Genomic DNA, 72089 nt, shown 5'->3' on the forward strand with positions numbered 1-72089 from the left:
GAAAAATCCGCAAATTTTTAGTTTGAGACAAAATCCACAAATGTAAAGGACAAACTTATGTTTATATTATTGAGAAAGAAAAAATAAACAACTCTATTAGTGATTTTAAAGAAAATATATTATAAATTGTGGAGCATCCTTTACGGAATTTCATATTGCCTATGATAATAGCTTATTGTCGTCTAAGAGTAATATAGTTCTAATATACACCATTGTTGTGAACATTTGACAAAATCAAACAAGTAAAATAACTGATGTAAAATTCGATGTGTCCGAAATATTTCTTTTATTTATGATGTATTAACTTAACTAGGCCTACAGTCCAATGAAAGTCAGAATTGACAATTAATATTAAAATTCACCAGGAGATTTCATGGAGATCAACTCATGGAGACAAATGAGATCATCACAGGACACAATTCATGAAGACCAACACCTGGATACAATTGAAACCATCACAAGACATAATTCATGAAGATGAACCCATTGATACACTAGGAAACCATGACAAGACACAATTCATGGAGACCAAGTCATGGATAAAATTTAAACTACCACGACACAATTTAGGAAGACGAATTCCTGGGTACAATTGAGACCATCACAAGACGTAATTCACGCAGACCAACTCATGGAAACAAATGAAATTATCACAAGATACAATTTATGAAGATCAACTCATGGAAACACATGAGATCATCACAGGACACAATTAATGAAGAATAACACCTGGATACAAATGAACCCATCGCAAGACATAATTCACGAAAATCAACACATTGATACACTAGGAGACCATCACAAGACACATTTCATGAAGATAAATCCATTGATACAAGTGAGACCATCACAAGACAAAATTCATGAAGACACACACACGGATACAACTGAAACCATCAAAGACATAATTCATTAAGACCAACTCATCGATACACTAGGAGACCATCACAAGACACATTTCATGAGGACCAGCTCATCGATACAAGTGAGACCATCACCAGACACAGTTCATGAAGACCAACAACGGATACACTAGAGGAGACCATCACAAGACACAATTCATAAAGACCAACACAATGATACACTAGAACGCCATCACAACGCACAATGCATGAAAACGAAGTCATCGATACAAGTGAGGCCATCACGAGACACAATTCATGAAGACCAGCTCATGGATACAGTAGGAGATCACCAGAAGACACAATTCATGAAGAACTCATCGATACACTAGGAGACCATCCCAAGACAAAATACACCAACTCATCGATACAAGTGAGACTATCGTACGAATTCATGATGATCAACTCATTGATACAATAGATGATCATCACAAGAAACAATTCACGAAGACACACTCATGGAATAAACGAAACCAAGACAAGATACATTCATGAAGACCAACTCATCAATACAAGTGAGATCATCACAAAATACAATTCATGAAGACCAACTCATCGATACAAGTGAGACCATCACAAGACACAGTTCATGAAGACCAACTGAAGGATACACTAGGAGACCATCACAAGACACAATTCATAAAGACCAAGTCCTCGATCTACGTCAGACCATCAAGACACAAGACACAAGACACAATTCACGAAGACCAGCTCATGGATACACTAGGACACATCAGAAGACAAACTTCATGAAGACCAAGTTATCAATACAAATAAGACCACCACAATACACAATTCAGTAAGACCAGCTCTAGGATACACTAGGAGACCATCACAAGACACAATTCAAGAAAGAAATGGAACACTAGGAGACCATCACAAGACACAATTCACGAAGACCGCCTCATCGATACAATTAAAGCCATCACAAGACATAATTCATTTAGACAAAGTCATCGATACAAACAAGACCATGACAAGATACAATTCATGAAGACCACTCTTCATCGATGCAAGTGAGACCATCAAAAGACACAATTCATGATGACCAACTCATGGATACACTAGACGATCATCACAATAGACAATTCATGAAGACACACTCATGAATACAATTGAAACCATCACAAGATACAATTTATGAAGACCAACTCATCATTACAAGTAAGACCATCACAAGATACAATTGTTGAAGACCACATGTTATGTATATTTGATTTAATTATATTTGATTTAAGATCTATTTATTTCAATTTAATTGTTTGTCATGGTTAAAAAAATTATTTTTCATTGCATGATATTGTAATGCAAATTTATTCACTAGAGATGATACTTTTTTAAAGAAAATAGTTTGACCTTGATTGTTAGTTTATAAACACCAGATGTTGATCTAAATCCTAAATATGTTTCAGAATTTGTAGCAACCTTCGTAAACAAGTTCTATTTTATTTTAAAATGATTGGTTGTATCCAAGGTCATGATGGGAAATTGTCTTTAAGATATAAACAATTATTTTATTTATTTATTTCTTAGAATAAAAATGATTGGTTTTTCGTCAGGGTCACACTGGGTAAACGTGATCTGTAACAAGTATTTGCTTCTATAAACTTGCAGAAGATGATCATGTGAATCTTGTTTACGTTTTAGAAAGCCAATATAACCCATGTTTTGGAGAATTAATTTCAGTATAAGCTGGGCTGTTAAACTGTTGTATGATGTGCTGTTTGGAATCATTTCAAATTACTAAGCTTGGAGTTATTTCAAATTACCTGGATTCAAAAGGGTTAATTCTGTTATTATTCTGGAAGCTACGTGTGCTCATGTAATACTGTGGAACAAGGACAGTTTTTTAAAAAAAAAGTTTATTCAGCTATCAGAAACCGGAATGATAATTTTTATTTCTACAAGGAACTGTAGAATTCAACACTACAGATCGCAGCATACCTCATCGCCTTCAATCGTGGATTCTTCGTCGGGATTCGAACGTGAAATCAGAAGAACATATTGTTATTAGGACAATTAAAATTTTATTCTCGAATTATTTTTGGATTTGATTCTATAAAACCGTAAGTTCATATTATTTTTTTCATTTTTACAGAATTATTCCAGGGAAATAAATTACTGTATTTTTCAAAGCTTGTTGTTTTTACTCTTTCTTGTGTTACTGTTTATTCGAACCTAAATAAGTGACTTAAGACACTTCATCGGTGCAAGTGAGACCATCACAAGACACAATTCTTGAAGACCAACTCATGGATACACTAGGAGACCCTCACAAGACACAATGCATGAAGACCAACTCATGGATACAATTCAAACCATCGCTAGACACAATCCATGACGACCAACTCATGGATACTATTGAAACCATCTAAAGTGGTCACTAAATATCTGAAGCGCGCGACTAACAGGATGCAGGTTCGAAGACCGTAATTATTATAATAAAGTAATGTATGTGAATCTGTTCGCCACAACTTATCATTGAAATAATCCAATTAATTTCATCAAATAGTGTGAATATTGTTAAGATCATTTGATAATGTCATCAAATAATATTTATCAACAATTCAGCTCTCTCAATAAGAATGCGAATTAAGTTTCATTAAAACTAATAAAAGACAAATTTTCAACTTCATGAAAAGCATCAATGGACAAGTACTTCAACCCCATTGAGTAGTTTATAAATTATAGCAAAGATACAATAACCATCTTTTGTTTTGAAAAGTGAGGCCAGATGATACATTTAAACTGTTAGATCAGATGATACATTTATAATTGTTATACCAGGTGATAGATTTATACATGTTATATCAGATGATACATTTAAAACTGTTATACCAGGTGATACATTTAAAATTCTTATACCAGGTGATACGTTTATAATTTTTATGCCAGGTGATACATTTAAAATTCTTATAGCAGGTGATACGTTTATAATTGTTATACCAGGTGATACATTTAAAATTCTTATACCAGGTGATACGTTTATCATTTTTATACCAGGTGATAGATTTATACATGTTATATCAGATGATACATTCAAAACTGTTATACCAGGTGATACATTTAAAATTCTTATACCAGGTGATACGTTTATAATTTGTATACCAGGTGATACATTTAAAATTCTTATACCAGGTGAAACGTTTATAATTTTTATACCAGGTAATACATTTAAAATTCTTATACCAGGTGATACGTTTATAATTGTTATACCAGGTGATACATTTAAAATTCTTATACCAGGTGATACGTTTATAATTTTTATACCAGGTGTTAGATTTATACATGTTATATCAGATGATACATTTAAAACTGTTATACCAGGTGATACATTTAAAATTCTTATACCAGGTGATACGCTTATAATTGTTATACCAGGTGATACATTTAAAATTCTTATACCAGGTGATACGTTTATAATTGTTATACCAGGTGATACATTTAAAATTCTTATACCAGGTGATACGTTTATAATTGTTATACCAGGTGATACATTTATAATTCTTATACCAGGTGATACGTTTATAATTGTTATACTAGGTGATACATTTAAAATTCTTATACCAGGTGATACGTTTATAATTGTTATACCGGGTGATATATTTATAATTGTTATACCAGGTGATACATTTAAAATTGTTATACCAGGTGATACATTTATAATTGTTATACCAGGTGATACATTTATAATTGTTATACCAGGTGATACATTTAAAATTATTATACCAGGTGATACATTTATAATTGTTATACCAGGTGATACATTTATAATTGTTATACCAGGTGATACATTTAAAATTGTTAGACCAGATGATGCATTTGAAACTGTTGCACAAGGACAGAATGTACATAATGCATGTTTCTATCATAACAATTGCTATATTACTCAAGATAATATTTCCATTTTGTATGCTTTCCCCATATGTTGTACTGTGATTTTTATTTTAGCTGCATCCATATCAGACAGTTACATCCACAACAGACAGTTACATCTATATCTGATGCAACCATATCTCATAGTTTTGTCCACAACGAACATTTACATCCATATCAGACAGATACGTCCATATCAGACAGTTACGTTCATATCAGACAGATATATCCATATCAGACAGTTACGTCCATATCAGACAGTTACATCAACAACAGATAATAAGATCCATATCAGACAGTTACGTCCATATCAGACAGTTACATCAACAACAGACAATAAGATCCATATCAGACAGTTACATCCATATCAGACAGATACGTCCATATCAGACAGTTACGTTCATATCAGACAGATATATCCATATCAGACAGTTACGTCCATATCAGACAGTTACATCATCAACAGATAATAAGATCCATATCAGACAGTTACGTCCATATCAGACAGCTACATCAACAACAGACAATAAGATCCATATCAGACAGCTACATCCATATCAGACAGATACGTCCATATCAGACAGTTACGTTCATATCAGACAGATATATCCATATCAGACAGTTACGTTCATATCAGACAGTTACATCAACAACAGATAATAAGATCCATATCAGACAGTTACGTCCATATCAGACAGTTACGTCCATATCAGACAGTTACGTCCATATCAGACAGCTACATCAACAACAGACAATAAGATCCATATCAGACAGCTACATCCATATCAGACAGATACGTCCATATCAGACAGTTACGTTCATATCAGACAGATATATCCATATCAGACAGTTACGTCCATATCAGACAGTTACATCAACAACAGACAATAAGATCCATATCAAACAGTTATATTCATAATAGGCAGTTACATCCATATCAGACAGTTACATCCATATCAGACAAATATGTCCATATCAGACGGTTACATCCACAACATACAGTTACATCTATATCAGACAGTTACATCCATATCGGACAATTACATTCATATCAGACAGTTACATCCATATCAGACAGTTACGTCCATATCAGACAGTTACGTCCATATCAGACAGCTACATCCACAACAGACAATAAGATCCATATCAAACAGTTATATTCATAATAGACAGTTACATCCATATCGGACAGTTACATCTATATCAGACAGTTACATCTGTATCAGGCAGTTATATTCATATCAAATAGTTACATTCATATCAGACAGTTACATTTATGTCAGACAGTTACATCAATATCATACAGTTACATCAATATTAGACATTTTCGTTTCAACTTTACCGATAAACTCAAGTATGTCAAGAAGTTAATGAACTTCAACATTGTTCAATTTACTCTTCATAACAAACGTTAAGAAAGAAAAAGCCGATTTCTATTCTTTACAAGATATCGGAATGAGTTAGTTATTGATAATGTCAACATTCGCTAAACAATCGATATGGTTCTTTCTGTGCCTCCTTATTCAACTTATTATTGTTGTGCCTGGTTATTTGTTATCATCTCAAAGGACATACCATTTGGGTGAGCAGTGTCCAGTTACTTATTGCTTTCTAAGATTTACGACTGAATAACGGGATCTGCTTTGGGGTTGGACGTTAACGCCGATGCTTGAAGATTACGAATGCGTAAAGGTAAATCTGGTTATTATTATTTGTGGCGTGATAGCACTGAGTTGGAGAAAATAAACTTGGCAAATGAATTGCGCCTGTCTATCAGGGCGTTTGGGGGAATGTTTGCCTTGATTTGCGACCTTTACTTGCAAATGTTAAATGCAAAGATAGATACAGACAAAAATACCCTTTCGGCTATTGATCAAAGTGCATATTTGAAGAGAGACATGCTTTGATCAAATCAGTAATTGATTGTTCCCTCGTGACAACTTCGGTTCATTACCAGACTTTCTATATTAAACGCCCTCTCCTTCCCAGTGGCTACAAGCTAGCTATGGTGACCCCTTTTGCCATGCTAAACGGTATATGTTTGAAATTCACTTCGCCTAATACTTTCTTTACAACGGTATAGACTCAGATCTCTGAACGTTCTTCCGAACAGTAAACACGGGTTTATTAAGATAGGAAGGAGACGTACAACCGGGATGATACGATACATAATGTACATCGAATTAAGTGGTGGACGGACGTCATAATGTGCCAAGGCAATTTCAGAATTAAAAATAAATTGTATTTCCAAGTTTTGATGAATGATTGATCGGTAAACATCAAGTTTAAATCGATTTTTCTTTGAACTCAAAGGTCATCAGGGAATTATTAGAGAGTCCATGGTCAATTGTTTGCTGATAATATCACGGAATTACCCTTTCATCCACAGCAATAACGGATCTAAAAGGTAATGAAAGTCATCTTAATGGCGACCCATCTGAAAAAAAAGTGTTTTTTATTTTCTTCAAAATATACCTCTAAACAGGTTGTTTTATTCTACTGGTGTTGAATTATTGACAAAAGTTCACTAGTCAAAATCTCAGGAATGTTTCCAATACTAAATCATCGAAAGAGATGGGATTTGGAATTAGCTTTGATATGAAGTCATCACCTATAGTGAATTTGTTTGGTAGTATGCAGTAGTATTTAAGTTTCCTTGAGAGTTTGATAAGGAATGAAATGTACGTGATCCCATACCGTTTTGTCCTGGTAAACATCAAAGAAATAAGTTTATGATTTAAAAATATCTGAAAAAAATTCTTTTTTAATTTGAGATTCCTAATTTATTCTCACAGTGAACAAGACCAACCTCGCTGTTGAAACAACAAGTTAAACAGCATACTGAATACTAGCGTCATGGTGGCCGTTTGATAAACTGAACCTCACAAGTTCGGTGTACTCTGACAAACTTCGTAAGTTCGGTGTTCTTTTCTTTCGTTTTTTTTTTTCTTCTTCTTTTTTCTTGAACCAACCACCTCCATTTGCTCATTACTGGGTTGCTAGAATGGCAGTTTTACATTTTGTCAAAGCACATACTACCACGCTTTGACGAAGAACTTTACTTTGTTCAAATTACAATCTTGTTGAATATTACGTTAATCATAGTAAGCCGTTACCGCAATGAACGTAAAGGGGTCAAGGGTTTGAAATTATTTTATTAGAGTCCTAGAATAACATGCGTGTTAGCCGTTCTGGTTAGCGTAGGGATAATGTACGTAATTGCTTTATGAATCGCCGGATAGCACGGACGCTTACCGCCTATAAATCGTTTATAGACAAGTGAAATATTTAATATGATTGATGACACACAGCTTCCAGTCACTTGTACGTCATTCGAATGGCAGCTACCGCTACCAATGCAGGAGATACTGGAACTGGACATATCTCTTGTTAAGAACCATGCAAAACTGGACATATCTCTTGTTAAGAACCATGCAAAACTGGACATATCTCTTGTTAAGAACCATGCAAAACTGGACATATCTCTTGTTAAGAACCATGCAAAACTGGACATATCTCTTGTTAAGAACCATACAAAACTGGACATATCTCTTGTTAAGAACCATGCAAAACTGGACATATCTCTTGTTAAGAACCATACAAAACTGGACATATCTCTTGTTAACAACCATGCAAAACTGGATGTGCTCAATGAGTGCATCGCCGCAGTAAAAGACAAACTACAAAATGTCGACATAACGGAATCTGAGAACGAAAAAATAAGTAATGCATTGAGCGGCCTTAAATACGAAAGCTCTCTTACTAGACGGTAAATCTGGAGGCCATCCGCTTTCGGATCCATTACCTAACACCGCACATTGACAAGGTTCTCAATGACGACACAATCCTTTTAGGCTAATTTCCACACTTTTCACCATCTTCGATATCTTAACTGTCCATAGAATAGGTACCAGCCCTTGGTGCTAGCTATTACGAGCAATGGCAGATCACACAGACAACCCTAACTCCCCCGATGGACATGTATATGAGTATTATCACTGTAAATGCTTCAAAATATATGCAGGGAGGTTTAGAGCGATAAATGTATTACTGGATTTATGAAATGCAGTCATGAGGTAATCATTGTCGTTACATGCTGAGAAGTGAATAAATAAGAACTTAGAACTAAGTGAATTATACAGCTAGGTCGCACGTGTTATATACATCATGTGGTTCAAGGCAGAACCACTTCGAAACAATAGTATACCTTCTTTAATTTCAAATATTGACGATGGGTATGGTGGTGTTTAAACTTGGAATGACCCGATTAAAGTTTGATCAGGGTATGGTGGTGTTTAAACTTGGAACGACCCGATTAAAGTTTGATCAGGGAATGGTAGTGTTTAAACTTGGAACGACCCGATTAAAGTTTGATCAGGGTATGGTGGTGTTTAAACTTGGAACGACCCTGTTAAAGTTTGATCAGGGTATGGTGGTGTTTAAACTTGGAACGACCCGATTAAGGTTTGATCAGGGTATGGTGGTGTTTAAACTTGGAATGACCCGATTAAAGTTTGTTCAGGATATGGTGGTGTTTAAACTTGGAATGACCCGATTAAAGTTTGATCAGGGTATGGTGGTGTTTAAACTTGGAATGACCCGATTAAGGTTTGATCAGGGTATGGTGGTGTTTAAACTTGGAACGACCCGATTAAAGTTTGATCAAGGACATTCGGACAGGATTATTATATAAAGAACTTATGGCGGGAGTCAGCGCGTTGATGCTGTGCAAATTAACACAGTATTGTGCTACAAGTGTTTATGGTGCTTATCTCAGTGTTATGAGCATTACGTATAATATGTAACGTAGCATCATCTTAAAGCACTGTAATGTTTGTTTTTTGATGTTTGGGACAACCAAAATAGCACATTCTTGTTTTCTTGTAAGTTATTAACATTATTTACATTATACTCTTTATACTCTTTCTTTCCTGCTAAACTTCCTTACAGAAAAGTCTTGAATTCAGTATAATGTAGATTTTAGTGCAATTTTTTATGTTGTGTAAAATTGAAATGGGTGTTGTATTTTGAACAGACTGTACCGATCGCGAAATAGATTCACAGTCATAGTTACCTACACATATTCATGTTATTCCAATTACTCTGTTCATGATTTGCTTGTCTAGTGATTCTAAATTTTGGTATTTTATGTTTTGATATCTGTATATGGGTTTTAAAACCAGAAAACCACAAAAACAATAATGTAGTCAGCTTAGCTTTCAAAATACTGTTAATTCCAGAATTGGTTTATTTTCCTTATGCCTTCCTATTTTCTTGCTTATTGCGTGGAATATTTTCCTTGACTTTTTCGGAGTCGTAATTCCGTTGATGAAAATACTTTTTCCAAGCAGAACACGGATGGAGCACGCTCTTTCGTCAGGCCTAATTAACCACAGTTCTTACTGTACTCGCCTGCATTACGTCAAGACCGTGAAAGTCGATATTCTTACCGTTGACTTTCCCAAAGTTCTTATACCTAAACCGTTGCCCTTTCCTTCTCAAATCCATTATTTTCTCACAATCAGTGTATTCATCCAGTCTTCTATGTCAGGTTTCAAAAGATAACCAAATCAAAAGAATAGAATGTGAGACTGAATGCTAGTGAAGAGGTTGATTTAGAGCAGTATCACATAAGTTCAAATATAAATTGTTCGTTTTGAAGAAGGAGCAAAGAACGCGCGGCAATACAATATGTGTAATGTAAGACCTGTCGAAAATGAATATCACGTTTGCTTGTTTGTCTTTTGTCCATTTTATAGGAAACAGAGAAGAAAAATAATTTACTGCGATCTTATTTTTCTTGGCTGAATAGAGAAAAAATGTAAAGTCACTATGTATGCAAATTCAAAATGACTATTAATTCCATTGTATAAATACATATATATCTTGAACAAGAGAAACGGTCAGAAATAGACATATTTTGTAAAAAGTAATTATGATTCCAATGCATTGTAGAAATGGTCGAGTGGTCTAAAGCGCTCACCGTTATGGATCACTGGCATCTCACCTCTGTCTGTGTGGGTTCGGGTCTTGGGTTCGGCCATTGTGAGTATCTGAGAAAACTTGCCAGTAGCTTCTCGTGGGTCGGTGATTCTTTCCGGAGTCTTCCTCGACCATTTCTACTGGCCGCCATGTATAGCCTATCTTGTGCTGAAAATGGTGTTACCCCCCCCCCCCAACAACAACAAAACACTGTAGAAATAATAAAATGAATGACAATTGTCTCAACATCGTATAGAAATACAATAGTAATTTTCCCTAGCTAAATGAAATTAACGTTACATTTAATACTCGGTATAATTATATTTATCATCCTTTGCAGAAAAAAAAGGCGTCCTCAGGTCTGTAACTGTCAGTTGTTCTTGTAGATAGATGAATGACAATATAGTACGGAATGTCTCTGCACATTTTTGTGTGCTGTATACTAATCCTGATGTTATCGGTGAATCTTTCAGGATGTAGGTCAGGAGATCAATCAATTATTTGCGCTGATTGACTGAGGAATCACATGCAGGGGTTAGAATGTGTACGCTGACGCGAGATTTTGCAGAGGTTTTCTTTCGAAAGTCTGACCCCCTTCCCCAAGAGAATGATATGTCCAAATATAACACCAACGAACATACCTGATCCTTTTCTTTTTCTCTCATTCCTTTGGTATGCCTGAACGTGTTTTATAGAGGAAAACAATATTTGCGTATATTTGTCTCTTTTACCCAGTTATGTCTGATTTCCATCACAGGACCTAATGTCTACTGCGACCAGCTGGAAAAGACCGCCCTTATTTATTGTATTACTCAAACATTCTTTCACACAAATCAATTTAAACAATAACTGAACCACATTTACATCCTAATGCGCATAGTAATTGAAGATAGTGTCTCACAAAAAGGACTTTAAATATTGTTGGCATATAAACCAAGCTCTTTACGTTCTATCTTATGGGCATTAAATGAACAAGTGGGGGTTTGTTGTATTAACATTGCATCAAATATTCAAACACGCCATTATGACTTCGTCCCTCATTTTCGTTGAGGAATGTGAGAGAGAAAAACTGCACAGTTGGACTTCAGGGTATACTGTGGAAATCTTTAGAATGGTTTTATGGTTAAGACACGTATGGTCAGTTCTCAATAACATTCTTTAAATTAAAAGTTGATGCTATAGCTTTTTGGCTTATGAAACTGACGCAGTTCTTTTTACACAAAAAGGAAATTAAACTACTGCTACACATTATCTTATAAATTCATTTTCACATTTTGATGTCTGCGAAGAATTCTTTGTCCCAGCTTAAGTCTGTCAGTTTGTGAAGAACTTCTAGTAAGTATTTTATTGATACGGAATCGTCTTCTGGCAAATAATGTATGGCAACTTTTAAAGTCTCACCATGGGCATTGCAATAGGGTTGTGAGAACTATCAGAACGGACAGAGATGCACCGAATGAGTACCTGTAAAATGCTGTGAATGGCTTTGACCAATACATTAACTTTAAATTTGCGAAGGAAACAAATAAACACAACCCCAAAGTTAGGAACATGGGATAATTCTAAAGCAACAAAGGCACCCTCCTTGGGAGTGTTAAGGAACATTATCCCTCCATTCATAAATCTACACCAAACATATTTTACACTATTTATGAATTAACAGGTTGCCTCGGGATAGAAAATTAATCACATGGACAATTTACATTCTAAAGGCGAGAGGGTTTTTAGTGCACAAAATTATTTCCAGAGGAAGGAACTTCATTCATTAGCAATGTACAGAAGCACAAGCCAAAAACCTTTTGCGAAAATTAATTTATTATGAAGAATTGAAGCTCAAAATTATATGTGATAAATATTACGTCCAGAATTTTCAATGGATGAAAACTGAGCTGCCGCAAAGCACGCAATGAATAGGAATGTTATTTGCAGAATGTTTGTACCTACTTTTAATGTATATGAAATTTCAATCGCTAAAACTGAATGCTGAACCATGATAATACTCCCATATTTATTATATAAACCATAAATGGTTCTAAATTAATTAATTAAAATTAATTAATTAAAGCATAAAAGGTCAAAGTGTCATCATGAATAAGCAGTATTTCATTATCCATTATGCAGTGTACTTAGTAAAATTTAAAAATTGAAACTTTATTCTGTAAAAGTCACACACTTCGATAAAACCTTTACTTGCCCCACAGTGAATGAATTTTCGCGTTTTGAACTCAACCTCTACAAACCCATCCACCCACTAAGTCTCTGAGAACACTTGTGATATCCAGTGTATTCCTCGTAGACTCGTCAAACGTTTGAGTAAAGCATTAATTCCACTATATAAATGTGCTATGAAGGCTTGGGTTGATCACCCAAGATAATATCTTTTCTTTAGTGTTTTTCTTGTGTGTGTGTGTGTGTGTGTGTGTGTTTTGTTTTTTCGGGGGAGCAGCTTTTTTCGTATGTATTTTTTTGTTTGTAAATATGAATGTCCTTTCTAGAAATTAGAGTGTCAAGTGCTCCCTACGGTATTATTACTAACACCGGAGAAGGACGGACAATTAAAAGATTAAATAGCTCCGAGCCCCCATCATCAAGGCCGAAAGTCTAGGTGTATAAAATATGAAAATAATAATGTGAATGGTATAACAATTTAATAAACTAAATCATAGTATACAACCATTACAGGACATTTTTTCAACGCAACTTCTCTAATTCAATACAAAGTCCTATTCAAATTGCCAGTTATTTCATCACGCGAAATAAAAGGTGAGAGTGTGTCCTTCCCATGTGGCCATATAACACAATTAATTTTACTATATGTTCTCTACATTTGTTTCTCAGTACTGACCTTTCCACTGTGTGACAATCAATACAAATCATATGTTAATCTAAAATACCTTCAAAGATGACTTGACGGTTAAGTTCTTGTCAAAGGTTGACATGCTCTTTTTTGAGATGCTAGACTGTCAACAGAGCAGCATGTAAACAGAACACAGATGTCGCTTCCGGATCATCACCAAGGCCTTATTACTCACTGTGCACTGTCGCCGAAATACACACGGACAACCACACCCTCAGCTTATATTCTCAAGAATAAACAATTACCTTTAAATCCCTACCAAAAATGCATAAATAAATCTCTTCTATCACCACCAAAATGAGAGAGGAGAAAATGTTCCAAAAATAGACTAGAACTACATTCGTGGGTACTGAAATGAAAGTAGTAATTGTGACCTGATTCCTTGTCCCTTCTATGTTACTCATCTGCAGCTTCCGCCTTGTATCCAGCTTCGGTACTTCCGGTACCCTTGTTTCCGTTCTCCGGCGCCTTCGCACTACTGCTTTTTCTCCTGGCCTTACGCATTCGCACAGCTGCCAAATCCTCGTACTCTCTCCGTCTTCTGCTCTCTCTACCGCGCTGAACAGAATACTGTCTTCTCACTGGCCAACTGAAAATAAGTTATTAATAATTACAGGACCTCATTTTCTTTTAACCAACGAGAGGACAGTAATCCATTCAGCGGGATCTCACTGGCATATTAAGCGGGCGCGATCATGGCCATGTCGAGCAGTAGCGTAGCAAAACGATTTGGCATTCCTTAAATGTATGATATTAAGTCAAACTTCTGAGAAGGATACACAGTTGAATGCCTAAGCTAAATATCCGCACCAAATTTATCAAGCTGCGCGAAGTGTAGCTTGAAAAAAAAAAACCCACAGCGTTTATTCTTAAAGGGTCGCGCGAGAAAGGAGAGAAGTGTCCTCCATTGCAGTTATTATATAGTACATTTATGACATGTCAATTGTAAGCAACGATACCAGCCCCTGTGGGCAAACACACACACATATATGGAGAGAACGATATGTGTTCTTGTGTGCGTCTGTGTGGAGAAATATTGCACAGTTAAACAAAAATAGTTCGTTCCCCAATGAGAATGGAATCCAGTCCCACATGTTGCAACACCCCTCGTCTTGCCTACACGCATCAACACCTATATTATTTTGATCAAGCGCACTTTCCCAAAGAATGATGGAGCAAAGTCGTGAATATACGCATTTATTTATATTAAGTACACTTGCTTGCCGACCCAGTAATTAACTCTTCTCTCAATACACATCCACTCCAGATTCCTCAGACAGAAATCAAGGCATATACATGTGTACGTGGATATATGCATGTACGAGAGTACTTTGGAATGCGTGTATGTATACGTAAGTATACATCTTTCGTATTTATCCATTGTTTTGTACACTCAATAGATTTGATTTGCTGTGTGTATTAAACATGTCACCATCAATGTTTTCATGAAATTTAATTGTATATGATTATATACTTGTTGATAGGCAATCAGCAAAATGTTAACTCTCTCTCTCTCTCTCTCTGTGTTACTATAATAGATCTAAGAAAACTGTAAGAAGTTGTCAAAAGTCGAATCCACAAAGTCAGATAGATTTCCTTTATATTTCAAAGCAATTTATTTCTTTTGAAACATTTTTCCTAATCAGTTGTTGAATATGTTTTCAGGCGTTATTAACGTAGAATCAATGTATCTGCACTATTATATGTTTTCATTAAGTTTAACTAATTCATGTGCATTAGTGTTCACACACTGACTGCAAAATATATTACCTATCTATGGGCCATTCAAATAGTCAAGAAAACGGTGTGGACCTACGGCTTTCCTCCAGGTTGTATGAATTCTCCAATCTACGGAAGTCAAAACTTCTCTTGCAGTCTCATTAGAGCCTGTTTATCACACAATTTACGTACGAAATCTTTTTTAATACTCGCCGCAGCCTTCAAAGGACGGCGGTAACTTGAAAGGGAACTGTACAAAGGCGATGTCTACAATCTTTTCATTTGACCTAATCTTTTAATACGCTAAACAAAGTCCAGTCAAGATTTCAGGCCTCTGTTTACTTATAGCTCTCGCTACCAAGGCTTAATGCGACCCTCTCAAACACGGCAAAGTTTATATGACTGCGAACTAAATCACCGCTGGTACAAGCCAGTGCTGTGGTAAAAATAAGACACAAGTTGAATTTACACCTGTGCGAGTCGCAGTCAAGTACGAATTGAGGCCTCACATAGATCAGTGATTGATATTTAATCTACGATGCATCAGCTATATTGTGATTGTTTGTAGTTCAAAAGATACCTGCGTTGCCGGAATACGGACGGTGTGTATGGCAGTCAACGATATCACTACACCGTGTTGACTTATTTATTATCATTCAACATACCTGATACTAGTATGGGTTTACGGTCATTTATGAATGATTCCGCCGCTAATTCGTGGACAACCAATCAAATTTCGTTTTTCTGAACTGGAGGATCACTGATTGGTGGAGCATAAATAATGTGATAATTATTGCTCTGTTATGGCAATCAGCTGAAGGACTTTTATGTTCGAGGTTTCTTTGATTTTTCCGACGAGTGTATAAAACAGATAAGGGTACAGGATTGTTGATAGAATGTCGACTGGTAACAGTGTGGACGGGTGTACTGTGCTTTTGTCGTCTTCCATAGTAAGGAAATTTAAATATCGTCTGCTTCTCGAATTGCTTGTTTATTTTTTGTTTGTGTAGATCTTAAAAGATTGCACAATCTGATCTCCACTCTGGAAAATATTTTTAAGTAGTGTTGTTGTGGTGTCGGTATATTGCCAGATGTGTGGACATTGCATTTAGTTATTATAAAACGGAATGTAAATACTGACGTAACTCTGCCATGACAATAAATTCTGACCAGAGCATTACATCTGGATAGCAGCCTGGTATGAAAATCAACAGCATTGTGCTACCCTACCAAAAGCGTTACAAGTTAATAGCGAAACGATCCAACTGTAAGCTTCCCTGAAGTGGGCAATTTCCAAATTGACATGTAACGCTATAGGCAGGCTGTATGAACAAAATGCTTCCATATAGGAGAAAATTACCTGTGTTCTATAAGCGTACAATACATTAAAATTCAGCTTGGTCTTCAAGTCCTGACATATTTGATCTCTTGGATTTTTCTCATTCTTTGCTGGGAAGGTCAGATAGGAACTGAAAATGACTTGCAATCTATTTCGCAAGGTTTTAATACTGTTCATCGAGTTTTTCACTTTTCTATCAATCCACGGAGTTTCGTTTATACATGATAACAGTTCAGAAAGGAGGACAGGGATATATGAACAAGCTTTCAAAACACGTGAGGACAGGTGGGCAACGATCGCATACGACTATGTTCATAATTTAAACTGCAAAGAAGTATTCTTTACAACATTCCGAGAGTGCAAAGACCTCGTTGAAATAAAAAAATTAAAGATCAACATTCACATTGCCAATCCATCGAAATTTGGCGGAAAATACCGAACGACTCTTCCAGACGAACAGTTGACTGGAGCAGATACTCACGATGCCGTCCTTGTCGTTGATCCATACCCAAACGCCAATTTCGGACACTTGGTGATTGTTTTCTATATAGATGAAAATGTTGCGCCCTTGGATTGCAAACGAGAAGACAGGATATATCTAGGTAAATTCATGCTTTCTGTTTTTCATCTAAGTCACATCCAACATCAAGTCCTCATTATTGTTTCTTTGCTTCATTCACACGTGATACTACATTCATGACTTGTATATGCAAGTCTGTCCTGCATGAAAAGTGATCAAGGTTCGCCAAAGCAGCTTCTTGGCGCTTCATGAAGGCCTCTGTTTGCTTTTGTGGGCGAAAAGGCCATATATGAGGTGTATGATCAGTGTATCCCCTAGGGGTGAAAGACTGAGAGACATACATCTCTTTGTGTCAGAACTGAAGGTCAAACTGAGTAATTAAAAAAAATGTGACATCAAAACTGGGGGTAAAATGAATTTTTTTTAGGGTCTCTAAAGTACAGATGAAGGTAAAGGGAAACACTGATGATGGTATTAAAGTGGAATACCCAGTGTATGTCAATGATTGACAGTGCAAATATTTACTGCATTTCATAGAAATATGCCTGAAGTACGCTGAAACGTTTTTAGAACATATCCAATTATAGTCTGAATATATTTCGATTCTCAATGTATAATACTTCATTCACGATCTTTACAAACTGCTTGTATATTCTGTCTTTATATCCATGACAAGGAAGATTACCTTAATTAACGAAGTTTTCTTATCACCAAGTTTAGTAAACGCTTTATATATATATATATATATATATATATATATATATATATATATATATATATATATATATATATATATATAATACACCAGTTGCTTTGCAAGATATGCCGCCCACCCCTCACCCCCCAAAAAAAGAAAGAAATAGAAAATGATATTGGGACTGCCCCAAAAGAGAAAGGCTTAATATGGAACTTGTGGGTCCCCAATGAATCTGCCCACTCCCTTCCCCATCCGACCCACTGGTTACTGCTACGTCGCTTTAATATTACCATTTTAGCAACGATTGTTGTTCATATCGATTCTAATTGCTGTGTTTCGTCGGACGAAATTTATAAGTAAGTATAGAAAATGTGCTGTTTCGGCAGTGCAGTTAGCTGCATCTGGTAACATAATGTTAATTAGCTAAATGCATTTCGGTAACCACTCCAATCTCTCGAAACTGGATACTTGACCTACATTTGACGTTCTTTTAATTTGCGTGCCGTGTAAAGTACTCGGAATGTACTATCAAACCTCTATTGACACCGCCAGAAACAGTTACTTGTTACTGATTCATATGCTATGGAAAGATGGGTTAGGTAAATATACGTGTTGCCCTATTTTGGGGATCAGTGAGAGGGTCGAAACCCTTTGAAATCAGTGATTTAATATAAAATACACAGGACTGCAGTTGAAATAAATTACATGCATTTGTATAAACAGCTTCAGAAAGAAACAACGCAGAACATACAACTAAAAGAAACACGAAGGAACCAACAAAATGTTCCGTTGCCGCAACACAAATTGATACAAAGATTGGATTTAATCAAACCTATAGAGTGAAAATACCTATCATACATAGATTTAAATCAACTTACAGCCAGTCCCGTGTGTGGATAGAAAGCTAGTCGGTGCATTATTGATGAAATGTTGTTGTTTTGTTTAAATTGAGTCTCGGGACTGGCAGTGTGGAATGGCTTAAGTTTCGTTTGATTTTCGTTTATGAGACGCTACGAAAATGATGCACGTTTCAAAAGGAATTTACTTAGACCTGTGAAATAAATGTTGTAGAAGATTTAAGACTTCATAAAAATTGGTGATAATTATTTTATCAGATGCATAATTGTCTGAAACTTAATTAGAGTACAGACTTTTCCTCGGTTATAAGTCGCGACAAACTGCAAACAGCACATATTTGTATATACTGTAGCATAATGCGCCCGTAGATCAGGGGCTATGGTATTTGCTCTTCTGATTACTCTTAACAAACTGCACAGACCTAGTTCGCTGGCGCATTAAGCATTTTACATTTAGACGACTTATTAGCGAACATATACGGTATTGCTTCTATGATCAAAACATGCATCGAAATTGTATTGAGCTTAAACGTACATTTTAGTCACTTTAAAAAACAGACGTTTGTTCTTATCTATGGGGATTTGTGTATCCGTGCCATATGGAGAGGGTAAAGGTTGTGGGAGCCATATAATTGCCCTTATACGTACATCCTTCACGTCACGTGGCGCCCATCGCATACTTCATTCCTGCTCAGTAACTGTTGCAAGACTTAATGTATTAAAAATATAAATTGTTTTAATGGTTTGCTTTAAGAATCGTTAGGTCCGAGAACATTTACTGGAGTTATGGTCGCTAGTTTACTTCAAACATTGCCCCTCCCCCCCCCCCCCCTGCATTATATTGGCTGGGTAATTCGTGGTGTCAGACTTGTTTGTTGTTTTGAAGCGCAAGTTAACTCGTGTCGCTTATATTCGCAGTGGCGGCTCCAGAAATCGTAGGTGGTGGGTTGGGGTGGGGCTCAATAAGTAGGTGATGGGTCTGGGGGACATCATTTCTAGAAGCTCCTGTATTTTAAGTAATTCCAAGATACAATGCTACACTTCTAATTGTAAATACAACTTACTTCAGAAGGGGGAGCAGAAGCCCGCTCGACCCTTCATCACGTCTCCGATCCGCCCTTGCTTCAGTGTATTGTACATTGATACGACCAAGAGTTTTACATGTTTATAGTTTGCGTGTTTTAGTTTTAACGTTCCCACCTTTTCTTTTATCGCATAATTATTACAGAAATAGTCTTAGTTTACGACTTTTATTCATTCAGCTTTTTTGAGTCGTAAATAAAATAAAATCCCATGAAATGGGGGGGGGGGGTAAATTTACACCATGACGCTACAAGATAAAACGCGTTGTATGACATATCACCTCATTTATACGAGCCTGAAGTGAAAGGTCGTGCGACAGACTAGGGGAAAACACATAATCATAGATTATATTGTCTTTTGAAAATGTACACGTCCCATTCCAGAACACCTTTCTACGATCATCTTTATTGCCGTTAGGTACATTATGCAATGATGAGATAGCGCTTGAATGAATGAAATAGGAATATACGACTGATTTCATGTTGAATTAAATTGTTTTTCTCTCAACAAACCTGCAGATGGACTATATATATATATATATATATATATATATATATATATATATATATATATATATACACACGAGAGAGAGAGAGAGAGAGTTGTAAATACTGTCGTCGGGAAAAAACGGCCTCTGCTATCAAACAGACATGATGTATTTTATATTGCTATAAACAAAAATTGGAATATAAACTTTCAACAGTCATGCATGCCAATCCCTCGCGATCACTGTTATTCAGGCAATACAGCTGGCATGCCCTTTGCTTTGGAACGGCATCATGGTACCCTTGCTATTGATAATGATGAGGCTGTTGTTGTCCTCGGCATCGCATACTTCTCCTTTTCCTGATTTTTTCTCTTTTTACTCTTTTACTGCGCTCTCTCTCTCTCTCTCTCTCTCTCTCTCTCTGACCCCTCCAATGGCCTAGTGGTTAGAGCGTCCGCCTCGGATGCGGGAGGTCGTGGGTTCGATCCACGGCCGAGACATACCAAAGACTTACAATAATGGTACTAGCAGCTGCATCGCTTGGCGCTCACGATTATGAGGTAGTGTTAGGTCTGGTCGGCCTGGTATCAGGATAATGTGATTGTGTGCGACATCACTATAACCTGTCACACTGCAGACATCGTAGTGAAATATTGTTAAAGCTACGTTAAGAATCCAAATCTCTCTCTCTCTCTCTCTCTCTCTATACCTCTCCAACAGCCGAGGTGACTCACTGGTTTGCGTGCCTTACTCAAAATCTGAGTTGATGCATGCGTATATATTTATTACTCTACGACGACCCTTGGAAGTGACCTTCTCTCGCTCCAGCTGATATCTATCGAGGGATCGATTCAATTTGTTTCGTGCGACAAGTTAAGTTGTGCAATGCTAAAGAAGTTCAGAGATCTATCTTCCATCAATAAAGTAAGCACTGGGCTTGAACACATTCGCACATTGTGACAAATGTGCTCATCTTCGCGTTCGTGTTTTATAGGCAATCTGTGACATTATTTGACAGGTGAAATCGCCATATTACAACTCCTTTGACCTTGTGGCAAAACTCTCATTTTACCTGACATAAAGTCGACACGAGTGTAATAGTGCAGTCTTATTGTAATTCCCTTCATAACACCTTCGCTCTTCGTTCTTAGTACACGTCAACGTGAGATTTGACTGGTTTCAAAATGTATCGAGCGCTCTGAAAGAATGACGTTGAATAAATCCAGCTAGAATCGAGAACAAATCCAGAGTTCCATAGTCACAAAGCGATTTGTTTACATTGCATTCGGCTCCCATTTGTGAATTCTGCAATTGCACTTTAACTATTGCGCAACTGCCTTCCTGTGCCTCGCTATCGTGATTACTATTGACACGGTTTATATTAAAAATGTCAGATTTACAACTTCATTTAACTATAGTACACGGCGTAGATAATGGCATAGTTGTCGTCTGTTGCATAGGAAGTGTGACTGAACCAATTACATTGTTTGGAGAATACGATTAAACAATGAAAGTGCAATGAGAGATCGTAGCCAGTTATCTTTCCAACAGGTGGAGCCACAGAAAAACCCGGCCCCGATATTTTGTAATCCTCGGAGTTTATCGTTAGCCAAATCAATCTATTGTTGATAACCTAGCGGTACATAACTGTCAGAACCACAATAATACATGTATCAATGAAAACAAATACTGTTTTTTTTTTTCATTTTTCTGGGTATTGAATATATATTATATTAGCACTACACGAAACTAAAATTGTTATTTGTTTTCTTTTTCAGTTTAAATAAAATAGCTTATCGTATTACTTTTGAACTATTTATGTTCCAACCTCTAGTGCCAACCTAGCAGATTTACTTGTCCGCTGATTAGTGTGGCTTTAATATTTAAAAAGACTGACTAGTGTGACATATTAAAAATCTGTTAAATAGTAGTTAAACATGGCATGCTGCAATTTACAGTTAAGTACATGGAAGAAAAAAAACGTAGATAAATAAACACAAAAAGTGTCATTCCTTTTTTCTCACTCATTACAAGACAATTAATTTATGTAAAACAACTGTGGAAACAGTTTTATATTTAGACCAAACCATAAACGAAAAGAAAACAAAAGTGAAATATGTGGTCACTAAGATAAACTTGGTATGAATTTATAATAATTACCTCTATGAAAACTGCTCGGACTTGTACAAATAAAAGAATTAAAAAATGAACAGGGGTATGTATGGTAATCAAAACCAGTCCCGTTTTAACATATTACATCTTAGACTTAGTTGTGAGAAAAACGAATATAATATTCTAAATCTTATTGCACACTGTCATTGCAAAACTGAATTAAACACACCAAGAACTTTATTTAGACCAAATTAATTTCGCTCCTTTTGTCCCTTCCAAGTAATATTTTAGATCTAGGTTGCCTAAATAAATAAAAAAATATAATATTTAACTTCTAGCAAATCTGACATTTATCATTGAACATACACACATGTACATCTCTACCTCTGTCTGTCTCTCTATGTATGGGCTTAATATCAAATTAAATCCATTTTTAAATTAAGAAATGTAGTCGCCATAATAAGGTTAATAATATTCTGGTAGATTTTTAAAAAAAAATTCTGGTGGATAGCAGCACTAACATAGCAAACTTTTTTTCACTTATATGACTTATGAAATACTCGTCAACGACGACATCTTTGAAAAACGTATTGACGTAGATCTCCAATGTGAGAATAAAAAGAAGTTACACGTGCATGCAGTTGCATGTAATGCAGATATGATATTACCTTAAGAATATATCAAATATATGTTTAACGTAAAAAAAGAAATGTTCAGCGAGAATCTTGTATATTTCCAAACTAAACAGTTAAAATAGTTTCGAAGGAAGTTCAGAGTTTTGACTGAATTACCTCACCAAGTAACTATCTAAAGAATTATTCAGAATAAATTGCTACCTTGTCTGTGAATTATATGATATTAGGGAAATGAATCGGTTGGAAAATGATTTCAGAAAAGAATACAAAGTTAATTTTGTCAAAATGAGTATTTTAATTTTATGCAATCAGGAGAAAATGTGATTTTCCATTTGTAACTAAAATATTCCCACCCTGCTCAGTATTTTCTTACCTATCGATTAACTCTTTATTTGGCAAAGATAACTTACACCGACTTTAACGATCATTGTCCATATCATTGAGACATTTTGTAAAGCAAGATGAAGATGCTATCTTTTTATTGCTTGTTTATTAAGTAGTAAGTATACCGGAAATAATCATGGACATCTTTGTTCCATACTGCCACCTATCGGGAATACAACTGGCTATGAACCCTCATTGCTGATCTTTTCACGAGTCGGCACAGGGGACTGTACCAGTTACCGCGGAGGTGCAAAGCGGGTGGAATTAAAAAAAAACAAAAAAACGCGATGTCCAGAACTATTGTGACTATGAGTCTGTTTCGCTTTAAATTATATTATAATTTTAGCTGCCATCTTAATATATGTATTTGCATTTCCGTTTTCTCGTAATATCCAAAGTTTGTAAGTTAAGGATTGTTCAGTATTGGCGACTGTGGAGTAATTCGTGTTATGAGCTATCGTATTTCGCTCGCATAACAAGAGGTGGCGACACCTTTCATATCTGTGTTCAGGAAGATTGGTACGTATACCACCCATCCAGAAAATAATGATTGCTATCCGATATCAGACGAGTGCCGTGTTTAAAGCGCGTATATATATATATATATATATATATATATATATATATATATGAGAGAGAGAGAGAGAGAGAGAGAGATTTGTTTTGTCTATAGCAGAATCACGTGCTGTACATCAGTTGCACATCCATGCATTTTTCATGTGTTTGGACATGGCTTTGGACGTACTTCATTAGTATCATCGTTACTTTAAAAGATGTAGAACATTCTTTGCTATGCAAAGATAAAAGCGTGGTTAGAACGACTGTTTCAGTGTCTTTATGTCATCAAAGGTACGAGATAAATAAGTTAGCGTAAACATCAAAGTCACTCTCCACTCAGGTGTGTTTGAAACTCGAGACTTTTATGTAATACGACCCTTGTGCGTAATGTGGTGTCGTCGCTGTCTTGTCTCCGGTAGCGGTCTCTTCAAAGGATTTCATAGTTTATTTTTTTTTCTTCTCTTTTCAAACTTTTAAATTTTACAGCAAACGCAATACTATCATGATTTATTCTGCAGTAATGCATGTTTTAATAAATTTTTGGCAAAGTGTGCTTGAATATTTTTGTACTCTCAGACGGGATTGTATCGTGTTCTTCTGTGTTGGAGATAACATCGGTATCTGTCACGGTTATTGTCTATGGCATGATCATTCGGTGTTAAGAGTCATTGATTCTTAGATAACACGCTTAAAATCGCGGATAAAACCAGCTCGTCAAACAAAAATCACTTGACACCTAGTTAAGTCAGGAATAAAGTCTTCAGAAGCAAATACACCCCATTTAATACAATGTGTAATGTTTATAAAATGCTTTAAAAGTGTACTTAAATATTTATCACATTTTATTCGTATCACCCTATACCTGTTTAAATGGAGATAATGGAAATTACATCATTCAGTTTTTTTTTTACCTTATCGATAGATTTTTTGTTTTCTTTGATATTTCTCATGAAAAGAACCTCTCTTAACGTACAGCATAGGCAAATTAAACAGTTCAAATGCAACTGAATCTGGGACTCGAATTGGCGCACACATACACAAACACACATGCATCAATATACAGTCTCTTAAATAATAATAATACTAATAATAATAGTGAATAACAAGGAAAGACAGTGATCAATTTGTCGTATTACTTAAAAAATATGTTGTTTGAAGCGTTTTTCATTAATAATTATATCACTAATTTTACTGAAAATAGTAAAATTGCTTTATCAACTTTATGAAATGAGAGAGATAGAGATTCCCATTATCAAACAGGATTCTTTTGAATGCCTTGTATCTGTACAAGCCAACGATGGTATCACCAGGATTGTTTACCTGTTTTTATTTATTTAAATAAGTTGAATGGCAAAAAGTTTCCAATCGGTCTTGCGTTTGAGTATCTGCGACTCTGCTCTGGAATTCCAGTTCTGAGTTCTTGTTTTTCATGTCTCGAGTTGTGATATTTGTTCTCGCCTCACCGCTTCTTTATTAAAATTTGTATGAATTTATTTTCGCTTGTTACAAATCACTCTTCTTCCCCATCGTTTTTACCCACCCCACCCCACCCCTGTCTCTCCGTTTTATCGATTGTGAAATTAAAACAAATCATAATTAATTAAGTGCCACCGAGAACATTTTAAAGATGGAAGAACTCCTGCCCCGTATTTTTTATTGAAAGGCTGGTTACATGTTTTGATCAGTTCATGAGCTCTGTAATTTTCGAATTCTTGTTATGCACTGTGCTCATTGCTTTGGTGGGACTCAAAACCACTGGAAAAAAAATAATAACGAAAAACACACATCAAAGACATTGATAACGTTCATTTACTCCGCGGTTTCCGACGCTCGACCCCGACTTTTCGGGCTTTCAAGATTTATTTGATCAATTAAAAACAAATCTTCAAAAAAGAATTTGTTTTCTTAAAGATTGGCGTGTACAGTATTAATACAGTTTCGACAAATTGCCCAGATAACCTCATATTGGCATCAAAGGCACGCCGCTTCGCTTCATTTCAGGCAAGGTGACTTGAAAGGTTATTTTATAAGGCAGAACATAATATTAAATTTTTTAATTATTCCTTAGTGCATAAATGTCGCATTAATCTCCGTTATGGCTAACCCTGTTATAAAATTGATTTAATAATCATACGTACAATATATTTTATTGTTTGATAAAAAGACATTTTTTCCCTTGTTTCGAACGATCTCATTTTCTTGTGCTCTATCTTTTAATTGTATTGTTTCAAGTATTTTTTCTTTTCTTTTAAAGTCTTGACCTTTAGATGGAAACATTCAGCTTTAAATAGACGCTCAAACGCACAAAAGTGAAACCCGAAAGAATAAGTAAAGATTGTAAAGTTACCTCGTAAATTGTTATTTAACATTTATAATTTTTTCAGAGGTGGATATTTTTAAAGAATTAAAGGTTCATATATATTTAACACTACACATCAAGCATTTTCTGCTAAATTTCTTAAACTAGAGATTGTACCCACGGAATGCTTGTGAAGTATGGCTGCCAACCAAGTAGTAATACGGAGATTTTGTTAAAATGTTGTGTATGTATATTGTTTTGAACTTAATTCTTAAAAAAATAATTCATTGTATATGCCTTTACATAATTTTGATATCGTTGTCTTATATATGTTTCAATGGGGTTATTTACCAAAATGTTTTGTTCAACGTTTCAGTTCTGCATTTAGAATTTTGCTTTCTAATTGGCAGAATATAGTCACTACTGTACTGATGTGCCGTTAGACTCTTAAACATACATATGTACTCAGTGTTGAGAAAACAAATTCATTTTTTTCGAGAAACTGGGATTATAGGGATCTGAAAGGGGCAGCACATGAGCCACATGAAGAACAAAAATCCTTAAATTTCTTCATGTTCGAAAAAAATACTTCAGATTCTCTTTATGACTGAAAATACCCCTTCAATTTTTCTTCATTCTTGAAACAACAGCAATGGTCCAAAACGTTTATTTTAAATAAGCGTTAGGTTCACGTGATGGACAAGACTTTACAGATAAATGATATCTTATTAATTATAAATTATTCTACCTCTTATGGGGGGGGGGGCATCGGATATAAATTATAGTAAACATTTCGTGTCTCAGGCTTTGCTTAAAATACCTGTTAAATATAAGTGAACGTTAATAAGCGGAACAATTGTTGGCGGAGAGTAATGAAAACGAAATTAACTAATTTTCCACATCAGTTTCCCAATTGAATGTGGTTACAATTATCATTCCGCAGTTATTATGTGTTGCAAAGAGACCTTGGTGACCCTTAGAAAGAACTTTGTGGTAGGTAAATCATGAATAAAATGAACGTTGTGGTATGGTAATAATGAAAAGTATTTGCTTGAAATATTAGCGAGTTATTCTGTCAAATGCATCATTAAACTGTCGGCAAGTTTCTTTATTGCACCTTTACTATAACTCATAATCTTGTGTTGCTCAAATGTGCGGTCACACAAACGAGCCATTATCATTATTATGCGTACCTTAAAATAAAAATCATGAAATAGAAAGAGACTAGTATTAGGTTCGTGTTTGCATATCAACCTACTGCATTAGCAGAAAATACATTTTTCACCACATCCTTGCGTTCGCACATCTGTAGGTCAGTCCGGAATGAGTTTTAGAGGCACGCGTCAAATAGTACGTAGAACCATCCAAAATGAGTTATCGAGCCATGCATCAGCACATCTGCAGGTCATCCGGGATGAGATTTAGAGCCATGCGCCCTTAAGTCTCGGTACAACCGGAACTGGTTTTGGAGCCATACGTCCGCATGTCTGTATGACCATCTGGAATGAGCTTTAGAGCCATCCAGTTTTACATACTTTATCATGGTGTGTGTGTGTGTGTGTGTGTGATTGAAATTTTTAACGTAGCTTCAAAAAATTTCCAGTCATATCTCTACGATGTCTGCAGCATGGCAGTTTATAGTGATGTCATGCACTGGGACATCATGCCGCAGAAATGTAGCATCATGTCCCACTGACACTAACCTCTTAATGGTATTTTTAAAAGTCTTTGTAATGACTCGGCCGGAGTTCGAACCCGCTACCTCCCGTATCCGATGCTGAGGCTCGAACCACTTAGGCCATCGGAGCGGTTCACTCCACACTTTATCATGGATATAAGTCAATGACCAAATTAGATTCTCAAACCATTACAGCAATTTTTCCACTTTAATACATTTTTATAACTTTTCGTATTATTTGAGAAAAACTTGTGAACATGATTAACAAAATAATTTCAAGAAAAAAACCCAACTCAAACTGGACACGATAAACACGAACATTCAGAAGGTAGAGAAATTATATTGCATGTACATGTAGATGTCACAGTCAGACGTTCAGGTTAATGCTAGATCTTTTTCAGTTTATCTATCTATTTTTGTCATGTTTTGGAATCCGACTAGTATAGGGGAAAAATCACCGTTAGCATGATTAAGTATAATCATTTTTTTTAAAGTTTAATTTTGATATGCTTCTTTTACTATTTAATCACCCATATGGCGTTTTGGCTATTACTGGGATCAGGAAATTTAGGCCCTTTGAAATAAATTTATTTAAATATTACATTTTTATTTATCATCGCTGCAACTTTCAACACATGCATTCCTAAATCAAGGCTGGTATTGCAACGTGTTGTACATATTGACATGCGCATCATACACGCACGCACACAGGTAAAAAAATTGTACTGCTTGAATCTTTTTGGTCCTTGTTAATTTCAATCTTAATGGATATTATTTACTTCACGTGCTAATCGTGTGGCTTTTAGAGAAATAGAGTTTTAATATTTCGTTAAAGAAAATTTACATTTTTGATTCTGATTTTGAATATATTTCATTGACGCAACTTTCTATGTAAATTTCATTGCACTAGGTTAACTTAGAGATATAACAAACCAGTCCGCATTTATGAAATGAATTGATAACAATTAGAACTGGATATACTTTCAGAGACCTGAAGAAATATTTAAAATGTAATCTGACATCCAAACTTTCAAGCACTCTGATCATGTAATTATACAAATATTGTTGGAATTTTTCATTCAATGATACCCGGGATATGTATTCAGGAATTCAACTGTCTCCCTTCAGCGAGCTAGAACGTGTCAGATTACTGCAATTTTGAATACCAAATTTGCTGATAAAAACCGAATTGTCTGTTCAAGTGCTTTAAATGGTCAAATCACGAGTCGATTATCTTGCTAATTGGTGAGACAAAAAGACGATACCTAAGTCAAAGTAAACGTGTCGAGGCGCCATATCTGTCTGGTCAACGATTATAAGATATCTCTTTTATTCAATGTCGTACTTCATTGGGAAGGTTTGTATCAGAATACCCGAAGAGATAACGTATCTCCTTGGCTAACACCTCGTAAAAATATTACCTTACTTTTGTGAGCGTTGTGTGTCGTTTGAAGTTACTACGAGTTTCATTGCATGCTTCAAACCCTCTTAGATTTTGGTTGAAAACATATCGTAAACTAACGGCGGTCAGCTGACGTATTATATGAACTAACGAAATGTTTAAAACAAGCGTGTACATGTGTGTGGGTGGGGGGTGTGCGGGTGTTTACTTGTAATGCCTAATGGGTTACAAACCTATTTCAGATAGATTAAGATCTTTACCGTATTCTATTTCATCATTTGTTTAACTGTAACTTTTTCATATTTTTAAAACTAATTTGAAACCAGGAGTATTTTATTTTTAGCAGTTTCAAGATCTTTTGTAATGAAACAAGTCGACTACAGCATCTGAAATATCGAACAAACTTGTTATGATCAGCTTCACACAGTAGATTAGCAAGATTCGTAAACAACATAGCGGGTGTATGTGACGTAATTAGAAAATGTTCATATCGATCACTAGTTTTGTGTGCGTGTGTGTATGTGTGTTTGTGTGTGTATGTGTAAACAACCGAACACGTCCGTCTGTCGGAATGCAAACATCCGTAGATATGTTTCTGTACTACAGGAAGTATTAGCATTCTCGTGTTTGCCTTTTGCAGGGTCCAACGAATGTATGACACTAGCCTTGCGGCGTCGATGTAAAAATGCATTAGAGAGGAGGTCACGCAGACGGAATTTTGCGAGAAGGTGCGAAATTAACTTTCTTCCTGTGGTGCATTTTGACAAAGATATGAGAGATGAGATGTATATGGTAAGGCGTGAAAACCAATTACAGTGTATTTCAGATATTCCTGGTTTTGCCAGCTGCCCTGAATTAAGAACAGTTAATGAGACGGCGGAACTTATTTGCAACCCGATCAGAGATAACACTCAGAGGTGCTCTACAACTCACGAGACGGTGCATACTTCATGCCGGATATTTGAAGTATGTGACCAGGCTGTGATTTTATCCGGAGGTTGGAATAGGCAGACCACAGGTGTCCGTCATTTAAGAAATGTTGAATTGTTTTATTGGACATTGAGAAAAAATGGATTCAAGAGGAAAAATATAAAAATATTCTTCGCAAATGGCGTGAGTGGTGTAAAAGGTAACTAGAAATGTATAATTTCACTTGTAGTTTTAATAAATATGGGTAGTGTCGTATTGATGTAGTGATTTAATGATATTTAGAATTTTAAAATTCAGCCTGGCTTTTTAAATTTTTTTAAATAATTATTTTAAAATTTCAGTGACAGCGTATTGTTTTCATTCACCTTCATATTCGGCCAGACTATTCGGGGCTACTATTTCGGTGTTTTTCGATGTGAACTGCTGATGCAATGCGTATTTTAAACTTATTTTCAGGTAAAATAAAACTCCTATGACATGAAGCACACGAATTCTGCCAGATCTTGTAGTACGTGATTATATATATATATATATATATATATATATATATATATATATATATATATATATAGTATATATATAGTACTTATAAACGGAGTAACCAACTGTAGCTTTTCTGCATATCTTTCCTGAAGTACAAAGACATATATAAGGAACGTTCTGCAATCCTATGAGACCAATAGGTTAAAACGTATTTGCGTGATTTTGATACAATCAACATCAATGTTCGCTTTGTTAAGCCCCAAGTAATACGTTCCTAATACAAAAATTGCTTTCTCTAATGTACTACTTTATGATAAAAAGGCACGAAAGTAGCCAATTCCTTTAAATTTGCAAATTAAAGCCTCATTTCTCAGATATGTACCAACATAATGTATACTTGCACTTTGTTTATAAATACAAGGGCTGTGATCTAGGTAAGTGAAATTTATTTCATTTAAATCGACTTAACCTGCTACAGCTATCAGACCAAGTGCATTCCATCAAGATTCTGTTGTTGGAAATCGGCGCCGCTCGCGATTCACAGCGAACGATGAAAGGGATCCGGGACGCATATATCAGATTTAGGAATTGTACAGTCATTCCTGTATGCAACCCAATGCCGGAACCCCAGCGGGTGGGGTGGGGATGGGGGAGTGTGGGTCTGATGGATTAGAACTGTTACCTGAGATAGGTTTTCAAAACGTTTGAACAGCACGAGAAAGTATCTGTACTTTGACTAAAACATGTGAATTTCCGATGTTTGAATGCTGAGGAATACCGATGTTTGAGCGCAGTTGAGCCTCGACGTTACGTATAACTTGGTCGTCACAAGACGCGTACGTCAAACATACCAGACACGTCCGATCGTGTAAATATTATTTGGGGCAGTGGCAGTTTAGGGTCACTTTTAGATCATCTTTCCGAATAATCAAGTAGCTTATTGTATGGCGCTGTATCTTAAATGATGACGGTATTGTTTTCTGTTTTACGCTTTGCAAAACCCACTCGGTGAACTGGGATCAAACTTGATCCTCAGGACATTCTCTTCCAAAATTATATTCTTGGTGTTCTCACTGATAACGAAGTGGCTTCCATAGCAACCAAAATGGAAAAATACCTGTTTTCGACCTCAACTGCAGAAAGGTGTCATTTTTGCTCAGAATTATGAGTGTTTCTTACCATATCCTCTGACCAACTTTAGTCTCGGAAGGGCTCCCCTAGCAATGCGCGATCACATTCTTTCAATTGCAGCCCTTCCCCCAATCAACGGCTTGACCTTCAGATCATCCAGCTTGAAGCCATTCTTTTAAAATTGATCAGACACGTATGACTCTTTCTGAGTATATGTTCTGTAAAAGTGTTGTCTGGGGGACGTTATTGGCAATGGTTTGTATTCCATAGAAAGCTTGCGAAAACCACATCTGCAATTACTTTAGAACTGCCTAGCCAGTGTAGTCAAACGTAACATGAATGTTTATTAGAACACAACCAATTAAAGATGTGACAAGGTGGCCCCCTATCACTGGTGTGGTTTCCACAGTAACCAGGTGGATAAGCTTCAGATGCTATTTTTATTGGAAACTCTACAACTTAGTTTCTTACAAACCATATAGTTGCCTCTTAAAATAATGTTTGCCAGATGAGCGATATCAGGGCCATGACCCACTTAGTTTAAAAAAATATTTTCCCAATTGATGCCACAATTGACATATCCTAATTAGTGACTTCCCGTAAAAATGCGCTTTTAGTACAGTGTAAGATATCTGTTAAAAATAGAAGACTCGCTTGCAAAACGGGCGAAGTGTCTTTTGTCCACCGTATTTACTGCAGCGGAACATATAAATGGACAATATGAAACAAGATTGATTAAAATCAATATAATCTTCTGAATGTTATTAAAGGTTTTCTTAATTAAAATATTCAGTTATTATTAAGTTGACGGAGTTTGATGTTTTCAGCTAGACTAGAAGTTCAGACTGGTTCAGAAGCTGATTAAGCACTTGCTGTTCTGTTTTTGTTGGGTTTAACACAATTTGTCAGCGCAAGATAGGCTATATATTGCAGCCAGTATAACTGGCTAAGGAAGGACCTGGATAAATGCTCGGTAAGAACATATCCAAATTGGCCGAGCCCGAGACTCGAACCCACGCGGACAGAGGTGACATGGCAGTGATTAATAAAGGCGAAATCTGTAGATCACTCGGTCTCCCATGACCACGCTGTCATTCATATTAAATTCACTCCATGCGCTGCACATTTGATTATGCAGATGCTTTTTAAAAATAAAAAAAAACAGCATCCACGTTGAAAGGGGTGGAGATAATTGATCCGCAACTCAAGCTGGAGCATTAAACATGTCCATCTTATAAAACTTTATTGTAAGCTGCTGTCAAGCCACTCTGGACAAAAAAAACAGAGGCTTTTCTTTAATAGAGGAAATCTGGAAATGACCGACCATGAATATGCAATATTAGACTTGTCTTTGTTAATGTAACCTACTGTCAAGCATGAAAAGAATTTAATCTAGAAAATGGGTTTTCTGTAGCGCACCATCTACGTGCACATGCCAGTGGCAGCTCAAGGATTTGAAGCGCCCGGAAGCAACGTTCTTTAGTGGTGTTCGTACTGAAGTACCAGGAGGAACTGTTCTATATTGGGGCCACTACTTTGCTACAGAAAACTGTTGTATATCAGCTTTCAGTTTCCCTTTTCTCATTCCCTCTTTTCTAAATCCAGGTTTTGCAAAGAATTAAGTGATACACTAAAGTGAAATACCATGAAAAGAGTTTCCAATGTCGCCCTGGGGAATTTTCCCCATCCTTCTTGTGCCACCACTAGTATAAGGTATCCAGTAAAATCAGGGCTAAAGATGTGTTTGATGGTTAGTGTTTGGTGGCAGGGAAAGGAAATTAGTGTATTTAGTTGCGATGCAACTGAGGTAAAGTGCCTTTTCCTCGGGCCCATAATGGTAGTCAACATGCGCTAATCTTATAATTGGATTTGAATCCGCAGACATTCGGTCGCTACTTCGGCTCGCTAACCAGTGAGCCACCGTGTCTCCTGTCACAGTTGGTTGCCGTTTATAAAATGCAGGAGGGAGCAGCGGGCATCTTCGACATCCACGAACTTCCATTGATCAAACTTTCATAATTATTCACACAAACAGATGATTTAGTTGTTTGCTATCCCTATATTTCCAACAGGTTCGACGATAAATATTTCTGGCAATATCAACCATTTTTCTTTTGATTGAGCTCTTTGTCATCGTTGGTTTCTCTCATGATTTTCTCGAATTCTTCCTCCACCGAATATACTAGCAACCATATATAGCCTATTCATGGCGTTAGAAACCCTTAACAACCAAGCACAATTGTTTATGAGCTGTGTTGTTCAAATGATTGAGAGTTGATTAGAAATGAGGATAAGGTAAGAGAAAATGGAATGATTCCACATGTCTGAAATATATATCAGAAATGCATGTCGATCTGAAACTTAGAAAGAACACGATAAACCCTCAGCTATTCTTAAAAGTTTTGTAAAAGTCAGAGACTGAAGAGATAAGTGAATGTTTGCGCGTAGTCGCACACAAACTGATCAAAATGTTACCTTTCAAATATACGCGATGAACCCATTTTTACTGTGGAGTATGAATTCATAATAAGATAAAAATTTATTTTAGTGAAAATAGGCGAGAAAGGCTTTTATTACACAGTGAGCATTATTTAGTAAGGTTTAAACATTAATAGTTTTATTTATAGTATAATAATTAGCGAGTTGTGTTTTCTGCTGGATCCGAATATTATATCTATTCTTTATTGCGGTACGTGAAAATTTCTTTCTGACCTGACAGATTTGGACAAAAAACAGACGGGGTGAGCAAAGCGGATCCAAATTATGTTGCCTTCCAGCGAGGCAGGGCTCAAATGTTTCTCTCCCAGCCTCCCCCCCCCCTCCGAAAACGCACCCGCATCTCCAAGATGAACAAAACTGTCGGTCCTCTAGTTGCCAAATTATTAGAGAGGTTACGAATGACATTTTATTTTTCTGAAATTATCACCCAGTTATGGCGAGATTAAAGTAGCACGCAACGGAAGGTCGATCCAGTAATGTCAAATGACATACGAATCAAAAGCGACAGGGCTAAAGATTAATGATGTAATCTCATGGTAAACAATCTATAGGGTCAGTAGCTTTTATACTGATTGACTTTTCATTTTGAAATCAAAGGAAGCATCGTACATTTCGATCACTTTTTTGTTTAGCAATGGATCAATGAATATGCCCAAAGGCATTTGAATGAAGGGAATATACGTACACCTTCGAGATTCAGATTGATCTGGTGATCGATTTTTCCTTATGAAACACATATATGGTCTCCTCAAAGTCTCTACACATTTAATTTGGTCGGCCGTTCACGTGCACGAGTTCAGTTAACAATAATTGTCGGGAAGATGAAAGGAATCAAGTTCTGTATAAAACAAGTGTAACTACACGATTGCTCGTCAATAAAACCAGTAAAGAACAGATCAAAGGGCAAATAGCAATGATGTTTGCTTTGTTGTTTGCCAGTTGTACGTTTCGGCCTTTGAAGATGACAAAAGACTTTTTCAACCTCAGGGATATTATCCCGGATGTGTTTTAAAAAAAATAAACTTGACAGTCGCAACGGAAAAACAGAGTTTCAGTACATAATCCATTTATTGTAGATTAAAGGATTTATTAATAGAATGTTAACAGCGATGAGACAAAGTTTAGGTGCTCTGATGACTGAAGAAAGAAAGTAATACATTGCGACATTTATGTATCAGTGATATATACACTCAGATAAGCTTTGATCGAATTGTATGTAGTTGTTGTGACATCCATTATGTCATGCAGCTGTAGCCAACGGCCACCGTGCAACAGCAACGTAAAAGGAAAAAAATAAAATTGGTTTGGTCAGTAATTAATGATAAAGACTTGTCAGATAATGTTAATAGAAAGGAAGATGGACAACTCAGAATGTGGATATTTAGATGCATCAATCTACTCGATTTAGTTCTAATAGAATAAAGAGATTATGTAGTTCTTCATGTCCTGTCACTGACTTATGACCACCATTTCAAAATAAGGGAAAAACTCATTTCAACAAATTTTTCTCGAAAACAGCAACACAATGTGAGCAGATTTAGAAAAAGAAATCTTGGCATGAAGCCCTTCAAAAGATGTCCATCCACCGTTAAATATAAACACAAAAAGGATACATCATCTTCCAAGATCTGCTCAACTTAACTGAATTTAAAAAAGACGTATTTTACCATGAAGCCTTTAAAGTTTGTTTAGCTGACACCAATCCAGTATCAAATTTGGTCGACCATACTTAAAGTATGAAAAGCTTTTGATTTCTTTTCAGGTACTGCCCAGCAGAATCAACCATTAACCAAACTTGAAAGAAGGCATTCGGGCCACAAAATATATTAAATCTATTCAGATGACGCCAATCAGAATTAAAATATAGCAGCAGTTACCAAAAATATAAAAACTAAGAGATTTTTGAAAAAGACATTTCTAAAAAATTAAAGAAATATTTGATGAAAAGATTCGTGATATGAACATTTTACAACTTTATAAAATAAGGCCAATTCACCAATACTAAATATAGAAAGCTTTTATAAGTCTGCTTCTTCTTTTTCAAGAAATAAATACAATGCAAATAAAAAGCAATCAACAGAACTCGACTAATTTGAAGGAAAGCTACCTGGATTTGAGGTTTTACTTTGTGAAAATGATGCCGATCTGCTTCTAAATATGTCCACCGTGAATAAAACTTAAAAAAACTTTTCTCATTCAGAGCTGAGTTTTCTACAAATTATTTCGATTCCGCCTTCAGATAAGGCTATCGTTACAAAAATTGCAAAATAAAAATCGTTAAATTGCTTCTGTACAGAAAATGAGCACAGAACATGCTCACGTTTAATGAAATCTATTCTGGCACAAGTAGCTTTTAGGTTCATACAAATGATGCCCATTTCCTGTTTTATATGACCGCCGTTACTATAAATTTAAGATAGTTCAATGACTTCGCAAAAATCACGCAGCAAAATTTCACCAAAGTTGACTGAAAGCATCCGCTATCGTATAGTTTGCTGCTACTAAAGGCAAAAGAACTTTTAATAAGTTTTTGCAAAGAGTTACTTAACATAATTTGATCAGATTTAACAGAGATTAAGTTTGTTTGACGTTCACTCACGTTTATAGAAATGATATTGATCCCCATATCAGATATCGTGCTTGTTACTGCAAAAAGACAACAACTTTACATGAAGAAATTGCTTTACTTGATTTGACCTCCTGGGACAGAGGACACCCTGGCACAGAGGACTTTCTAGATTTGGCAAATAATCTTGAATACCATCACATATGGATGAAGGTATAAATAAACGCTCGCATTTTGAAACAAGTGTGTGCTTAGCATGCAGTCAACATCGTTGGAAGACATTTTATTTTACAGGAAACATCTCCCTGGTCCAGATTTGTTTTACCAGTCGCTTTTGCATTTGGGTATTGGGCTGATGTCAGGCAGGCGATCTTGATGGAGATTTACCAGTAGGAGTTAGTCTGATTTCTTTTTATTTATTAATCCCATAACGTCTATTCCTAAAGCGTTCAATCTCTTGTGTCAATTCGTCGGTTGCCAACTAAGTTACTGTGTCAGTTCATCTACTGGCAAATCGTCCGCTCTGCCAAGTCGTCATCTCCCGACGGGTCTACAGTGCCAATTTGTATCCTCCCAGATCGCATACCGTATCAATTCATTTTTTTCCAACGTAATAACTGCTTAATGTTCTATTTAAATAATAGCAATACTTTTTACTTTCTTTTATTGCGAAGCATTTTTTAGTAGTTAAAAACAAAATCTTGTTGCAGATGTGTCTGATTTCTTGTTACTTAAGGTTAATTTATACATTGTATTATCAACATTTTGAAAAGTAAAATCACATTTAATCAGCCAAATTAGTATGTTTCTCAGTAGACGAATAAATTTCATAAATTGACACTTCCATCATCAAATATACTTTCCAGGGAATTAAGTGCCGGAAGATTTATGTCTGTCTTGTGCGTGGACAATTTTGCAGTGCCTGCTGAAATTTTACTTTATTCCGAATTTCCCATTTTGCGTTTTCCAGTATCTGAACCTACTAAAGATGCAAACACTAGTTGACCACTTTGTTTTTCACACACTGCATAAATGTAATATTTTAATAAAGCGTTGATATGGTTATATTTAAAAATTCGAAATAAAATAGATGGACGTGTTATGAATTGGCAAAATAGAATATACTCATCTGAAGTGTGTTTCTTTCCTGGTCCATGTACAGTTCTTGCATACATGGTTGTTCAGAAATGACGTTTGCCTTACTTAATGGTTTTGTATCGAAGCTAGTTCACTTCAACCTACGTTACATATCACCCCCACCCCCGCAAACTTCCTGTAAACTTTAGTACGGAGGTTTAGGTTGCACAGTTGTGGTGTTCAGAGAGAGAGAGAGAGTACGGAGGTTTAGGTTGCACAGTTGTGGTGTTCAGAGAGAGAGAGAGAGAGAGAGAGAGAGAGAGTATTGTAGTATAATCATTGAAACTGAGACTGAATTCAACTTGTAGATTATAATTACTGCTACGTTTCATGTTTTTAAGTAATTTTACAAAGTTGTGCAATTATTCCTTGCCTGTACTACAGTACATGAAGTGTGAAGCTTTAGTGAATTCCATCAAACACTGCATCAATTCCACAAACATTTACAAACTTAGAGCCCATAGCTCAGCTAGTTGCTAGAAGTCCAGCTGGATTCACGAACTTGGCGAATTGCTCTTGTTACAAAACGTTGGGATGAACGAGTACTTTCCTCTACCTAGTTATGAACTGTATGTATTCCTATACCTAGTTATGAACTGTATGTGTTCCTATACCTAGTTATGAACTGTATGTGTTCCTATACCTAGTTATGAACTGTATGTGTTCCTATACCTAGTTATGAACTGTATGTATTCAGAACTTCTTAAGCATACTCCCGACCTAAATGGTTGCGAGAAGACTCGGTTTGAGGAGAAATATGTTTAAAATACGGGGAAATTGCGTTCATTAGTGCTTATGTGTATGTGGTTTTTAAGACTATAATTGATTTAGAGCTTCACCAAAATGCTAAATACTTGACAGAATTGTCTCTAGAATTGTTTCGCTTACTCAATAAACCGTCGCGTTCTGGTAAGCATTTAAGTATACCAATTGTGTATACACCTTCAGTTCAACGTAACAACAATTTACCGTTACTAATATTTGGCAATACAGTACGTGTTTGATATTTTCTTTAATGGATTGTACATATTCTTCAAATGACCATTTTTATGCGGTCGGTTTTTTTGTCTTTAGTTCCAGGTGAAGACCCTCATCAAGTACAACCGGCTGCCCTCAAACTGGCTTTGCGATACCACATCCAGACCTTATGTAGCTCGCGTCATTGTGTGGATTCCCTGATGCTCTACCTCAACAGCCCATCCAAGAGTGATGGAACGTCTCTTCTGTGGGACATCAACAACGATGGTATTGTAAGTAATAACAAATTACTGATTTTTACTCGCAGTCACTCGAAGTTTCATTAGGACGCGAGGGAAATCGTTTTGCAGACGTGTGAATTCAATTCCATGATATTTTAGGTTGTCTCTACAGACCGCTCCACTATGATGTTTATATGCCACACATCACAGTTAGGTACCACAAACGTGTCTACAGGTGCTGTTCACAGTGTGCTCACTTTCTTTTTGTTCAGGAAATCTACTTAAAGGCAGAATTGTGAAGCTGGCCGCATGTACCTATACAGGTAAGAAGTCGGGTCTGGCTATCAAAAGAATCAAGAACATAATTGACCAGGCGCATATTTATAGATTTATTTGTTCTGAATACGAGGAGAAAATAACACAGCTGAGTTAATCCTACTTTTTGTACTTTGATCGAGTCTTCAAAGGCCGATGTTCCATTATAAAAGTGACCAGGATGTCTTTTCCTGGAGGCTAAATTCAGCTGTCGTGTATACAAGTTGCTTCTTATTGAAATTTAATTGGTTGTTAAAGGCTAAGGTTCCAGTTATACTTGTAAGCGGGCTATCCTTTCTTTCTATTCAATTCGCGCATGGCCGAAGGAACGAATGCAACTTAAAACCACATCCAGTCAGTCTCATTCGCATTGTATATACTTCATGTCCAGCATGTTTGCTCCTAATTGTAATTTGTTTGGCTGTTTTGTTTGTCAAAAAGGCCAGACACAATGATCGGTATGTCCAGCTTCTCACCTGATTAATTACCTATGCATTGTACATTCTGAATGGCTCAAGAAAGGGGCTACAGTTCCACGTTTCAGATCAGGCAACCAATGTTAGATTTATCAACACTTGTTTAACATGTGTATATACTAAATCTTAACTTGTTTAACATGTGTATATACTAAATCTTAACTTGTTTAACATGTATATACTAAATCTGAAGTTGTTTAACATGCTTATATACTAAATCTGAAGTCGTTTGACATGCGTATATACTAAATTTGAACTTGTTTAACATTTGTATATACTAAATCTTACCTTGTTTAACATGCGTATATACTAAATCTGAAGTCGTTTGACATGCGTATATATTAAATCTGAATTTGTTTAACATGCGTATATACTAAATCTGAAGTCGTTTGACATGCGTATATACTAAATTTGAACTTGTTTAACATTTGTATATACTAAATCTTACCTTGTTTAACATGCGTATATATTAAATCTGAACTTGTTTTACATGTATATACTAAATCTCAACTTGTTTAACATGCGTATATATTAAATCTGAACTGGTTTAACATGCGTATATACTAAATCTGAACTGGTTTACCATGCGTATATATTAAATCTAAACTGGTTTAACACGTGTATATATTAAATCTGAACTTGTTTAATATGCGTATATACTAAATCTGAACTGGTTTAACATGCGTATATACTAAATCTGAACTGGTTTAACACGTGTATATACTAAATCTGAACTTGTTTAACATGCGTATATACTAAATCTGAAGTCGTTTGACATGCGTATATACTAAATTTGAACTTGTTTAACATTTGTATATACTAAATCTTACCTTGTTTAACATGCGTATATATTAAATCTGAACTTGTTTTACATGTATATACTAAATCTCAACTTGTTTAACATGCGTATATATTAAATCTGAACTGGTTTAACATGCGTATATACTAAATCTGAACTGGTTTACCATGCGTATATATTAAATCTAAACTGGTTTAACACGTGTATATATTAAATCTGAACTTGTTTAATATGCGTATATACTAAATCTGAACTGGTTTAACATGCGTATATACTAAATCTGAACTGGTTTAACACGTGTATATACTAAATCTGAACTTGTTTAACATGCGTATATACTAAATCTGAACTTGTTTTACATGTATATACTATATCTGAAGTCGTTTAACATGCGTATATACTAAATTTGAACTTGTTTAACATGCGTATATACTAAATCTGAAGTCGTTTAACATGCATATGTACTAAATCTGAACTTGTTTAAGATGCGTATATACTAAATCTGAACTTGTTTAACATACCTATATACTAAATCTGATCTTGTTTAACATGCGTAAATATTAAATCTGAACTGGTTTTACATGCGTATATACTAAATTTGACCTTGTTTAACATGCGTATCTATTAAATCTGAACTTATTTAACAGGCGTATATACTAAAAATCTGAACTGGTTTAACATGCGTATATACTAAATCTGAACTGGTTTAACATACCTATTTACTAAATTTGAACTGGTTTAACATGCGTATATATTAAATCTGAACTTGTTTAACTTGCGTATACACTAGATCTGAACTGGTTTACCATGCGTATATATTAAATCTAAACTTGTTTATCATGCGTATATATTAAATCTGAACTGGTTTAACACGTGTATATATTAAATCTGAACTTGTTTAACATGCGTATATATTAAATCTGAATTTGTTTAACATGCGTATATACTAAATCTGAACTGGTTTAACATGCGTATATACTAAATCTGAACTGGTTTAACACGTGTATATACTAAATCTGAACTTGTTTAACATGCGTATATACTAAATCTGAACTGGTTTAACATGCGTATATACTAAATCTGAACTGGTTTAACATGCGTATATACTAAATCTGAACTGGTTTAACACGTGTATATACTAAATCTGAACTGGTTTAACACGTGTATATACTAAATCTGAACTGGTTTAACACGTGTATATACTAAATCTGAACTGGTTTAACATGCGTATATACTAAATCTGAACTGGTTTAACATGCGTATATATTAAATCTGAATTTGTTTAACATGCGTATATACTAAATCTGAACTGGTTTAACATGCGTATATACTAAATCTGAACTGGTTTAACACGTGTATATACTAAATCTGAACTGGTTTAACATGCGTATATACTAAATCTGAACTGGTTTAACATGCGTATATATTAAATCTGAACTTGTTTAACATGTGTATATACTAAATCTGAAAATGTTTCACTAAACACAGCTTCAGTGCAACATGTACAACTTCCTTCTAGCTGTCACAGTCGGATCTGGATCTCGGTCTTTATAACTGGAATAATGTTTCTCAGTAATATCCTGAATATATCCCCACCCCCAAAGTAATTAAAAGGATGAATTATGCCTGATCATTTTGCAGAACTACTGATAAATAACTTGCTGTTATATCAAATTCATTATTAATTTGCAACATTCCGGGTAAACAAACCCTGCTATTAGCCCAACTATGTACTGGTGAAATTCCCTTGTCTCGTTGGCAGTGCATCAGAGAGTGATAGAAAGTTTAGACTGCAGTTGCTGCATACATTCGCTTATAAGACGAGTCCAACTGCACAGACCCAGATTTGCCATCACATTATGCAGGGGAAGTTCTGGGTCTGTGCAGTTTTTTTTATGAGTAATCATTGGAACAAACAATTAGTACCTATCCTGCAGGCAGATTATAATACGGTACATCATTATCTTTGCTGTTTGCAGTTTGACGCGACTCTTTAGCAAGTACCGTACACTAGCCGAACGCTTGGGCTTGGATTAGAAACACTGAATCTACGGTATATTGAAATGCAGTGCTGTCCAAAAGGCCATAACATGTTTTGATGGGAAGCTACGTTTCCAAGTTCTATAATAGAGGTAGTGTAATGTGATGCCCAAGCTGCTTTATGCTTAATAATATCTATGAAAATTCTAAAATACTACCAGTGGCCATGATCTGCCCGTATCGCCTCACCCACGCCTTGTCAGATAATTTCGGACTCTATAAGGCTGCCTTTTCCGCTTCAGGAGAGAACAGTGATTAACGTACACGTGTGCATACCTTTTAAGTTCAGGGAAAAACAGACATATTCTTCATTTTATGTTAGGGCCTTCATCGAAGACTATAATAAAACCTTAGGTTTATATTTTGATTATACTTAACATTAAAGTCTTTACACCTATTTGACCGCTCCGATGGCCTAGTGGTTAGAACGTCCGCCTCTGATGCGAGAGGTCGCGGGTTCGAACCCCGGCCGAGTCATACCAGAGACTTACAAAAAAGGTAGTAGCTGCTGCCCTGCTTGGCGTTCAGCATTAAGAGTGTTAGTGTTAGGACTGGTCGACCTGGTGACTTCGTGAGACATCGTAGTGATATAAATGAAAAATTCTTAAAGCTACGTTAAAAATCCAACACACACACACACACACACACACCCCTAAATAATTAAGTTGTTGATCATAGTTCATTTCTAAGAAAAATAAAGAAGCAGAAATGATTATTTCTAATAATATATAGGTGTTTATTAATCTGCAGAATTTAAAAACACTTTGATATTCAACCTAAGCAACCCGTACTACAAAAACTTGACACTATCCAGAGAAAAGCCTTACTATTATGCATAGGAACAGTCCCCTCAACATCATTAGAAGAATTACAAACACTAACAGGAGAACTACCCAATGGATCAAAGACAACCAAATACCTAAAGCAGTCATTATAAGCGATTCCCTAAGCGTTATCAAATCGATCCAAAATCGCAATACACACTCTAGGGAACAATTCCTCGACAGAGCATGCCAATTAGTCGACGATATCACCACAGCACATCAATTAGTCGAGCTCATGTGGATACCGTCGCACATTGGAATCTCTGGCAACGAAACAGCAAACAAAGTTGCAAAAACCAAACTAGGAGATCAAAACTCTATCAAGCTTAACTATAGCTCTACAGAAGCAATAAGCTTCGCACAAACATATATAGACCAAACATGGCAAGATTTTTGGAACTCCTCTACAAAAGGTAAAAAGCACCATGAAACCCCAAAAAACGTAGATAGGAACATACAGCTACCTAAGGGTACCTATTTAGAACAGAAAACCATAAACAGGATAATAACTGGAAAAACTAAACTAGCAAGCAGTTTTGGAAGGTTTATAGGACCCAAACCAGCAACCATTAACTGCTTTAACTGCCACACCACCGAAGATCTACACCACGTATTCAATATATGCCCAAAATATCAACCCGCTGGGAAAATATTTATCAAAAACCAAAAAGAGATTGGATCACCACACACATACCCAGAAACAATCAGCATATAAAAATACAAATCAATTCATAGACTCAGCAGGACTTAGGAACAAAATATAATTACTATCCCCACAAAACCAAAAGACCCATTAACTAGCTAAATAAATTTAGAAGCCACCACATAAAAACCCATAGCATATCATTCAATTTTATAAAAGTATTAATAAATAATTCACTTACGAAGCACCTATAAAAAAACTAAGGAAACCGCAAAATCGGATGTCCTAGATGTCCTTAACGAACCGAGTAATCAGCTAGGATTCCGGTCCTAGATGTCCTTAACGAACCGTGTAATCGGCTAGGACTCCGGTCTCTTGCTAAATAAAGTATAAATAACATTCAATCTCTAAAAACATTAATTTATAAATAACTTAAAGAGGTAATATCTAAAAACTTATAAATAACATAACGTAGGAAACACACCCTAAACACATCGACTAGTAAATACCATAATAAGCTTGAAAATCTCTCTTCATACATGATTTCTACTAAGAACCTCTATAAACAGCATAGAACATCCCCCCCTCCTTTTAGAACATTTTGAAAAAGAAAAAAAAAATCGAAAAAAAAAATTGCAAGAAACACCAGGCAAATGCAACAAGAAACCAGCGATGTAAAGCAAGCAGGACCGTTTCCGTGCTCTCCTTCCCACTAATGACAGCCAACCATTCAATTGTAGGGACCTTTATGGACCCACAGATTGAGGCCAAACTATCAGGGTTCCTTGAATCCATAAAAGCCTGGGGGAGGTGGCACCACCCCCTTCCCCAGGAACAACTAGCAGGCTGCGGTGCAGTCAGAAAAAAGTGGCACATGCACAATTGTGCGCACGCCACTATAACTAAACTCAACAACAGCAACTTTGATATACAGAAATTTTACAGGGTGCATGACTTTCATAATATCTGATCAAAAGGCTTGGCGATAATGATGATTGTTGAAATATAATCGTGCGTGGTCGTGGTGATTGGCGTGTGGGATTTATAGTTGGACAGGGACGTGGGGCAAAATGATGCTTAATCGCACACAGTCATGCATCACAGCAGTTTACCTATATATTTTCTACTCTTACACCTGTTGTTATTGGTAATAACAGTACCCGGCAACACCTATGAATCGTATTGTATTATTTCTCACGAAACTCTATCCATTGCAAGTCAGATGTCCCCGAGGTTTGAAAATACCACGCCTTCGGCGTGATTAACATCAACAGTGCCGGATTAGGTCAAGTGTTGTAGTGTTTTTGTTTCCCCAAAATTTCAGAAGGGCCCTGCTTTCATTGAAAGGGTACCAAAGCAAAAGCCAGTGTCTATTTATTCAAAGCTTTTATAATATCCATTTAACGAGCGCAAGGATAAAACGATGGTCTAATTTTAAGTAAAAAATGACTGTGTGTGTGTACGCTTTTTTTATATAACCTAGTTGGGTTTCCGGAAACCCCGCAAATCCCCCTCCTCATCCGGCTCTGACAAGCATCCGTGTCCTAGGTAATGACTATTTACAGTGTAATTAAAAACATGCCAGAATCTGAGTCTGTCGCAAATTAAAATTGGATTTGCGGTCCGTTTGTTGCTCAAGAAAGTATCAGCTAGGAGGAACGATAGATTTAGGACATGACCTATGCAGATAAAACGAGAAGTTTATAATAAAACGAGAAGTTTATGTACGTCTTCGCACTGAGCTCATAATCCATTCCGAAAAAAAAACCAGGAGGATTATTACATGTGTAATTAAACAACTGTTTGTAATATATTCACCAGGCTGATGATGCAGAGCGGTATACACTGAACGAAATGAAGAGTGACTTGGCACGGTGTGAGGCACGTCAGGTCCAACTTATTGTAGACCAGAGCTATGCCGGAGAGATTGCCGCTGCTTTCCAAGGGTCCAATCGGCACAAGAACGTGGTTGTCTTTGCCAGTGGCAATGATCATGAGTATTCATTCGATGACGAATACACCAATCACTGGGTCCAGGCAAACCACAAACGGACGTGTACCAATGAAGTCCACGAGGTAATTATATGAATCTTTACACATAAATTTTTGCAAAGCTTCCATTTAAGAGCAGCGCATATATGTTGGTCAGTTGGGGCAAGTGATTTGGTTGTCAGTAGTATGTCATATTTCCTGCTTGTCAGTAGTGTGAATTATGTAATATTCCGATAGCATTTATTTGCATTAATGTCTTTGTGAGACTTCGACAATACCAAATCACAGCATATTATCACAGAAAACAGCGGTCGTTACCTGCAAAAGTTTTCTAATTTTTTATTTGCAGAACAGCCTTAACAGCATCAAGAACTCGTCCCCAGTCATGCAGGAAGGGGAACCTGGCACCGTGAGGACAACAATTTTTGGAGCCCCATGCAATGTCGTTCCCCCATTTACAGAACATGAATTACGAGAGAACTATTACGGATGTCAAAACCTGCCGACTGGATTTTGGCTAATGAAAGCTGTGGAGGAAAGAAAAAGAAGATGATTTTTTATTATTTTGGAAAACAGTTTATAATATAAACTAAAGTTGAGAATGGTTGATATTTGGAACATTTCCTCATAAAGTGGCTGTTTTCATTCTATACGTTGACATTAAGTGCAGGGACATTTAAAATGGTCATAGACGTGTGCAGTGCTGAAAGACATTTAGATGAGATACACTTCTGTACATATGCGATATATTGTACAGCTTTTCTCCAAGTTCTTTTCTGCGGACTTTTGCTCCCTGATGAACATGGACAATTGATGATTGCAAGATGGGTCCGCGGGTTGATTGTTTCGAGTCAGCACATTGCATTGCTAACTTTATCACGAGTACTATCCACGAATTTCACAAACATTGGTTACGTGTGTGGAAATACAATTATTTACCAAGAATGTACGTGGTATGTTCCTCTGCTTACACAATATGGTTGAATTTAAAAGAAGGATGCTGACCGGTAAATAAGCATGTGAATAGACAATATTCATATCCTGTGTTTCTAATATTGATGATTGTTTAAAATTTATCTCCTTTATTACAGTTTCATCCTTTTCAAGGTAAACGTGTGTTTTTGTTTATTGTTTTCTTCTTTATATCATTGACAAGCTTTAGAAAAATGTCCTTCTAGATAATTTAACAAGTGAAAGGAATGGATCAAGTCACGCGCTGTCGGATACGTTTTAATGGTATGATTTCTGCACACATTGGAAAGTGCAGAGGCCACCTTTTGTTGCATTCGGAGATCCTCAGTGATGCCCATGACCTTAAAGTTGACGGAATTGCATGTACGCTGCACTGAGTTACAAATCATATACAGATATTGCAAAGACTGATGTTTAAGTAATATGAAAATGTTGCTGCTGATGGCATATACTTTGATTAATGGCGACGACTTGTACTTTGATGGCAGATGTGTTTCATAATTTTTTATTTCTTTCGTGGAAAGAGAGCCCAAGTCATAAATTGAAGCATTGTGTTTGTTTTTAAATTGTCTTGATATATGTAACTCACGTTCTTCAGATATCAAATAATTATTCTTTGTTTTAATAAATGTAGATTTTCATGCGATTAACAATGGACAAAGCGTTCAGTGAACGTTCACTTTAACGAGCTTTCTAAAACGAGCTTTTTGTGCAAAATACGTGAATTGAAGACCTGGCCTTGAATTCGTTAACTTTGAATGTAAAAGACTGAAGTCGTTACAGAAAAATCAGTGGCTATAAATTGTAGATTTTACCCGAAGGAAATCGTTAAACCCGTTGAATAAACAGTGCTAACGTTCCGATAAAGTTCTTATTATTGATGTACGATACGTGAGCCCTGACGTTCCGATGAAGTTCTTATTATTGATGTACGATACGTCAGCCCTGACGTTCCGATGAAGTTCTTATTATTGATGTACGATACGTCAGCCCTGACGTTCCGATGAAGTTCTTATTATTGATGTACGATACGTCAGTCCTGACGTTCCGATGAAGTTCTTATTATTGATGTACGATACGTCAGCCCTGACGTTCCGATGAAGTTCTTATTATTGATATACGATACGTCAGTCCTGACGTTCCGATGAAGTTCTTATTACAGATGTCCGATACGTCAGCCCTTTGCAAACTGTCACGCATGTATTAATTGTGCAAATATCAGCTGTTGCCTGTATAATGTGGGACATTCGCTGTCTTTGTATCTTGCAAGGATCTCAGTCTTGACAGGTTAGATACATGCAGTAAACAAGTTAAACGGCTTTGGCCGTATGTGTTGATTAGTCCTTCGTTGCAAAACTGTAAAGTTTCAGTCCTGTATTTTTTTAAGTTTAGGAGAAAAGTAACAAATGCATTTATCATCAGTAGCTTCAGTGATATTTACTCTCGAAAGTTAGAGCAATCAGCTACAATCTTAAAGATTCAATAAATTCAAGGCATGGACAAGAATTAATAAAGGTTTCAAGTCAGTTACTAAATCAGAATTTATTCTAACAAACTTGAGAACTACCCAAGCAAAAAATGTCGTCATGCAAAATGATTTTTTATCGGAGTGGAAAAAGTAACACAAGCTGAAATTTTATGTAGTTATTATTGCAACATTAGGACATATTTTATCACAAAAAGACATGTACAGACTCGTTCCTAACAAACTAAAGATCATACCAAGCAAACTTATCCGTCATGTAAAGTGATATTTTATTGGAGTGGTAGAGTAACCAAAGCTCAAATTTAATTCAGTCATTATTTATCCATTAATGGATATTTTATCAGAAAAATATAGAGTTAATCCTAAATCATTGTCTAAGAAGTTGTATAAATATTCGAGACCTAGTTCAGAACCAAATACTATAATTCTGCCTGATTTTCAAATAGTTTGTTATATAAAGGCAGGGTTTTAGAACCGATCGGGCCTGCACAGGGGCAAAGCCATATATGGCTATTAGAACAACCAGGCAAGTTTCCGATCGTATTCAGAGGTATGTTTACTAAATCAGTCAAATATATAACGATGCAACACAATTAAATCTCTCTTGTATACCATTGACCGGCCTTTCAACTGTTTCCTTGAGATATTTTTCCAAACACAATTCGTCTAGCTGGAAACGGGTTTGTAACAGATTTGGTTTTATAAATTTTGTAATAGATTTGATGACACGCTACTCGAGAAACACTGGAAATAGTGATTATTAGTTCCTTGGTATATGACTCTTGCCCCGAACAGTAAGACATACAGTCAGATAAAAAAGGCGCTTGCAGTGAGAAGTTTAACTCTAGGGCCGACAAGGGGGGAGGCAACTGGGGATATATTTCCGGGCCCCGGGCCCGTAAGGGGGCCCGTGCCGAACACCACTTTAATTTTATAAAAGAATTTGTTTGTTGAACAAAAACTAGGAGAGGCCCGGGTGTTTCTTACCACAGGGCCCGTGATCGCTCTCTACTGCCTTGTTTAGCCTAAACTTAGCGAAGGTACTATTTGTCTAGTTTGAGTTGAACTCTTGTACATGTCAACCTTATGGTTGTCTTTGGTCCTAAAAAAATAAAATATCCTTTTCGGAAATTGTGCTTGGAAGATCTCGTTAATTGTGATCGTCAGACTTGATTGAGCCGGAGTGGCAAATATAACGGCGCGGGTTCGAATTCTGCCCAGACTAGCCGTGGCGTGTTTCGGGACAGTGCGCTTTACTGCAGTTTCCTTGGCGTGAGGTAACCTTCATATGTTGATGTGCCGACTTCAGAGTTGAACTTAACTGATGATAAAATCCATTCCATAGGCACACGTATGGATAATATAATAGCACTCTGAAAAGATACTGTTCTATCTGTGACCAATATTTAGCGTTGAAAACGTCGTTTCTAATAAAGACAAAACCTTACTGATATTTTCTTGTATATCTGGAAAACTTCCGTTGACGATTATTACAGTAAGTTGAGAAATTCGGTTTAAATCGGAGGACATTATTAATGTTGCAAATATAATCTACCGTACATATTCGCTATATTGTACACAACATAAATCCTGATCAATGGACTCGAGTATACACAACGTAGATCCAGATCAGAGTCTGTGTTGTTTGTACTACTGATCATTCTTAACAACCTGCATAGACCCAGATCTGCCTTTGTATAATGCAAAAGATAGATATGGGTGCTTGCATTTTAACTACACTGTGTATTTCTGCTTGTATTCTAAATGCACCCAGCATATTTCTACCCAGATGTTAAGATATAACATATCGCATTGCCTTCATAGCTATACGTATAAATTCTCCTCCTAGCTCACGTTTTAGGTCACTGCTGAGTACATCGGAACCGAAACAGATTTTGCCTTATATTCTTAATCACCGCTCCGGTGGCTTAGTGGTTAGAGCGTGGGCCTTGGATGCGGGAGGTCGCGGGTTCGAACCCCGGCCGAGTAGTACCAAAGACTTACAAAAATGGTACTAACAGCTGCCTCGCTTGGCGCTCAGCATTAAGAGGTTAGTGTTAGGACTGGTCGGCCTGGTGTCAGAATAATGTGACTGGGTGGGACATCATGCTACATGTCTGCAGCATGATGCCCCACTGAGAGACATCACTATAAACTGTTACACTGCTGACATCATAGCGATATGACTGAATTTTTTTTAAATCTACGTTAAAAATCTAAAGCACACACGCATGTTCCTAATCTTTGTTTGCATCTAAATATAGTTGTTTTCCTAAACAATAAAATTACAATGGAAACCTTATGGAACATGTTTTTCCTGTGAGGTTTTCACGCAACTATCGAGCACCACTTGACCCTTCTGTCACTTTACAGAGTTTCGAAGCAAGGTAGAAAAGGAGGATATATTTAATTACATCTTCTGATGTGAAATTTTGTGTTCGTGCGCGCACACACAAACACACACACACACACACACACACACACACACATATATATATATATATATATATATATATATATATATATATATATATATATATATATATATATATATATATAAAGTCACATTCATTTGGAACATTTTGTTTGATCAAATTAAGCTGGAACACCTATGATTAATTACTTGTAAGATAATAGGTGTTAAAAACTGTTTTGGCGCAGGTGTACAACATTAAAAGAAATTGATGTTTGATAAAGAATACAAAATAAGCCCAATAGTGGGTTCTTGGGCTATTTCTTGACATTTTGCTGCCTCAGAATAATTAGTTGGGGGCCAAATAGGTAGGAATTAGCATGATTGTGAGAAAACAACGTTTAAATATTGTTGTGTAAAATGCCGCAATTAGTACTTTCTTTATTTAATTCACACCCTCGTTTGAAAAGCAAATACAAGAAAACGTTGAGATTCAAGTGCATTTATCACAAAGAAGTCGGTATTTACAGGAATATAAAACTATATAAAATTCTAATGAAATCTAGATTTGTAAATTATTTCAATTTGAATGTTGAAGACGTACAACAAATATGACAAGTTAGATACACAGATGGAGAGATAAACAAATATTTGGAATATGACATTCAAAATCACGACAAAAGCTAGTTCATAATGTAACGAGATAAGTGTGTGCGTGTGAAAATGTTTGCATGATACTTAAGGCGCGAGTTAAACATAAAAGTTCTTTACAAAAGAAAAATGAACGAAATGCTTCTAATTTATTTGACTGAATTGTAGATCATGTGCCTAGTAAATTACGTTCCTACCCGTAATTCCTTCCAAATCCTGTTAGACATATCGTCAGTTACAATAACACAATCTACGTACTTGCTGACTCGCTTAAAATGCATGATAATGGTTATATTTTTTTCGGTTCATTTTGTATTAAAGAACTAACAAAAATGACACTGTTGATACAGTCTAGTGTTGAACTATATCAAATAGATATCAATATTTGTTGAAACTTAAATGATGAACAAAGAAGCAATACAGTTAAGTACAGTTGGATAGTATACTTTCTCAAAATAACACACGATGATGATCAGTCGTAAATTTTGATATTCAAAGAGTATCAGGCAACCAAAGTATTTTACACAAGAGGTTTGTATTATCATTATGAATGGTTTAACAACATATTTGAAGACACTAACGACAATGAAGACGACGAATTTATGACAACCACTGACGTGTTCTCTAAATATTAAACAAAATATAGATCTAGAACCCAGCAGTAGTATAGTGTGGCTGTTAAGCGACAATGTAAATCACAGTCAAAAAGGTCGTGGGTGTGATTAGCGACAAGGGGAATTTAACATGGGAAATATTGCTGGGGCTGTTTAGAGACAAGAGGAATTTAAGATGGGGAATATTGGGGTTGTTTAGCGACAAGGGGAATTTGTCATAGGTTTTGTTTGTATATGGGCAATATAAATGATGATGTCACGGCACTGGACATTGGCAGCAATGTCCGCCAGGCGTTGTATAAAGTTATATGCCCCGCCCCGCCAAGCGTTATAGATTTTCACGACGATTCATGGGCAAAAGGAATTACCATTACAAAACACACTGGGACGAAACGAGGACAAGATTTATACGGACAAATGGTTGGGCCTGATTAGCGAAAAAAAATATTGGGTTTGTATAGGGCCAATAGGAATGGAACAGGTGGGGTGACGTCACGGTACTGGACATTGGCAACAATGTTGTAAATGACTGACCTCAATCGGGCAAAACTGTGACAGCGGGAAAAAGAAAGCTATAACGCTTGGCAGGGCGGGAATGAATTCCCGCGCGGTACTGACCAACAAACACATCGCATGGCGGGGCGAGACATATAACTTTACAGACATAGAATCACGTACCAAACCATCCATAGTGATGAGAGTGCTAATCTAAAATAAATTTTTATACAAAACAACACACTCATACTAATAAAATACACGTTATTTACTATCAATACATTGTGGAGAAGCAAACGTCTTATCTACAAAACACACCATTACCTACAATCACCCCAGGAAGTGAAATAGTGGTTATATTCACACTACTCCACATTCACACAAAACAAACACACTGAGTTGGGACAAGTTTGTTTTTGTTAAGGAAAAAACAAACACATAAACACATACAAGCACACACACATATACACTTTTTTTTTGTTAAGGGATAAGTTTATTGCTAAAGGAAGAAAACAAAATAACATACAAACGAATGCGTGCATACAAAACATACATACACATATACAAACACTTTTGTTAAGGGATATGTTTTTTGCTAAGGCAAGAAAACACAAACGCGCGCGCACACACACACACACACACATAATCTTACAAAACCAGAGAAACGAAGTGTTTACAGACACACGTCTATATTTTAACTTATACACATGCACTCAAAGACAGACATATATTTTGGCAATTTGACTGGTATGTCTTTTGTAGATGGCTGGGGATAGCCCTGAAAAGGGCTGTTTTGTTCGGGGAGTTATGGCAATCTCTTAACGTCTAACAGTGCGTCCTCGTCTGGCGCCAGGCTTTCCCACATGATAAGGTCTGCTTCTGCAAAAAGAGAAGAAAATCTATTTCGTATCCACACGGCAGTCTACAGAACTTCTGTTTGTCTCCTGCGACTGTTGTTATTGTTGTTACTACTGATGCTCTCTCTACTTCGGAAGTCTATAGTTCTCCGTCCATTCTTCTTGCTTCTTCTTGATTGCGTCTTTAAACATCTCTTCTAGCAGTTCTTAGGTCACTTTCAGCATCCTGACATTCTCTATCGCATCAGGTTTGGGTATCAGGTTTTGCCTGACACGATGTAAATTCGCGTAGGCTTCGTTCAGCTTGACTAGTCTTGAACACATCTTCATAGGTGGACGAGTCAATAATGGATGGTCAGACTGAGAGGGTTTTGAATTATAGTGGCGTGCGTACGATAGTACATGTTCCACTGGTTAATGTCCGTACATTTTCATAGGTGGACGAGTTAACAATGAATGGTCAGACTGGAGATTGTAACACTTTATATGGCTAAAGAGCGGACGCGATAGAAAACATCCCTACGATGTTTATGGTAGGAACGCTATATAGCTTATTTTATGGTGAGGGATAGAGAAAAGTCAAAGAGCATATATTCACAGCGTTAATTTTTTTTTAAAAACAAACCACCAACATTTAAAAAAAGAGAACATATTTTATTCAACCAACAATTAATCGACTTATAACATAACAATTCATATAACATCAAACAAAATATTTTTGACAAGGTTGACAACGTTGTGAAGTGAAATTAGACTTCCATTGATGGAAGTCATTGGGCCATTGATGAAGACTACGTTTCCTAGCTAAAGACAAAAAATACCCATAATGATCACAAAACCATCAATCTACTTTGTCATCGTTTCTAGAAGAGTTACGATCAAAACAAGTCACTATATGTTCTAAATGATACCCAAGACTGCATTGATGAAGAAAATACACACAATGTCGTCCACACACCTTGGGATCAGTGCCTTGTAATTTCAATTATTGAATCGTGTCGTCTGGGCATTTCTTCTTATAAAGTCGACGATGTCGTCTTCGAAAGGCAGCAAGCCATACGAATCAAAATGCTACACATAACCATCTTCGGGAATGTAGACGGCTACCCAGTGGGTTCCTGGGAGATGACTGTCGTCCGTGTTGATGGCATAAACTTGATGTCTTGAGGTTTGCGATGAGGAAGTTCGTCTTTAGCGCACACCACATGATTCCAAGAAGCGGTGTACGAACCGTTGTTCAAAAGGTAATAACGTCCCCAGGTATCCAGCTTTGTTTGGGTTTTCTTGTCTTTCACGGGTACTGATAAGTCGTCAATTCAATCCTGAATTTTTGCTTAACAATCGCTAACAAGCCAAGATAGATTCGATGTGATGGATTTCTAGAGCAATCAGTGGAGGAGAGCATTGATCACCCAAGTCTTTATACCACTGACGCAACACTGCTTCTTCTGAGATGAGACCCAAAGAGTCCTCCAGATACTCGTTCAATTTTTCATCTTGGTTCATCATCAGACATTTATCTTGTTGAATTTCACTGGGCTGATCGTTTTGACATCCATAGCAATCTTTCTTGATCAGATGAAAGAAGGATTACAGTCTTCCATAGTTTCTAATAGTATAGAATGACTTCTCTCAAACTGTTGATTTCAATCGTATTATCGAATTCAGCATGCAAGAGGACACCACCGTCTCGATTAGAGCTTCTGCAAACTAAAGTTCCACACGCATTTGACCGGATTTTATAGAGTGGAAATGTCCCTCGTTGATGCACTGGTCTGGAGTGAAATCAGAGGCCCACGAAGTGTAATCTCCTGCATAATCGTCGTACGAAATGCCGTGGCTGGTGCTGGTCCCTAGGTGTCCCTGGCTTCGTACAGGTACAAGTACGATCTCTGGGCAACATTAGGTTCGAAGGATCTGGTACACAAGGTCTTGCCATCGTGACTGACTTCGATCTTGGATACTCTGTAGTGCTTAAACTGGAAAGGATTTTGAACGTGGGCTCTGGTGAGGGCTGCATTGCTAACAATACCAATGACTAAAGGGTTGGGTACTGTTCTTGGAACAGATGATTGTCGATTTCAGATCGGAGTCCAGTGGCAAAGGTGAAGGTTTTCCTTTCCACGCGTCGTATCAGATACTTGGCAGTCGTTCTGCTTAAAGTGTGGCTGATGTCATGTCTACCTTTAGGTAACACTTCCACGCGTCGCACGTAGAGTGTGGCTTCCTGGATGATGGTTTTGTACTCATTGGCTTGGGTCATCAGCTGAAAATTGGTACTGCTGAGATTCAGTCTCAGGCGGATATCCACTCCTATCAGCAAATTCCTGTCTTGCAAATGCAAACTATCCATCAGTTCTAAATTACGTCCGTGCAGGATTTTTTTTCGACGGTCGTTAAAGCCCACACTGCTAGGATCGTCATCTGCTGCCAGGACTGTGTCCTTAAACGTGTACACGCCCGCTATGTCGGGTATCCATACGGCGAAAGCATCCAGATGATTGTTTCTGGCCTATTTTCCGTACGTCAAGATATTTTCCAGGTATGATTGGTAAGGGTAAGAATCTTTGCTGCTGATGCCTAGTTTATTCTTCAAGTACAAATCCACTTCACTGAACAAGGAATGCATGAAATTGTTGACGGAGTTACTCTAGCATCAGCTCCTGGAGCGGTGTTGTCCGTTTTGATCACTTTGACTTTCAGGTACAAGTAACTGCTATTTTGATCGATGTAATCTTAGGGCTTTCCTTTGATTTCTAACTCAATTGGAGCTAAATCTGTCAAATAGGAGACGGGATAAAATTCTACCAATTGGGATTCTTGCATTGTCATCATCAAAAAAGGGTGACATGGCAAACATATCCAGTTCAGACTTGGGACATTCGCAAGACTCCTGGTGCATCATTTTTCTCAGTCTGTGATTTAATAATCAAAACCGTCTAATTCGCGGGCTGTTCTTCTTTTCTTAGTCTTTCTAGCTTTGGCGGGGTGCCTTCGTTGTCTCTGTCTGCCTTGTCCTTGCTGTGGCATCAGGGAAGTAGGAATGCCTGGCTCAACAGTGCCCGGGACATTTATAGGAGTTTCTCTTCGGCACAAAATACCTTTGCCCGTTTGTAGCAAGACATTTTTGGCTGCTCTCAAGAAAACTTCATTGTGATTTTTTCTGTCGATGATGCCATTTTGGAGAAATTCTTTGCCTTGCATTAAATCGGCAACTTTCAAGGCGTGCAAACCTCGAATCACCATTGGGTTTTAAAAGGGGGCCACTGAACGAAACGCCAAATTTAGCACATATCTTAAACCGTGTCCTCGTTGTCGAGCGATTCCTTGGTACACAGGTTGTTAGAGAATCGTTTTCGAAAATGGAGTTTCACCGTGACTTTCCTTTCGGTGAGTGAAGTATTTTGTTGCAGATCTCCTTTCATAGTAATGTTGATAGTGTCGAAATGCGACTCACGGACGGTCACATAGTGAGGATGTGCAAATTCGTGGTGAACGTGATAGGTATTTCCACCTTCTTCATCAGCGGTCGTGGCAGAATCCACTTTGAAAGGAATGACTTCCAATAACGGTAGTGAGATGTGTCCCACCACTACATCGGATTATACAAAGATCAAATTGAATTATTTTTTTATTTATTTATACAGGGAATCATAAATATTCGGCAAAATCCAAGCTGCTGGTAATGGCTAGTATCTCGTTTATTATCCTGATCATTTTGGGGTCCCCACCCAAAATGTCATAAGATTCTGGACAAAATGTAATGACCAACACTTTGTCCTCTATACATTTCATAGACACACGACGAGCCACTTTATAATACTCGATCGTGACACTTCTTCTGGTTTTGTCCAAGGCTTTGCCAAGCAGTGCATCGAACCTGGTAGCAATCGTGTTCACCAGATGTTGACAGCCAAAATAATAGCCTGCTGAAATTGACAACAAATAGGTGAACCGTTTAGTTTTGGAGTCCTGTGTTTTCATAGTCACATGTAGCTGCTCGTTCATCCTTGTTTTGTTGCACTTGTTCGTCATGAACTTCGACGGCAAAAAGTGTTTTGATTTTCAACAATGTTTTTGATTTGTGTAGGGTGAATCATTTCCACCGAAGCCACTTCCCAATGGGCTTCATGATCCAGTTGGATGGTCTGAGGTAATTTGGCTTTGAAACAGCACAAAGTGTTGTAGGAAAATATATCCATGGTACTGTCACTGGGTAACTTTAAGAAAAATTGGTTATGAATAATTCCGGAATTTCGCTGTCTGAGGGGTCACTTGAGGTCAGAGCAGTGTCTAAAAGAGGATTTTTGTGGTTGTTTTTTGAGTGGTGACTGGTAGGAGGGTGACTGACTTTGGTCGCAAGACTCCCGTTGTTACCGTTAGAGTATTTCTGGGAAGGATTGGGGTGAAGGTAACCTATTCAACTGGTCAGTAAAATGGTGTAAAATTGTTTGACTCCTTGTTGCAAACTCAAATTAGAAATAGTAGCAGCGATGACATAGTACACTGCAAAGATTTGGCAGAAAAAGGCGATTTGCGTTTTAGGCACACGTTCTCCACACCACACCCACAAGGGTTGTTTCTGTAGATCTTGCAGAGAATAACTCGGTGAAGGAGTGGTCACTGTGGTAGTTGAGATTGTGTTGAAGGGCATGATGGTCACCTCTTTTTTTAATAGCCGATGACTTGCGAAGCGTCGATCCAATAGTCAAAACTTGGAGGATATCCTTTCCAACGTACATTTACTTCTTTGACACGTCGTTTTCCCACTTTATTGGTTCTTCGATCGAGAATGCTTTCGATATCGTACACTTCGTTTTCTTGTTTGGTCACGCGTTGTAACGCGGGCAAGTTCCTTTTAACACTTTCCCGTTTATGTCTTCAAATTTATAGACTGCAGGATGACAGCCACGCACACGTCCAGTGACACGACAGATTTCGGTAGTCCAATTTGGTAAGTAACCTTTGTCGAAAGTGCATTTGGTTTCGCCAGTGCACACCGAATCCCTCACCATCAACACTTCACCATTTTTGGAGACAGCCACAGTCTCGGACGTACCAAACAGGCGCTCAATGACGGTCACTTCGTTGTCGGAGTAACTTCTTGGGGATCACATCGGATGCTCCGATGGTAAGATTGGTTGTACGGTTGGACAAGGTGCGGTAAGACATCGATGTTCTTGAGAGTGTGTTGATGATGCGTTAAATATTTCCTCATGCGTTCTTTCAAAATGCGTTGAAAATGTTCCACGATGCTGTCTTTGGATTCGGGATTCTCGGTGTGAACAAATGAATGTCTTGTTTATTTAATTATATTTAGAAAGCTTGGTTCAGAAATTCGGTGCCTTTGTTGGTTCGCCATCGACGAGGGTGACAACCAGTTTGTTTCAGCACCAGTTTTAGGACTCGCACTAACTCAGTGCTCAATCTGGACGTCACTGGCACGACCAGGCACATTTGGAAAAGACATCGATGATACAAAACAAATATCTGTAGCCATAATTGTAGGTGGCCAAATGATAGACATTGGCTAAATTGGCTTGCCACTGATGATCGATGTCCTCCACTTCTGGAAAATTGTCGTCGAGTGGGTCTGTGTAATGTGTATGTGGCGTGTACTTGTAACCATCGTTGCACTTGCGGTAAACAGACACTTTTAAATTTTGTTTTGGCAACACGATACAATTTCTGAGTACTCCGTATCCCCGCATAATGGGATGGATCGTAGGAAATGCTGGCTAACACCTTCTCAATTTTTTAATATGTCACCCACTCTTCAATGATGCTACTTGGGATGGGGTGAAGTGGTGGTTCGGAAACGGTTTTACATGTCCCGAAGTACAACTGGAGTAGAAGCCGAGGGGAGTGGTGGTAGTGGTGGCGGTAATGGGATGGCTTTGGTCTTACTTTCTTTTTCACTTCTGTCTAAAGAGGAGTGGACATTATCTTTTTAACCCAAGCTTTAAGTTCTTCGCGTTTGGGTGTGGGTGAAGGTGTCAACAAGTACGTTGCAATCTTACTAAGGATGGAAGCTGTTGACGGTGTTTAAAAGACGTATCGTACGTCTTCTTCCTCTAACATCCGTGTAGCTGCATCTGCCGTGGTCACTGGGGGTGGTGGTGATGGACTTTTAATCAGGGTGTTAAAATCTTTCAGTGTCGGTCTAGTTGTTTCGGCTGAAGCTTCCTGGTGAAAGAGTTGAAGTCGCTGAAACACTTGACCGTACCGCTGAAATTTTTCCGTCTCTGACAAACCGCTGTGATCCATCAACGATTGCAATTCGTGTATTTAACTGGGACATCTCGGTCAAACGAGGACTGGGATTTAAATGCTTCTTTAAGCAAGCGTCCTAACAAGATGGGCAAAATTCCTCCGCGTTGTACCAACAACTTCTTTGGACGGATGGGTATTTTCTTTTGAACCATTTGGCGAAGAACGCCTCAGTGCCTGGCTAAGCATTCTTTCTGATGTGGAAAGAAAGGCATCGTGCCTTTCAAGACATTCGGGATACATTCGCACACTGTATCGACGACGTCTTTTGAGGCGGTTTGAATGAGTTGTTTTCGCGGCTCTGTACGGGACTGACAATACGTCCAATATTTGGCTAAACGAGGAGGAATTCCTTTCCTTTCCTTTGGGGTTAGGAGAGATTTCTTCTGGGGTTACATCTTTTATGTTCAGGAGCACAAAAACACTGATACCCATCGATTTTCCTTAGATCTTTTGATAGTGGAATGCGTCGCCAATGATTGTCTTTTCGTCGTATCAAGTTGATGACAGGCATCACTCGACGTGGAGGGGTTCGCAATGGACTAAATCGGGACAGTTCTTGCTTGGATAATTCCACTAAACCATGTAACATACCCGATTTCTCTGGACTTTGATTTTGGCGGCAGGTACTTTGTAACCAGCTTCCTTAGCAGCAAAGGAGATGGATTGGGCGTGTAAGGTTGCGTCCTAGCCAAAGCGCCTCTTTTGCGTGTAGAAAATGCTTTCTGGGATCTTCTCTGAGGGATTTTATTTTTCTGGGGACTTTTCTTTTTCGGAGATTGTTACCTGGTCTTGACACCACTGCTCTTTTGTTTCTGTGTCAGTTGGGGTCGGGGAGTTGATTTTTTCTTGGGAATGACTTTGGGGGCATTGGGATCCCATTTTAAGAGTGAACGAATGATGACACCTCTTAGAGAACCGCTACCACCAGGTTTCAAAATGGTTTGCTTTTTTATTTGATTGTCGATGCGAGATTTGCTTCATGGTTAATCATAGTAAGACTTTTCTGAGACTAGCCTATAAGACTCGAGCACGTATTTGTGAATGTTTTTCGCGACTGATGCCGTGCAAGGCACGTTGACGATGTGTGAGACAGACCAAAAGTGTCTATGGTTTTTATAGATTTTTTGTTAAGTCGACGACGTGAACGTGTACACGACAGGCCCTTCGTCTTGGCACCAATGGTGAAACAGATCTGTACGAAATCGTAAATAATCGATCGAGGGGTGGTGGGTTTTCAATCCAATAGTAAATAGGCAAGTGGGATTTTGAGTGGCATCGTCGTACGCATGAGTCAGCAAAGGTGTTCCTAACTGTTTAGCTGAGACTTTCACTTGCCATTTATGTCTCGGGCTTTTAAACAAGACTACGTAATGAGCATTGAGACTGTTGGTACGATGGGCTTTACATTGTTGAAACACATTTTGAGTAATGTAGATGACTCTGGTATTACGATGATGCCCTTTGCGCGTAAACCACAGTTTAATTTCTTCTTCGTCTTTTCCTAACATGTTGTCGAAGATGACCAGATGGGCTTGATTGGGGTCAGACACGATCGTGTCGTCGTCGTCAGGAATGACTTCCACAAACACAATGGAATCGCCTTGACTTTCAAGAGGTTGTACGCCGATTGCCACTCTTTGCAACCACGCGATCAGTTGAGGTGGCCGATCGATCAATTGATGTTTATATTCGGTCAAACGTTTGACAAATTCGGTTTTGTCTGAACCACTGGGTTCAGCAGTTATACGTTAAAGGGATGGCGAAGATACAAGGCCTCCCAACTAGCACGATTTAAGTTTTCGTCTATGACTTTGAAAGTGCAGGTAGAGGGAACAGAGACAGCAGAGGGAGCCATAGTACAGATAATTTCACTTTTGACAGGCAGACAAACAAGTCAAGAGTTTTTATACTTTTCTCAGGACACGTTTATTTCAAAGTTTTAAAAAAATTCAAATGCAACACGAAATACAAAAATACAGAAAGCCAAAGGGTTATGAACATGGATGAAATACACATCTCAATGATCAAGGTCGAATATAAACAAGTCACTGTACAACATGTTTGATACTAAAAGTATGGTGTCTAAATGACAGTTTGTTATGTTCTTAGAGTCTCCACACCACTTGGCACAGCCGCACAGAAGCCCTCCCGGAATGGTCTTTCAGGGATGTCCATGTCGATGACAGCCTACTAGTCATAATAAATTATCGGTCTTGGACATTTTTCTTTTTATATGCTGACCAGTATCGATATGTCCATAAGGTGAAGTGAAGTGGTTGGGAAGCCGCAATCCCTTGTGGTACACGATTTGATACATTTTTTCTAAAAAGGTCGACTGACTATTTGGTGTGTGGCTAAACGCATAACCTTGTGAGGCTCGTAGGTGGTCACTTTAGACTCCAAGGCTTCTTTCAATACACCATAGTTCACCACTTGACTGGTGCGATAATTGAGAGTCAATCCCTTCACTTTACACTCGGTGTGCACGTACACTTGTGGGTTCCGGTATTCGTAGCCGTACTTTTTGGGACCGCCATTAGCAAAATTTAGAATCTTGTCGTTGGGGTGCTCGTCAGTCCAGGCTCATAAAAAGTCTCCTTTGATGTAGGTCAGGGTGACACTGACCCAGGAAACTGATGTATTTGCAACTGTCCGTGTCAAAGTACAGCACATGATCTCCAACTGGTGTAAAGCTTCGTACAATTTTAAGCGAGAATGGGCTGTCAGGTAGGCCGCTATGATGAAATTTCCAAATTCGTCGGCTTCTACAAAGTCGAGTTCTTCTTCGTAATTGACCAGGATCAAGTATTCACGATGGACGTCCAAATGTTTCATGGTTTTAGTTTTGTCTTAAAACATCTGTAAGTAGCGGGAAGCTTCTGTCAAATTTCATACACTTATAACAATTGGTATCCCATATACTGGTAACGGCATCGAAATGTTCATCATGATGATAGACGTGAATGTATTTTCCTTCTTTGAAATATTTGCCTCGAAACAACAGAGGTCCGCGCACTTCTTGAGGGTGTACTTTCAATGTGTTGCGTGAAGCTAAGTAAGATGTCTTGCCATATTTGCATTTCAGGAATGCCACAGGGTATGTCTTTGGATATTCCCGCTTGTTGTAACAGGAGTTCTGCTTCTCTTTGTTGTTTGGCTCGGTCCGATCGTTGAATAGTTTTCCAGGTTTTTTCCCCATTCTACCGTGTCGCTCTTGTCGGCATACGTTCATCCCACGACGATGGCCCTGGCAAAACGCATCTTGTCTTGAGGGTTGTTAATTCCGAGGAGGCTCTTTTTGGGGCTGCGAAGGTTGTCCACCAATAACACCTTTTTGCGTCCGGCCCCTTGTGGAAGATAAACATGGGTCATGAACAGTGTCGCTTTTCCGTCGGTTCTGCACGTGTTGAATCTTGTCGATAACTTTGGAAGGTGTCAATTCTGTTGTCTGCTAAACTCAACCCAAACAGGCGACATCAAATTGTTGTGATAAATGGAAAGTCTCAAGACATCGTCTTCTTTAATTTCGCACTGTCGTTTCAATGTGGTTAACAAAGAATCCCATACATATGTGATGAACTCTTCTGCTTTCTCTAACGGAACTTCGGACTTGAAATCTTTAAATTTCACCGTGTACGTGTTGGCTGTTGTTCTAAATTTTTCTTTTCTGTCTCTCGAATGTGATATTGCTGTTCATGGGTTACTGGTGGTGGACTTTGTTTTGACGAAGACTATCTAGGTCTGGATTCTGGTTCACTCATGTCATCTTCAAAATCGCTGTCATGAATTTAATCCGATACTTCAGCTACTGTGCGACGTTATAGGTCATGTTTCTGCCTCTTTCTTTCTTCTCCTTTCTTCACGAAATGATGCGATCGTTTCATCTTGATTGCAGACTTGCAAATGACTAAATTTTAGATGCAAATGAGTCCTTATTTATCAGGATTGTATTTTGAGGCTCTAAAATATACTTGGGTTTTTCCATAGGAATTTTTCTTGGTGTAAGAAATAGTCTTTGTTTGTGAGATTTTACCTTATTCTCTTACATTCTAAGCTAACACAATGCGTTTGGAGCGCGTGTGTGTGGTTTTGTTTGCGTGAATGTGTACGTTTGTATGTATGTATTTGTTATTGTGTTTGTGTGCGCATGCACGTTTGTTTGTATGTGTGCGCGCGTACGTTTGTATGTGTTTTTGTGTTTGTTTTTCCTTAACAAACAGCTATCCATTAACAAAAGGGTGTCTGTGTGTATGTGTGTATATGTGCGCGCGTACGTTTGTATATGTTTGTGTGTTTGTTCTTCCCTTAAAAAGAAACACCTTGTTCCTGCTCAGTGTTTGTTTTGTGTAAATTTGGAGTAGTGTGAATATAACTATTTTGCTGAGTTGATGGTCAGTAATGGTATATTTTGTAGATACAAAATTTCCTTCTCCACAATGTATTGATAGTAAGTAACGTGATAGAGTGTGTCACGGAATAAGGCAAGAAAATAATTCGGTTTTGCATTAAACGATGACAATGTATATCTGACTTTGTCGACACATACAGGTGTTAACTAAAGTAGCTTGTTCTTATTATCTTGACATATAGTTACTGAATGAGTACATCTCGTTGTAGGTCGCTCGTACCGTGATGCCCATGTTTCTCTTAATGCACGGGTACTTTACCCTTGGGTCTTGAACGTCTAGTTTTCTTTTATATAGTATAAATAGTAAGGTTTTACTACAAGCGGGACATCTTCGCTTGGATCTTGTCACGGAGTTTCGGTTTGGAACCACAAAACTACAGCCATAGGGCCGAAACTGGTGGAGGGGGAGGTGTAGGTGAACCAGACTGAAACTACTGGGAGGCGTTGTTGCACCAGACTGAAACTGGTGGGAGGGGTTGTTGCGCCAGACTGAAACTGGTTGGAGGCGTTGTTGTTCCAGACTGAAACTGGTGGGTGGCGCTGTAGCTCCAGACTGAAACTGGTAGGAGGCGTTGTTGGGCCAGACTGAAACTGGTGGGAGGCGTTGTAGCTCCAGACTGAAACTGGTGGGAGATGTTGTTGGGCCAGACTGAAACTGGTGGGAGGTGTTGTTGCGCCAGACTGAAACTAGTGGAGAGTGTAGTTGAACCAGACTGACACTGGTGGAGGGTGAAGTTGAGGCAGTATGAATATGTGAAGTTGAGCAAAAGTTGAACTGTGATATTTTGTGTTTTTTCTTCTTCATTCAAAGTGGGAAGTTGAACCAGAGTGTACTCGGCGTGGGTCGGAACTATGATATTTTGTTTTGTTTCATTTTATATAGCATATCGGTTATATGAACCGTCGTCATCATTATCATTAGTAATTTCAGCACTGTGTCGTCATCATCTCAATCCTAGTCATTAGCATTGTGAACGTGTGTAGGGTCTGTGCGAGTCGGGTATTGCATAGACTGTTTCATTTATTTTTTTGTGCCATCATCTTAACGTGCAATACACAAGTCTCGTCATTCACACACATTGTGTTTGTGTTATTCATTTAGTCCAAAGCCCACTCGGTTTCAATTCTGTTACAGTGTGTTTTTTTGTATAAAAATTTATCTTAGATTAGCACTCTCAACACTATGGATTGTTTGGTAGGTGATTATATGTCTATAAAGTGATATGTCCCGGCTCGCCAGGCGATGTTTTTGAGTTTTGTATGACCGCTCCGGTGGCCTAGTGGTTAGAGCGTCCGCCTCGGATGCGGGAGGTCGTGGGTTCGATCCCCGGCCGAGTCATACCAGAGACTTAAAAAATGGTACTAACAGCTGCCTCGCTTGGCGTTCAGCATTAAGAGGTTAGTGTTAGGACTGGTCGGCCTGGTGTCAGGATAATGTGACTGGGTGGGACATCGTGCTACATGTCTGCGGCATGATGCCCCAGTGCTAGACATCACTATAAACTGCCACATTGCAGATATCGTAGCGATATGACTGAAAAATTGTTAAAGCTACGTTAAAAATCAATATCAATATCACATCACAGTTTCCCGCTCCGCCAGGTGACGTTTGTGCTTGTTGGTTAGTACCGCGCGGAAGTTCATTCTTGCCCCGCCAAACGTTATAGTTTTTTTTCCCGCCGCGTCACTGTTTTGCCCGACTGAGGTCAGCCACTTGCAACATTATTGCCAATTTCCAGTACTGTGACGTCAGCTCACCTGTTCCATTTATATTGTCCTTATACAGGCTCAATATTTTGTGTCTCTATAAAGGTAAAATATTCCCATGTTGTCCCTACAGTGCCAGTCCTGTATTCCCCATGTTAAATTCACATTGTCTCCAAAGTTGCCCACGACCATTTTGACTGGCATTTCCATTGTCCGTGAATCGTCGTGAAAAGCAATAACTCTTGGCGGGGCGGGACATATAACCTTTTGTTATATGCTCGATTCTTTTTCTTTCTCAGTTAACTTTACGTTGTCAGAATCGTACAGTATTTTACGATATTGAACTCGCGTGAAATTAATATTGAACTCACGTGAATAAAGAAACTACTTTATATTGTAAACAAACACTTTTGATTTATTTTATTTGTCTGTGCATGAAGTAAACCAACTGAATGAAATAAAGCAGATGTTTCGTGGACTGCACATACCAGCTGCTTTGGCACATTCCGCGATTGCTTTTTTGATACAATGATTCGGATTTAGGGTAGCTATAGACGCCAGACAGGGTCCTTACAAATAACATGCAAATGACAAGGCATAAACTTTCTTTTATTAGCTGGAAAAAAGAATGACAAAAAATATTCTTACATTTTTATATCCTGAGTTTTCTCAAAATGTACTTTCTTAGTTCTGCAAATCCAGATTACATGAGCCAAGCCATGTGTTCTCAATCTTGATTACACATTTCGAAATTGTACTGTAATTTCGAATATATTCCAAGTGTACTCAAAATGAAATAAACGTTATATTCTATAGCGTCTTCTTTGATAATTGCAATTGCAAAACTTCATATTTTCCCCATATTATGATTTCAAACATTCAATGGCAGAACAGAAACACATTTGCAGACGTCAACACGCTGCTCCGTCGCCGTTGAAATCCGATATACTTCATATATAATTGCCACATGAATCCAGTCCATCATCACGAAATTTTGTAGAAACGACAAAAATACCAAAATCTATTAATTCCAGATCAAATGGAAAAGTTGTTGCAATGCGCATTCATTCACAATATGACTCCAGATTTCAATTTTAAGTAGTCCAAAACACCATTTTCTTTTGAAAGTTACATACAGAGCGCGACTAAGATCAAATTTATCCGGGCGGAGTTATGTGCGCATTAATAATGTCGTTGGTGTGTAATGATGAATTTGCGCCTGTGTATTTAGTTCGGAATATGGCATACATTCAGTTACTTTGTTTCGCGAATTATATGTATATTTACATAATTAAGCCTTAGATAGAATAAGAAAATGAGAATATAATAAAAATGTTACTGCGTTTGTATGGGAAAATATGAACTCGTTTTGTCAGATGGATACACTGCACTCCCAAGGCCGTGCAGTATTTCCATTCCCAAAACTCGTTCATTTTTTCCCATGCAAATGCAGTAACCTATAAATGTAACATCTGGCGGAGCGGGACATATAACTTTAACGCCTGGCGGACATTATTGCCAATGTCCAGTACCGTGACGTCATTATTCCTATCGTCCCTACACAAACCCAATCTATGTTGAATTCCCCTTGTCGCTAAACAATCTCAATATTTCCCATGCGAAATTCCCCTTGTCTCTAAACAGCCCCAGCAAATGTTCCCATATTAAAATCCCCTTGTTGCGAAACAGCGCCAGAAATATATCCCATGTCAAATTTCCCTTGTCGCTAAACAGCGCTAGCAGTATTCCCATATTAAATTCCCCTTGCCGCTGAACAGTCCCAGCAATATTCCCATTTTAAACATCCCGTGTCGCTAAAGAGCTCCGCATTATTTCCCATAATAAATTCCTCTTGTCTCTAAACAGCCCCAGCAATATTTTCCATGTTAAATTCCCCTTGTCTCCAAACAGCCCCAGCAATATTACCATGATAAATTCCCGTTGTCGCTAAACAGCCCCAGCAATATTTCCCATGTTAAATTCCCCTTGTCGTCAAACAGCACCAGCAATATTTCCCATATTAAATTTCTCTTGTCTCTAAACAGCCCCATCAATATTCTCATGTTAAATTCCCCTTGTCGCTAATCACACTCACGACCTTTTTTGACTGTGATTTCCATTGTTGCTAAACAGCCCCACTATACTACTCCCATTTCTTATTATCGTCGTCGCCCCCTTCCTACACAACTGCACTAACTACCAATGCCACTAATCCTACTAATATTATTTCACAACTTATAAAAACATAAACTACTGCTGTCACTACCACAACTCCCTCTTCTTTTTGTAGTACTAAAACTAATACCACTTTTATGGATATAAGGGCAAACTTGGCATTTTGCCAAGTTTCAACACTGGCACCTTTGTAAATTTACTGCAATATAGAAGTACCCTATTAGGACGTACTAATGGGGAACTTGTGCAGTGTTGTTAGAATAATTTACAATGTAAGATAAGAAAGAAATAAAATAATATGGTATACTTTATGGAATATAGATACACAAAATACTAATACACTGTGTTATGACATAAGGTCATAAAATAAGTTACAGAAAGAAGCAAAACTAAAACGTTTCGTAAAACTTAACAAGCTATTAATTATCAAAGTTATAAATAAAATGTGAGGGGAATTTACAGCATGATGAAGTGAATCCCAAGATCGTGAAAGGGGTATATTAATCTCCAAAATATTGAAAAGTTCCGTATAAATTTCAAAACCAGACATGTACTGGTCCGCCAGGAATTGTGATATCAAAATGGCATTGTCCAGAACTCCTTTGAATGATTCACAATAGTTCCAATAATAAATGATCACTTTCTATTTGCATTGAAAAGTCCAAGCAAATGTTTTTCCTCCCAGATAATATCTAACTACAACATAAAATACGTCTGCAGACTTGATATTACCACAGAAACAAAGAAAAAAGAATGGCTCCAGATTAGGAATGGCTATGATTGCACAGTTCTCCCCTTATATACACCTTCTATTACGACTATATTTCACAACATACCACACAGACAGATTACTAGTTCTAATACTTCAAAATACCTATTCATGTGACCTAATTCATCCAATAACAATTAACCTAATTCTTCTAAGACACCAGCTGACGGAACTGTCCAATGGGAAAAAGGCCGAATCTCGTAAACATTTTTACCAATCATTCTATTATTATTAACTCTCAAGACGTAAGTAAGCATCTATTTATTGATCCTACGCAATTTTGCGTTCTTTAATATCCCTAAAACAGACCCTGATCACGTAGGAAAAATTTAAAGATAATCAAAACAACATAGCATGAATAAAATTCTATAGACTTAGATAATATCATGCTTATACGGAGAAATTTGAAGACGAACATTCGCTTATCTTGCAAGAGTCCATCCTGAACCTGCGGTAGCATATTTTTCAACCTTCTCTATAATTTATACAAAACGTTGGCAAGCGATTTTTAGGAAATCATTTTCTTCCGAATCGAGGCTTTCCATGGATTAAGTGGCATGCACCAAGAGCGATGTCCACGTTAAACTCGGACATGTCCTCATGCTGTAACATTGATTTGATTTCCAGATGCATGTTTGAGAGAATTGGAGGAGTCGTATTCGATTGGAATAATTGCCCGATAATCTTTTAAATTCATTAGAGCGATTGCATAATGTAAACTCTGGAACTTTGACTAGTTGCGCTTCTGCGACTGCCTCAGCGGCTGAGATACGGCGGCGCCTTTTCTCCTCATCAGCAACTTCTCCTGCGATTTCGGTCCGTCTGGTTCGTGGCGGAATCTAAATAGGTATATATGTGCTGCTGCCGGACGAATCTGTTTCTTGGTCGGATGAGGCTGATCTGGATGAGGTCCTACCTGCTTACGTATCCTTGATCTAATCTGTTTCTTGATCTGGATGAGGTCCTACCAGCTTATGTATCCTTGATCTAATCTGTTTCTTGTTCGGATGAGGCTGATCTGGACGAGGTCCTACCAGCTTACGTATCCTTGATCTAATCTGTTTCTTGGTCGGATGAGGCTGATCTGGACGAGGTCCTACCAGCTTACGTATCCTTGATCTAATCTGTTTCTTGGTCGGATGAGGCTGATCTGGATGAGGTCCTACCAGCTTACGTATCCTTGATCTTGTTGTTAAAGACATTAAATGTCAAATACATATCTCTGATTAATCTATTCCTGATGGTGACCATGAAAATCTTTACTCTGTCTTTAACGTCGCTGACATCTCGGTTGTTTTAGTTGAATATTTATCTGTCTTTTCATTTGTTTCTTAACTAGCTCCAAGGAAGTCAATGGTTAATTTCATTTGCGCCACTAATTCGGTTAACTTCATTGATTGAAGTTTTCTTGTACAATATAAACACGATAACTTTATTTGCGTTTGATTATATTCTTTACCAATTTTCCGCTGTGCTCGTTTCTTCGAGATTCCTGTTCTAGTTAACTTATCAAAATGCTCCAGACACGTCTGTAAAAATTGTGGGGCGTCTTTGATGAAGTTAAAAAGGTTTTTTCGTTGATGTTTCAAACACAGCATGGCTCTCGTAATTTAATTCCTCTATTAGCCTGAGACGTAAATCATTTCACAATACTTGTTTCTAATGCCATTATGTAACAGTTCACTTCAATTATCTAACCGTGAATCAATTATGTAATGTTGCCCTGTTTGTCTCCTTGATTAGTATAATAATGGACACGTATGAGAACATGCTTACGTCTCACGGCTCTCCAACCCTTGAGCTTCTTACAAAGCTTAGACGCGGTCTAATTCGGGCTAGAATCGCGGGTGCACGGGTATGTAATAAATCTATAGTCGCATAAACGTCATGGGGATCTAGAACGGATTCTGGGCTGTAGAGTCGTTATAGGTAGGTATGTCCTATTTGCCCATTTCTATTTTTAAAGTCACATGGAATACATTGTTGGCTGTATGATGCCGACCCATCAGGCGATCCTGAATGGCCTCGTCAGTGTCTCTATTACCTTTGCGGTAAAACCCCAAAAATAAAACCTTCATTATGCAATCAAATAAATACGTAGACTCATGTTCATGCTTTTGTTGTAGGGTTTAACGCCATTTTTCAGCACACGATAGGCTATACATGGCGGCCAGTATTAATGGTGGAGGAAGAACCCGGGAAATCCCCGGAAAGAACCACTGACCCTCGAGAAGCTACTAGCAGGCTTTCTCACATACCCACACTGGCCGAATCCGAGACTCGAACCCACGCAGACAGAGGTGAGATGGCAGTGATCTGTAACGAAGAGCGCTTTAAAACACTCGGCCACTCGGGGCCCCCTCATGTTCATGCTGCATAGACACTCTTCTCAAAGAAATATAAAAACGGCTATATAATTCATGGTACACGTGCGCGCATGCTAAAACTCTTATCTTCCTATTGGAATGCGAGTTTTTAGAAGAAAAAGGTCCAATTTCACTTTCATGACTACATTTACGTATTTGATGCATATGATAGCTATTTAGTGATAGGTTCACTGAAAACGTGCAATTTAAATTCTCCTCTTTGTCTATGAACTAAGCAAATATTAAAAATGTCCATATGAAAAAGTTTTTTTTTATTTACTTTATATATAATTGTATTAGCGTATATACTCGAATATCAGTCGAGCCAAACCGGAAACCAAAAAGATATTGATTTTCCTTAGCATAATGCGCCTGTAGATCAGGGTATTTGTAGTTTTTGATACTGATTACTCCCAACAAACCGCACAAACCCTGATCTGCCGCCATATTTTACGACGGCAGATCAGGGTCTGTGGAGTTTG

The 72089-nt window shown here is 37.3% G+C and overlaps 1 protein-coding gene across 2 annotated transcripts; it reads left to right on the top strand.

Annotated features, from left to right (window-relative positions):
• Positions 1-14938: 14938 nt before the first annotated feature.
• On the top strand, positions 14939-47533 carry LOC149775940 (uncharacterized). 2 transcript variants are annotated; one of them, XM_089941041.1, is made up of 5 exons: positions 14939-14969; positions 30028-30516; positions 39208-39383; positions 46251-46505; positions 46771-47533. In XM_089941041.1, the coding sequence occupies exons 1-5, from the start codon at positions 14954-14956 to the stop codon at positions 46972-46974; spliced, it is 1140 nt and encodes a 379-aa protein (XP_089797167.1). In that variant the 5' UTR covers positions 14939-14953; the 3' UTR covers positions 46975-47533. The 2 variants fall into 2 exon arrangements, with proteins under 2 accessions (XP_089797167.1, XP_089797166.1); XM_089941040.1 differs by lacking the exon at positions 14939-14969 and adding an exon at positions 15560-17277.
• The last annotated feature ends 24556 nt before the right edge of the window (positions 47534-72089 follow it).

This window comes from Sinohyriopsis cumingii, chromosome 18 (assembly GCF_028554795.1).
Source record: "Sinohyriopsis cumingii isolate HCF-2022 chromosome 18, ASM2855479v2, whole genome shotgun sequence".
Classification (NCBI taxonomy): Eukaryota; Metazoa; Mollusca; class Bivalvia; order Unionida; family Unionidae; genus Sinohyriopsis; species Sinohyriopsis cumingii.

What these genes read in the sequence shown, in the direction of transcription:
- LOC149775940 (XM_089941040.1), top strand. Translation starts at nt 16,812, where the DNA reads ATGACTTGCAATCTATTTCGCAAGGTTTTAATACTGTTCATCGAGTTT. An exon ending in TGGCGTGAGTGGTGTAAAAG is followed by an intron (nt 30,517 to 39,207) that starts GTAACTAGAAAT and finishes TTTTGTCTTTAG; the next exon opens with TTCCAGGTGAAGACCCTCAT. An exon ending in GTACCAATGAAGTCCACGAG is followed by an intron (nt 46,506 to 46,770) that starts GTAATTATATGA and finishes TTTTATTTGCAG; the next exon opens with AACAGCCTTAACAGCATCAA.